Below are 72,089 nucleotides of genomic sequence, written 5' to 3' on the forward strand. Positions count from 1 at the left end.
GAAGCCCCCATCCTTCACTAGAGGAGATGACTCGATTGTAATTGAGAATTGGGTCCAGGATATCGAAGAGACATTGGCAGTGCTTCCATGTACGGATGAACAAAAAGTAGCATTTGCAACATTTAAGTTGACAGGGGAGGCGAAGCGCTGGTGGAGAGCAGCGCGTCTGACAGAGAAGCAGAGGTCGGTTCCAGTTCCAGTGACATGGGACCGATTTAAGGATCTGTTCTTTGAGTGGTATTTCCCTGCTATCGTTCAGAGTGCGAAGGTAGTAAAGTTTCTGCATTTGGTATAGAGGTAGATGACTGTTTCCCAGTACGCGGCTTGGTTTGTCGAGTTGTCGCATTTTGCTCCACATCTGGCACCTGATGAAGAGAAAAAGGTAAGGAAGTTTGAAGAAGAACTTAGGCAGAATCTATTTGAGCAGGTGATTGGTTTCAGGGATCAGACATTCATAGAGGTCGTAGATAGAGTTGCAATCATTGAGAGTGGTATTTAGAGGGGTGTAGCAGCTCAGAATCAGAGGAAGAGGCCTGCGCCTCAGGGTTTTCAGGCTGGCACTAGTAGGGGTCCATGGAGAGGAGGTCGTGATAGGGGAGACCAGAGGCAGATGGCAGGACCTCATGGGAACCAAGGTGCACCGACTTACCCAGTGTGTCAGACGTGCGGGAGACATCATCTGGGGGAGTGTCGGGTAGGAAGAGGTGTATGTTATCGTTGTGGGAGACCCGGTCACGTGGTACGTGAATGCCCAGGTCAGCAGGACCAGGTCCTAGCTCCCAGGCCCTATTAGGGAGGACATCAGGTAGCTCGAGGAGAATACCAGGCTTCTCGTGGTGGCCAGCAAAGGAATGTGGCCCTAGCACGAGTATACGCTCTGACGCCAGGAGATACAGAGGCTGCTACGGATGTGGTGATAGGTACATTTACTGTTTTATCACATCTAGTCATTGTTCTTTTTGACTTGGGAGCTACTCATTCTTTTATTTCTGCATCTTATGTTAAATTATCTGAGAGTGAGACTCAATCATTAGATATAGCGATGTCAATAGTTACACCATCAGGATTAGTGATCAAATGTCAGAGGGTACTTAGGGGCTATCTGATAGAAATTCAGAGGAAAGTACTACCAGAAGATCTTATTGTGTTTGATATGTGTGGGTGCGATATAATACTGGGTATGAACTGGTTGGCTGTCAATCATGCCAACATTGATTGTTTCCAGAAAGAAGTAGTTTTCAGACCTCCTGGAGAGCAGGAATTCAGATTCGTTGGTTCACGGGTACGTGCTCCAATGCAGTTAGTGTCAGCCATGCAGGCGAGTGGATTACTCTTGGATGGAGGTCAGGGGTTTATAGCATTTGTGAAAGAAGCATTTGAAAATGAATTGAAGATTGACAGCACTCCAGTAGTATGAGAATTTCTAGATGTTTTTCCAAAGGAGCTACCAGGGTTGCCTCCTATGCACGTGGTAAATTTTCCTATAGATTTACCTCCAGGGACTGCACCGATCTCTAAGGTCCTGTATCGTATGGCTCCAGTTGAGTTGGGAGAATTTAAAAATCAATTGCAAGATTTTTTGAACAAAGGGTTTATACGACCGAGTGTATCGCCATGGGGAGCTCTAGTGTTGTTTGTAAAGAAGAAAGACGGGTCTATGAGGATGTGCATTGATTATAGGGAGATAAATAAAGTTACTATTAAGAATAAATATCCTCTACCCCGTATAGATGATTTGTTTGATCAGCTCTAGGGTACACGAGTATATTCCAAGATTGACCTCAGATCTGGGTATCATCAAATGAGAGTAAAAGTGGTGGACATCGCGAAGACAGCCTTCAGGACCAGGTACGAGCACTATGAATTTTTCGTTATGCCATTTGGTCTGACGAATGCCCCGGCCATGTTCATGGACTTGATGAACAGAGTTTTTCACCAGTATCTAGATCAGTTTGTAATAGTTTTCATTGATGATATACTGGTGTACTGGAGGAGTTTTGAGGATCATGAGGTGCATTTGAGACAGGTGTTGCAGACTCTCAGGGAGGAGAAGCTTTATGCCAAGTTTAGTAAGTGTGAGTTCAAGCTTGAGAAGATAGCATTTTTAAGCCATGGATCTCAGGAGACGGTATATCAGTGGATCCTACTAGGATCGATGTGGTGGTAAGTTGGGTCAGACCGAGGAATGTGCAGGAAGTTAGGAGTTTCTTAGGACTGGCAGGTTATTACTGTCATTTCATTAAGGTATTTTTAGCTTTGTCAGGTCCTCTCACACGATTGATTAGGCAAAATGTAAGATTTGCGTGGGATGAAGAATGTGAGCAGAGCTTTCAGGAATTAAAGTAGCGGCTCGTCACTGCACCAGTTCTGACGATTCCATCGGGAGGCGATGGTTATGTTATTTACAGTGACACATCTTTGAAAGGGCTTGGTTGTGTGCTGATGCAGTATGGTAGGGTGGTAGCGTATGCGTCTAGGCAATTGAAGGAGGATGAAAAGAACTACCCTACTCACGACCTAGAATTGGCTGTGGTTATACATGCACAGAAGATCTGGAGGCATTATTTATATAGTGAGAGGTATGAGATATTTTCTGATCATAAGAACCTGAAGTACTTTACATAGAAAGAGTTGAACATACAATAAAGGTGGTGGTTGGAACTTATCAAGGATTACAACTGCACCATCAGTTACCACCCAGGTAAAGCAAATATGGTTGCTGATGCACTGAGCCGTAAATTAGGAGACATAACACAGCTAGCAGCGGTAGTTCAGCATCCGATTCAGATGGACTTAGAAAGACTCGGTGTGAAATTAGTGGAAGATGATCCTCAGGTGCTTATTGCCAGTTTGGTTATACAGCCAACATTATATGAAAAGATTAAAGCTGCTTAGAGAGATGATCCAGAGTTAGTGGAGGTGTTTTCCAGAGTAAAGGATGGTCAGGGGGAAGAGTTCAGTATTTCTGATGATGGGGCTTTGAGATTTCGCACCAGATTGTGTGTGCCTGCAGATGATAGCATCAGGAGGACGATTTTAGAGGAGGCACACAGATCTCTATACACTGTTCATCCTGGTAGTACGAAAATGTATAGGGATCTGCGAGATTATTTCTGATGGAGTGGCATGAAGAGGGAGATAGTAGAGCTTGTGCAGCAATGTTTGACGTTCTAGCAAGTTAAGGCTGAGCACCAAAGGCTGGCTAGTATATTGCAGCCACTTTTCATTCCCGAGTGGAAGTGGGACCACATATCCATGGATTTTGTTACGGGGCTACTGCCAGCGCTGCATGGTCAAAATGTCATCTGGGTAATAGTTGATAGGTTGACGAAGACAGTGCACTTTTTGCCCATTAAAGTCAGCTACCCTATGAATCGGTTAGCAGAGATATATAGACAGGAGATTGTTCGACCCCATGGAGTGCCAGTATCCATAGTCTCGGATCGTGATCCACGTTTTACATTACGGCTTTGGAAGAGTTTACAGGAGGCATTGGGGACTCAGCTAGCATTTAGCACAACTTTTCACCCTCAGACCAATGGTCAGACTGAGAGAACAATCTAGGTATTAGAAGATATGCTTCGTGCTTGTGTGCTAGATTTTGGAGGTAGCTGGATTTAGTTTTTACCGCTAGTTGAATTTGCTTATAATAACAGTTATCAGACTAGCATTGGCATGACACCTTACGTGGCATTATATGGTAGGAGATGTCAATCTCCTCTTTTCTGGGATGAAATAGGTGAAAGGCGAGTTTTGGGTCCAGAGATAATTCAGCAAGCATGTGATAAAGTCCGACTTATTCGAGATAGAATTAGTGCAGTGCAGAGTCGGCAGAAAAGTTATGCGGATACTCGCCGCCAAGAACTGGAATTTGAAGTGGGTAATCATGTATTTCTGAGAATAACTCCATTGAAGGGGATCTTGAGAATTGAGAAGAAGGGTAATTTGAGCCCTAGGTTTATTGGCCCCTTTGAGATACTTGAGAAGATTGGGTTAGTGGCCTATCAGCTAGCTTTACCGCCATCTCTATTTCGAGTTCATGACGTATTTCATGTTTCTATGTTAAAGAAATACATCTCAGATCCTTCTCATATCATCAGTCATGCGGAACTGGAAGTCAATGAGGCTTTAGCATATAAAGAAGTTCCAGTGTAGATCCTAGATAGGAAAGAACAAGAATTGCGCAACAAGACGATACCACTAGTGAAAGTTCTATGGAAAAACCACACGATTGAAGAAGCCTCATGGGAGCTTGAAGATGAAATCAGACAAAAATATTCCTATTTATATGATGAATTATAGTATTGATGTATATGCAAAAATGGTAATTTTATTTTGTTGAGTCCAGTGTAATTGTAATGTAGGACATAGGTTAAGTAGTATTTTGGCTTTGGAGGAAATTTTCTTTTATGGTTATAATCTCCTAGAACTACCCCTGTACCCACGGTATTCCTCTGCCATAAGTGAGGGTAGGTAATAAAATAAGTAGACCCTTTTCCTTTATTGGATGATAGAGAGTATAGATAGAGATATAGATAATAAATTTTGAGGACGAAATTTTATAAGGAGGGGAGAATGTAGTGACCCAAAGAATAATAGTATTTTAAAATGATAAGAGGGAGGAAAATGGGAACAGGAATGGAAGAAGGCAATAGCGTTCGTCAACGACATTGCATTTTGGAGAATATAATTTTAGGAAACTACCAGGCTTCGTCGACGAATATAGGATTTCGTCGACGAATGTTTTCATAATCTCGTCGACGAGGTCCCATTTCGTCGATGAGAAAATACCGAGAGAAGGATTTGGGCTACTCTGAATTTCGTCGACGAAGGGTAAAATTCGTCGACGAATTTACTAAAGGACTCGTCGACGAGGGTGACGTGTCTCATCGACGAATCTGGCCCTATAAATAGTGCAAACTCGGATTTTTATCACATTTCAGCGTCTTTCTCTCTCTTACGGCCCCTCTCACTTCTCTCTTCGATTTTGGCCCCGCTAGTTGCCAGATCGATGATCCGAAGCCACCATGACGCTTGTGGCCAAGTTCTCTGCAAATCTGCTGGAGCGGATCATTAGTGAAACGAAGTTGGATTTCATCCCAAATTCAGGGTAAGACCTTTTAGTCCATTTTTGGTCTTATGACAGTTATAGGAAATGATGTAGGCAAAGAAATACTGATATTTTGTTCTAGAAAATGTTGTTTTCAAGGTGTTGTGTAGGAGGCCCTGCGGGTGTTAGGCCAGTATACCATAGGGGCTTTCCAGTAGTCAGGTAAAGGAAATATGCTATGCTAGGTATTTTTAAAATATTATACAGTTTATTAAATTATGAAAATTATGTATTAAAGTATGGTGTGGCGTGAGAATATGAATATAGTACGGAGATATGTTTTACAAATTTCAGCATCATGATTTTATGAATTTCAGTACCATGATTATATGAATTCTAGTACCATGATTATATGAATTCTAGTACCATGATTATACGGATTTCAGTACTATGACTATGCAGTTATCAGTGTTATGATTATACAGTTCTTAGTATTATGACGTATAAATTACAGTTACAGTTTATGCAGCATCATGGTTATTAGAGTTATTTCAGAATCATGGTAAATCAGATAGTGGTATATAGAGATATATTATATAATATCAGACCCTGTTGGACTATGCAGTTACAGAGCACGATACCGTTGCTACAAATATTATGTTATGTTATGAGTGCAACCACCTATTTAGATAATACGTGGTAGTAGGTCGATCACCTAGGCCCTTGACGTGGACAGGCTTCCCATCAGATATGGGTTGAGGTGGGCAGATCAGACCGATGGGGTATAGTGATTTACCCTGGTCGGCCAGCCAATGTAGATTCTGCCTATGGGCCGCACAACCCTATCATGAGGGGTTAAATCATGACACACAGTTATCCATAAGGAAAGTTTTTAGTTACTATTACGTATATACAGATTTGCAGAAACAGGGAACATACTTATGTACACTAGAAGTATTTTGAATAGTAACCTACAATACTGTTATGTTAACCAAAATGGTAAGGGTGGTAGATTTTATTACTTGTACTGTAATTACACATCCAGTTATACATGATTATGTAGAAACATATTTTCATAATATTGTAGCTTATATGCCACACACTAGTAATAGCATATTTCGTCTTACTGAGCATTGGATCATCCAGTGTTGAATCATTTTTCAGGTGATCCAAGTAGGCGAGCAGACCAGGCTCGAAGATAGAGGGGCTTCTATAGTGCCCTATCAGTGAAGTGAGTATTGTGGAGGATTTTTGTATATCCCAGCATAGTTGAGAGTATTTTGGGAAACATATATATATATATATATATATGTATATTTTGGGAATCATGTTAGTACTCTGGTATTGTATATATTTACATATGGTTATGTTTATTTGATTTCTGCTTCTTGCTGCTTAGGTTTATGGTTGTGTTTACCCCAGTATGGTATCAGAGCTTGTTAAATGTCCTAGTATAAAAAAGTAAAAAAACATGGAAATTAAGCAAGTCGTTACAATTTGGTATCAGAGCAAATGGCTAATTACCCCGATCCCCGGGAACTCTCGCTTATGAATGATTGTGGTAAAGTAAGACTCTCCACCTAGAGACTTGCTGAACTGAGGGACGGCGATACGTAATGCCTCAATCTCAGTGAGTGCTCTAATAGGTACCCATTGTTGCCACGGGCGCAAGGCCCACAAGGTTAAGTGACAACACCCGAAAAGGGGACATTACACTGGTGTTCGGGGTCAACTTGCAACCTGTGCTCTATGATTGCAGAGTCAATACCCGGTATATCTTCGACCAACCTGGCAAACACGTCTGTGAATTAGCCCAGCAGCTTGCTTAGTTCTGCTCTCAAGGTGTCAGGTAGGTGGCTACCGATCTGCACGCACCTCTCTTGGTTGCCTTTTAGGGGTATACGTGTGATGTCTTCATCCACCGCGCTTATTTGGGGGTATTCCCTCCTTACTTCTAGGTCTTCTATAGTTAAGGTCTCCCGTGCTTCCGTATTCCCTTTTAGGGCCATTACGTAGTAGCTCCGAGCCACTGCTTGATCTCCCTTGACCACCCCAATCCTATGCGGAGTAGGGAATTTCATTTTGACGTGGTACGTTAATGTTATTGCCCGAACTGCATTAAGCAAGGGGCGGCCTAGTATGATGTTGTATACTAATGGTTGATCGACCACCAGGAATTCCGTCCGTGAAGTAACTTGTTGTGGGGTCATCTCCATTGTTACCGGTAGGGTGATTGTTCCCATGGGATGAACTACATCCCCACCGAACCCAACTAGAAGGGGTTGAGATTGGTTTGAGTCGTTTCTTGCTGATCTTCATTCCTTTGAGCACTGCCAGAACATAATGTTGACTGAGCTGCCGTTATCTATCAACTCATGTCTTACTTTGTAATTTGCCACCAGTAGGGAGAGTGATAGTGCGTCGTTGTGTGGTTGTTGCACTCCTTCTTCGTCTCCACTGTTAAAGATGATAACATCATCTTGTTTGTTCTTTTTGCCACTTAGTTCCCCTCTTTTTGTTGAAAGTACTTGCTTAGCATATCTTTTGCGAGATCCTCCGTTGTCTCCACCACTAGAGAATCCTCCAAAGATCACAACGATTTCCCCTATGATTTGTTCTTCCTTCTCATCCCCATTGGGTCTCATTTGTTTGCAAGGTTCCCCTTGTCGATCTTCCTTCTTTATGAATCTCGACAGGTATCCCCTTTTGATCAAGGCTTCAATCTCGTTCTTTAGCTGAATACACTCCTCTGTATAGTGCCCATGATCCCTATGGAATTGATAGAACTTGGACATGTTGCATTTATATTAAGGGGTCTGCATAGGTTTGGGCCATGAGACATAGTCCTTCTTCCTTATATGCATCAGCACATTAGACTGCGGTGTGTTTAGAGGTGTATAGGCGGAGAACTTACTGGATTGCTCTCTCGTCTTAGAGCTGGCAAGTAGCGTACTGGTCTCTTATCTCTTAGTGGGTCTAAAGGGTTCTCCCGTCTCCCGACTATTACCTTTCCTTTTCAGCTCGATGTGATTTCCCCTGGTGTCCATCATTTCTTTGAGGTTGATGCACTCCTGTGCTCTGGCTATCAATTCTCCCATATCAACCTGCGACTTCTTCCCCAAAGAGTATAGGTAGTTTTTGGGCTGAAGGGCCATGGTCAGAGCTGCCTAAGCCACCCCTATGTCTAGGTTACGGATCTCCAGGGTCACAGTGTTGAAGCCATGCATGAACTTTTTAAGCATCTCCCTTTCTCCCTAGACCATGCTTATTAGATGGGCTGATGTTTTGACGATTCTTCGACTACTGAGGAAGTGGTCGGTGAACAGCTGTTCAATCTTTGAGAAGGAGCCAATCGATCCAGGTCACAAGGTCTGGTACCAATCCTTGACACTACCTTTAAGGGTTGCTGCAAAAGCTCGGCACATGATGGCGTCAAGAGCGCCTTGCAACTGCATCAACACCCTGAAGGTCTCCAAACGATCGATTGGATCATACAGACCCTCGTACCTTTCAAAAATTGGCATCTTGAATTTGCTCGGAAGTGGTACCTTCATCACTTCTTTGGTGAATGGTGGCTCTAAGGACCTTAGAGATGCTTCCCCGTAGAAGGGGTTGGTCTTGCCTTCTTTCATCATTTTTGTTCTATTTTTTTAATCTTTTCTTTTAACTTCGTGGATCTTTGTTGGTTGACTCCTACGCTATTCGTGTCTTCTACCTTCTTGGTGAGGTAGATTTTATCCTTACCCTCATTTGGCTTATCTGCTTTCTTGGTTGCGTCGGGACTCACCTGTTGTTGATGGGGGATATGCCCTTCCTGACTATTTTTCTGTAAGAGCAGGTTGAACATATCCTCCATTTTCTTTTGAAAAGCAAGGAATTCTTCCCTAATGACCCCCGATGGTTGTGCAGGTGTGGAGTGAATGGATTGGGGTGACTCTTTTCCGATGGCAGGATTAGAGCTAGAACTGCGTGTGGTTGGCATGGTTTGAATGTTTCAGTGGTCAAGAGCAAGATGATCACCTCTCAGAAGCAATTTCCCATAGATGGCGCCAACTATTGCAGGATAAAATCAACGAGACTGCTTTTTCGACTTCCATTGACCTGAAAAAGGGAAAAGAAAGAGAGGCTTGGAGGATCCGAGGTGTACTCCGGGGGATTGCTCTGATGCCTAAGTAAGAAAATGCTTCAGAGAAGCTAAAGACAATAGTAAGAATGAGTGTCGAATGACTTACCTTGGCCTTTTCCCCACATCACTTCTTATAGTGGCTAGGGTTGACCCTAGGGTTGAATTTTCTTTATAGTGCAGGAGGCGTGAATTGCTCCCAAGTCATAAAGTGCCTGTGTGTATCACTCCGATTGTTTAAGGTGCCGGTGTGGATCTCTCCCCCTCTTTATTGGATGGGAGTTGATTGTTCTTGCTAGAAGGTCAGACTTGGGGGGGCGATGACTAGGCATTGACCTCCTCATATTAGCTGATATATTTTAGGCACATCAAGATTTGTAATAATTTATACAAAAGATAATGTAGAGTTATATTAAATTTTATCTAAATTTACAAAAATTTAAAATTAAAGCTTGAAATTTATGCTTATAGATGATCTATAACTATTTTATTATAAAGCTTTATTTAATTCCCAAACATTCCATATAAACCCCTTGTTAATTGAACCCTATGTTAATTGAATTTGAAAATTAAGGGTACATTTGGGTGCCTTCTATTTGTTAGTAGTTTTCTATTTGTATTTTCTCATGATGTGACAAAAATTAATGTTAATTTTTGTAGTTTTCATTGTTACTACAAACAACTAATGTCACAATATTTTAATATCCAAAATAACTTTTACATGAGGATTAAAACACTTTAATTTAAATTAAAATAAAATGATCATGTGAATTTAAATATAATTAAAATATAAATGTTTATAAATTTTATAAAAAAATTAAAAAAAATGCTTTTAAGTCATTATTTGATTCAAGTAAAAAGTTGAACATTCATATAATCTTTTAATTATGTTTCAAAAATTATTTTAGTTTTGGGCATATTAACTAAAATTCTACTAATTTTCAGTTTTTAGTTTGTTTCTATAATTTTTTACAAGAATTGGCCCAATGAAAATCATGATAAATTATCAAGTTATTGCATCATTTTTTAGTGATTGTCAAAAAAATCACTCTAAAATATAACTATAAATTAAAAAATATCCAAAATTAAAAAAATATTTATTCATTATCGAAATATTGTTTCTCATTAATGATAGGATTTTTTTTTATTTTTGACAAATAAAAAAAAAAGGACATATATGACAAAAAAATTGGTCCCCATTAGCGTCATGCCTGAAAGCACCCTCATTTCTATTTTTTCTTGACCAAAGAGATTAGAAAAAGAAAAGCATGGACCTGACAATGAATATAAGGAAAATTCATTATGTACCCAATCTTGACCTAATGCATCATATGGTCTCTTGTGTGTTTTTATTTTCATATGCCAATAATTTTTTTTTTTATTCGCAAGAAATTATAAAAAGAATTTTCTTCATGTCTTGTTTCATCTATTGCTAAAGTGCTCATCATGCGATGATAACATTTTTTTTTTATTTGAAAAAAAGAATTCTGTATAGATTAGAATAAGTTGTTACATGAGATATTGGTATAGGATGTGAGCAGAATACATGAATATAACAATTCTTAGTTCATGTAGCAGGAGTACATTAAATTTACTATCTAAAAAAATATATGATAAAAAAGCATTAATCTCTTTTAAGGTTTGAAAAAAAAAATAAGAACATCCTATCTTGAATATCTTTTGAAATTTGGTATAAAAAAAAAATGCAAATTTCCCTTATGTTTCAAAAAACCTTCCAGGTCCACCCTTGACATTTGGTTTACGAGACACACATGTTCGTTATTGGGTTTGTCCTTCACCAAATCCGAGTAGAGATTCACATCTCTTTGTTTAATATAATGGAAAGTCCATTAAAAATTTGAAATCTTTAGTAAATTTATGTCTATTTACCAAATCTTAGAGGCGGTTATTGAATTTTTATTAAAAAAATTTAGTGGAATTGCGTGTTTGTTCACTAAACCTTTGAGACAATAAGGGTTCGCTTATGCCCCCACGGGCATGGCGCAGTGGAAAGGCATCAACACGTAAGAAGGAACATCGGGAGTTCAATTCCAAGTAGATACACTCACGAAGCCAGCGGTACTTGTGGATGGTGAAAATTTATTCTATGAGCCAACGGGGACTATGGATGGTGAGAGTTCGCTTTGTGAGTCAGCGGGAACCGTGAATGGTGAAAGTTCTTTGTGAGCCAGCAGGGACTATGGATGGTAATGGAGATGTGTCCCAGGGGTTGGGTTGACCGAACGTCCAACTGATGCACGGAAGCCGTGTCCGCATTTCAAACTTTACCTGATCAGTGAGACCTTAGAGGAGGACGCTGATTCGTAGGTTTGGTGCCATACCAGGGGGTTCGAAGGGCTTGTTGGTAGCTGAAATTCCTATGTAATAAAAAAAAAAATAAGCATTCACTTATTTTTGAATTTTTTTTTTCTATTTTAAAATTTTTAATTTTCTAAAAATTTTTACAAATTTAGCTTACTTTTCAATTTTTTAAGAACTGTATTAAAAAGGGTAGAAAATGAATAGTGTGTTTAAATATTCAAAATAAACTTTTTATTTTTAAATTTTAAAATAATCACAAACAAGATAGCTTTTTTTTTTTTTTTTTTTACTTTATAAGTTTTGTATAAGATAATATTTGGAACCATAGTTTTTTAGAATTCAATTTAGATTTTAGTATATATTTAGAACAAATTTTACACATAATCCACATAAATTAAAGTTTAAGATTCGAATTCCACACTTCTATATGGAAAGTAAAAGTTGGAAATCTAAAAAAATAGTGAAAAAAATAATTTTTTAAATTTTCTATACATAAATTTATAAAACTGAAAAAATAAAGTGGCATTTTTATAATTATTTAAAAAATGAAACTATTTTCACAAACAAATAGTGTCAAATTTATTTATTTTTGTTTATTTAGTTCATATTAATGTTATAAAACATAATGAATTAGGAGTGTAATGAAGTAAAAAAGTTATATTAGGAACATGTCAAACTAATGCAATCGATCCCACTATATTCCCTTGCATCCATAAGTACCAAACATTGTATTTATAACTTTCTTAGACTTAAGTTGCAATATGCCCTTTGATTGAGAATCTTAAATAAATTCACACCCATCATAACTTCCTTTATCACAAATTGCTATCGATTATTGAAGTGTTCTTTGGGAAGGGAAAAATAAAAAATAAAGTAGGTATAAAACATTTGTAGGCAACTATTTTACATTAATCATTTGAAGCTTTGAGTTTGGACATTAAATTTAGATTTGTTGTGAGATAAAATCAGTGACACTGCTCTTTTGACTTCCTTTAACCTGAAAAAAGGAAAAGAAAGAGAGGCTTGGAGGACTCGGGGTGTACTCCAAGGATCACTCCGATGCCTAAGTAAGGGAATGCTTTAGAGAGACTAAATGATATAGTAAGAATGAGTGTTGAATGACTTACCTCGGCCTCTCCCCTGCGTCCCTTCTTATAGTGGCTAAGGTTGACCCTTGGATTGAATTGTCTTTATAGTGCGGGGGCATGAATCGCTCCCGGGTCATAAAGTGTCTCCGTGTATCATTCCGATCGTTTAAGGTGCCGGTGCGGATCTCTCCCCCTCTTTATTGGGTGGAAGTTGATTGTTCTTACCAGAAGGTCTAACTTGGGGGGCGATGACTAGGTGTTAACCTCCTCATATTAGCTAATATATTTTAGGCACATCAAGATTTGTAATAATTCAGACAAAAGATAATGTTGAGTTATATTAAATTTTATCTAAATTTACAAAAATTTAAATTTAAAGCTTGAAATTTATGCTTATAGATGATCTATAACTATTTTGTTATAAAGCTTTATTTAATTCCCAAACATTCCATATAAACCCCTTGTTAATTGAACCCTATGTTAATTGAATTTGAAAATTAAGGGTACATTCGGGTGCCTTCTGTTTGTTAGTAGTTTTCTATTTGTATTTTCTCATGATGTGACAAAAATTAATGTTAATTTTTGTAGTTTTCATTTTTACTACAAACAACTAATGTCACAATATTTTAATATCCAAAATAACTTTTACATGAGGATTAAAGCACTTTAATTTAAATTAAAATAAAATGATCATGTGAATTTAAATATAATTAAAATATAAATATTTATAAATTTTAAAAAAAAAATTTTAAAAAAAATGCTTTTAAGTCATTATTTGATTCAAGTAAAAAGTTGAACATTCACATAATCTTTTAATTATGTTTCAAAAATTATTTTAGTTTTGGGCATATTAACTAAAATTCTACTAATTTTCAGTTTTTAGTTTGTTTCTATAAGTTTTTTACAAGAATCAGCCCTATAAAAATCATGATAAATTATCAAGTTATTGCATCATTTTTGAGTGATTGTCAAAGAAATCACTCTAAAATATAATTATAAATTAAAAAATATCCAAAATTAAAGAAATATTTAATCATTATCAAAATATGGTTTCTCATTAATGATGGGATTTTTTTTTTATTTTCAAAAAAAAAAAAACCATTCATTTCTTCAATGACTATAACATTCCCTATAAAATCCACTTGATGGTAGAAGACATGTTGTGAGTGTGAGCGTACAGTACATTTTTTTAATAATGTCATCCATTACATGCATTAGTTTGTCAATAAATAATAATAAAAAAGGACATAAATACGATAAAAAAATTGGTCCCCATTAGTGTCATGCCTGGAAGCACTCTCATTTCTATTTTTTCTTGACCAGAGAGATTAGAAAAAGAAAACTAGGGACTTGACAATGAATATAAGGAAAATTCATTATGTACCCAATCTTGACCTAATGCATCACATGGTCTTTTGTGTGTTTTTATTTTCACAAGCCAAGATTTTTTTTTTTTTTTTTTTTTTGTTCACAAGAAATTATAAAAAAGAATTTTCTTCATGTCTTGTTTCATCTATTGCTAAAGTGCTTGTCATGCGATGATAATATTTTTTCTTTTTTATTAGAAAAAAAAAATTCTGTATAGATTAGAATAAGTTGTTACATGAGATATTAGTATAGGATGTGAGCAGAATACATGAATATAACAATTCATAGTTCATGTAGTAGGAGTACATTAAATTTACAATCTAAAAAAATATATGATAAAAAAGCATTAATCTCTTTTAAGGTTTGGTAAAAAAATAAAAATAAATTTCCCTTATGTTTCAAAAAACCTTCCAGGTCCACTCTTGACATTTGATTTACGAGACACACATATTCCTTATTGGGTTTGTCCTTCACCAAATCTTAGTAGAGATACGCGTCTTTTTGTTTAATATAATTGAAATATTTAGTAAATTTATATCTATTTACCAAATCTTAGTGGCCGTTATTGAATTTTTATTAAAAATATTTAGGGGAATTGCATGTTTGTTCACCAAACCTTTGAGACAATAAGGGTTCACTTATTTTTGAATTTTTTTTCTATTTTAAAATTTTTAATTTTCTAAATATTTATAAAAAAACATAGCTTACTTTTCAATTGTTTAAGAATTGTATTAAAAAGGGTAGAAAATGAATAGTGTGTTTGAATATTCAAAATAATTTTTTTTTTAAAATTTTAAAATAATCACAAACAAGACAGCTTTTTTTTTTTTTTTTTTTTAATTTCTAATTTTTGCATAAGATAATATTTGGAATCATAGTTTTTAGATTTCAATTTAGATTTTAGTGTAGATTTAGAAGAAATTTTACACAGAATCCACATAAATTAAAGTTTAAGATTCGAATTCCACACTTTTATATGGAAAGTAAAAGTTGGAAATCTAAAAAATATAGATAAAAAAATATTTTTTTTAACTTTTCTATACATAAATTTGAAAAATTGAAAAATAAAGTGGCATTTTTATAATTATTTAAAAAAAATCAAACTATTTTCCCAAGCAAATAGTGTCAAATTTGTTTATTTCATATAAATGTTATAAAAATAAAAAATTAAATAACTTTTATCTAAGTTTTTGAAAAACTAAAATAAAAAATAAAAACTATTTCCCAAAACTAAGCGACCCTAAGTGCATATGCCCTAAGAGTATATCTAAAACACAAGTTAAAATTTTTTAAATGAAATACATGAATTTTGTGATACACCTACTACATAAATTATTTCTGCATTAAAATACATGAATCTCATGCTTGGAGAGAGTTTGAATTTAGATTTGTATTAGATTTAAATTGTTAGGACCCTGTGAGCATCCAGAAGAGAATGACACCAAGAATTTTACGTGGTTTGGTCAAGAACGACCTACGTCCACGAAGCACACACCAACTATTCAATAACTCGCCGAAAAATGTTACAATTCTCTCTCTCTCTCTCTCTCTCACTCTTCCTCCCTTCTTCCTCTCAGCTCTCTCTGCACTCTCTGTGCTCTCTCTGCACTGCTGTGCTATTCTGAGCTATTGTGTTATTGTATATTATCACTTTCCACAGCCTCTTTATATAGGCTTGGATTTTACATTATAAATAAATGCGAATCAATATAAATTAATCACAAATTGGAAGTTTTTAATCAAGAGATAAATGGAGAATAAATTCACACGTTTTTTGACACATCTCAACGTGTCTCCAGCTGTGTTTCTGACTCCATCTCTAACAATCTCCCACTTGGAGACAGAGACACCTTCTCAACTAGTATCATGAATAAATGATGTGCTCATAATATGTGTCTTCAAGCATGAAAACCAACTGAAGTTTAACACAACTTCAGCTCCTCTATAGTTGCCACCTTCTTGTCTGCTCGATTTCTACGGACTAATTTGATGGCTATCATCTTCACAACTGGTGTAAAAATGCTAGTGTAGTCAATCCCTTCCTTCTACTCAAAGCCTTTGACTACCAACTGAGGCTTGTACCTTCTGGAGCCGTCATGCTTCTCTTTGATTATGTACACCCACTTGTTGTGAAGGCCTTTGGGTAACTTCCACGTTCTTTTGGAGGCGAGGGACTTCATCTCATCCTTCATCACAAGCTCCCACTTGCTCGTATCTGCTACCTGACATGCTTCATCGTAGCATTTGGGCACTCCTCCATCTATAGGAAGTAAGTAATCAATATACCTTCTGTCTGGTATATGGGACCGAGTAGATTTCCTAAGCTCCGGAGCTGGAGTAGGAGATAGTGGTGCGACGAACTGCTCCACTGGTTCCTCCACTTGAGGATTCTCGGTATTCAACTGATGTGTCCCAACACATTCATGGGTGTTTATCTGGAAACTAACCCTCTTCTGTTTCCTGACTATACAATCCTCACACATGTCAACCTGCACTGACTATAGACCACTCAATTTTTCCTTTGAGTGCTTCACCCTGAGTCCTTTCTCGCTCATGTGACCAAGTTGTTGGTGCCAGATGTTGCTGTCGCCATTTCCTGCAGCAACTAAAATAGACATAGAGGCATTGGAGGTTAGAAAAAGTGTTCCGTTTTTCTTACCTCGCACAATCGTTAGTATACCCTTTGAGACTTTCCATTCATCACCAATGAATTTCGTCGTGCATCCCTCATCTGCCAGCTAACCAACTGAGATCAAATTATTTCTTAGGTCTGGAATATACCTGACATTCTTCAGTTTCCATACTGACCCGTTTATACTGATCTTCACAACTCCCTTACCGATTACGTCGCAAGGTTGATCATTGCCAAGGTACACTTTACCAAAATTACCTGGTGTGTACTCCTCTAGGCAATCTCTGCAGCATGTGGCATGAAATGAGGCTCCGGAGTCTATGACCCAAGACTCCTGCTTGCTCTCCAAAGAGTGGATCAACATCTCATCATTCTAAGAAGCAATATTTGCTTCTATATTTGCCCTCATCTCGAATTCTTTCTTCTGACTCCTGCACTGGTTCTTGTAATGACCAGTCTTTCCACAGTTCCAGCACTCAATAACTTTAGTGCTCTGAGAACCTGTGTCCTGAGTACCTTTGAGATTTCTCAGCCTAGATCTGCCGCGGTTGTTTGATCGTCCGTGCCTGTTTCCTCTGCCTTGATTCTCCATGTTCAAGGCTGAACTCGAATTGGAGCTATGGTTCGGCTGCATTCTTATTTCCTCCGTCAAAATCATGTTGACGACCTTATCGTATACAAGCTTCAATTTTCCTATGGAGCTACTAATGGCAGTGACGACACCATTCCAATTTTCAGGCAACTGACTGAGAATTAGTAGAGCCCGAATCTCATTATCAAACGTTATCCCTACTGAGGCGAATTGATCATACAACTCATTGAAGTTATTCAGATGCCTCCTGAAACTTTCACCTGCAGACATATTCATCGTAAATAGTCTTTTCATGAGATGTACCTTGTTTGCGGCTGAAGGCTGCTCGTACATATTTGAGAGCGCATCCATCAGAGACTTGGTGGATGTTATATGCTTAATATTGAACGCTACAGATTTCGACAATGTCATTCTAATGGCTCCGAGGGCTTTTCGATCAAGCAACTCCCACTCATCCTCATTCATGGATGTTGGCTTACCCTTCAACGGTAAGTGCAATTCCTTCCCAAATAAATAGTCTTCTATCTGCATCTTCCAGAAATCAAAATTGTTCTTGTTAAACATTTCGATTTTTGAGCTCTTTTCATTTGACATCTCGATTTGCTAATCTAGAGATGGAATTAGCTTAAATGGATAGCACAGATGGATCTGGAATGATCGAAAACCCCAGAAATGGTTCAAGTCGCTCGATAAACGGACCCAAAAAGAACCCGAAAAAGCTCAGTCAAAGTTTTCAGTCAAACTGATGACATGGTGCTGACATGGCATCTGCTGACGTGTCAGTGGGGTCCACCTGCTGACGTGGCGGTGGGGTCCGCTTGCTAACGTGGCACTGACGTGGTTGTGGGACCCACTTGATGACGGGGCATGCTAACGTGGCGGTGGGGTCCACTTGCTGACGTGGCTATGGGACCCACTTGATGACGTGGTGCCTCTGCCACGTGGCACTTCTGCTGACATGGCGGCTCCGATTGACGTGGCTCTCGTTGGCGTGTCAGCTGACGTAGCCGGTTTTGAGGCGCGCGTCGGATCTAGTTCATGGATTGAATCTCGGGTTCACCCGGGACTGAGAGTTTTTCGGGTTAGGTCGGGTAGATAACCAGGTCGGATCGAGGCGGTCGGGCGAGGAAGACGTGTGCAGCGCGTCGCCGGCGCATGGAGAGGCGTCTTGCTGCGGCGAGACACGTGCAGGCGTTTCTGAACTCCATTCGAGCTCCGGCGGACACCCTTCTCTTTGTCTCGGAGAGGTGAATACTATGGTGGCCTCAAAACACACTTTCGATCTACTAGGCAGAGCTCTGAATTTTTGGATCACTTCCGATCTGGATTTTCTGCTCCAACCGGGCTCTAATACCACTTGTTAGGAACCTGTGAGCATCCAGAAGAGAATGACACCAAGAATTTTACGTGGTTCGGTAAAAAACGACCTACGTCCCCGGAGCACACACCAACTATTCAATAACTCGCCGAAAAATGTTATAATTCTCTCTCTCTCTCTCTCTCTCTCTCTCTTCCTCCCTTCTTCCTCTCAGCTCTCTCTGCACTGCTGTGCTATTCTGAGCTATTGTGCTATTGTATATTATCACTTTCCACAGCCTCTTTATATAGGCTTGGATTTTACATTATAAATAAATGCGAATCAATACAAATTAATCATAGATTGGAAGTTTTTAATGAAGAGATAAATGGAGAATAAATTCACACGTTTTCTGACTCAGCTCAACGTGTCTCCAGCTATGTTTCTGACTCCATCTTTAACATAAATAAGATGTAATATAAAACTTTATTAAAATTTATTTAAATTCATCTAAATTCAAATATAAACTTCAAAATTCAGACTTTTCAAAAATAGTGGAAATGGTTTTGATCCAACTTTTGCCTGTGTTTTGATATTTTTGTCCATTGTTTCCTTTTTATTATCTTTAGATATTACGAATATATTTTTGTTTAAAGTTTTGACACAGTTTGTTCTCTCCCTCTCAGGCAAATTTAGGTGAGCGGGTCATTGACCACAGCGAATGCTAGATTCATGCTGTGTAGTGGTGAAGTATATAATATATATTTAAAAAAATAAAAATAAATTAAAGCATAATAATTTGTTGAAAGAAAATCTTAAAATATTATAATATATTCCTATACAAACTCATGTCACTCTCTTAATAAACAATGAATATTTGAAAGACATAGCAACTTTTAGAAAAAAAATTTACCAACTTAAAAATTTTGCAATAGACATTCGGACCTTAATTTTAAGTGCTCTTAATAATATATTTATATTTTTTAAACAAGTAAATAAATGAATGTAAATACTAAGACATCTTTAAGTTTTTGTTTTTTAAATAGAAATACACGGCCCTGTCAAATCATTTAGTTGCATTAATTAAACAACTAAAGTTCCTCGTCCGTGCGAATCCGTTTATTACTTCTCCAATGGGCCACCCAATACCACTTGTGTACAGAGAGAGATTGAAACAGGGGTGGGGAATCTCGCCCGCACGGAAACAAATCTCCACCGTCCAATCCTCACGTGCGGCCAAATCACCACCTGAACCGCCAGGCAACCGTCCAAGCCAGTCAGTACCCGTCGCAGCGCCCCCTCAGCTAGCCAATGCCAACCCCCGCGAAAGAACCGCTAAAAGGACAAAAAGAAAAACAAAAAGGAAACAACCGGTTTTTTATCGGTCCGAACCCGAACGTGGTCCTTCCGGTCCGAATATTTGATTACTGAAGAATTCACGTTTCCCGATGCCCACAAAAACAAAATTCTTTTCCCCGGCGATGAATTATTCAATTTTTAATTTCTGTGAAGTATAGAAATATCCACGTTTATATACGAATTAATTCCCAAATGTATATTCTCCAATCTCCACGTCTCTCTCGCTCTCTCTCTCGACCTTTTTTTTTTTTAATCTGAAAAACCCTAAAATCTCGATCTGAAAATTTCATTGGGGCCTGAAAGCACGAGAGCCTGGAGTGCGGATTCTGCTCTTTTCGCTTGCTGAAGCGACATTTTTCTTTCAGCTGTGATTATTTTCTTGTTTATTTCGCCATCAGCACCCCACGCCGCACTGGCCGTTGATCGAACTCGTCATTATGAGCCAATCATCGTCTTTCCGACGCCGTGTGATCTCTTGATCTGTGCATGCGCAATCACCTCCTTCTTCTTCTTCGTCATTCTCCCAATTTCTGGGTACATGTGTGGTCGGATTAGGGAGCTAGGGTTTGTTAGCAGCTCTGTATGCGGATTGGGTGGAGGGTAAAATAAATGCTTGTTGCCGGGGATCTAGGGTTTTCCTGCGTGGTCCTGGTGGTCTTGTTCTTCCCGGTGATCGGCTTAGTAGTCAGGCATAAATGGCGGGTCGCAGTGGCCAGGAAGGAGGAGATCAAGCGGCTTTTGGTTTTTGCCGCTGAGGAGGCAGCTAGGGCGGAGCTTGAGGCAACCGTTGGCTATGCTCCTGTATCCTTCTCTCCGCAGTTTCAGTGCGCTGTGTGCTATTGCCCCACCACTACGCGCTGCGCTCGGTGCAAGGCAGTTCGATACTGGTACGGAAATCCACATAATTGATTGGAATTCTTCATTTGGGCATAACTGTTTTTGTTTGACCTTATTAAAATTTGCTCTCTCCTATTGATTGCGTGATATTATATTCAATTACTGGGGTGTCTTCCCATTTTTTTAAGTTGAAATCTGTTCTTGAACTATTTTTGGTTGATTTTGGGCCTCTAAAGCAATTTAGTTTCTGGGGAATTGACAGAACATCTTGCTGGATCAATTATTTCTAAGGACAATGGGGGCCTATTAGAGGCCTTTCTGGGGTAGGACATGGGTACAGTCACTCCTTACAATGATTCTGATTCCAGTTGATCACGAAGCTAGTGTGCTTTACTCCAAGGAAAACTTGGGGCAGAAATTCTGATCTAACAATTTATAAAAGCATATGATCGTTTTGTAATTCCAGTGTCACAATGTCAGGGACCAACTCGATTTAATATGCTAATTGATTGTTGTGCCGGTGATGGTATTAAAAATACAGAGGCCTTGACGATCTCTCTGTGGAGAACATATGGAGGTGCTTGAATGAACTGTCATATATAAGAACTGTATTAGTAAGACAATGTGTTGACACAATGAGTTATGCTGCTAGGCAGAGATTTCAGAGAACTTTCTGGCTTTCTAATAAAGATTATGCTGCTCTACCATGAGTTGTTTCCACACTTAGATGGAATTTGTGAAAGTTGTTATTGCTATGCAATTTTTTTCTTTCTTTTTCTGCTTCTATTGTTGGGGATGTTCTCACCTAGTGTATTGTGAATAAATACAACAAATTTCTTAGTATGAATTGTTCATTATTTTTATGACTAAAGCTTTTTCTAGAAAGGGGAATGGGGGTTAAAAATCTTATAGTGGCTCACTTAGTAATCATTATTGATGCCAAATTTGAATGTTTCAGTTCTGGTAAGTGTCAAATTGTTCACTGGAGACAAGGTCACAAGAAAGAATGCCATCCACCTGTGCTGTCTGAATCCACTCACTCTGCTGAAGCCCCGTGCAGACAGGATGGTGATATTAAAGCTGAGCCTCTTGCAGATGGAGAAGGGGGAAATTCTATCTCGAAATCTTCCAGCACCTCATTTTCAGCTGGATTTGTGTCGTCTTCTGATTCTAGTGTTACTTCTGTTGATGTTTCTGTCAATGAGAGTAGTGGTTCAAATTGTCCAGAGACATTGGATCGACTTCAGTCTGCTACCACTGCATCTGATATGCCTGAAACTCCTTCCAACAGTGACAAACTAGGTCCAACTAAGCTAATATTGCCGGAGTTCTCTAATTTGGTTGACAATATGGATAATTATACTTCTATTACCTGTTCTAATGACGGAGAGACTCGAAGTGGAACGACTTCTTTAGATTCAAAGTCAAACATTGATGGCTCTGATGGGTGGTCAGGTGTTGAGCCTTCTACTGCCTCATCTGGTTTTTGGGGGGCAACTCTTGACTCCAATAGGTACAAAGATGCCCTTGATGACAAATCCAATATGAGTGGAAAGAAAGACGGGGATTCATCTGAAGCTGGAGCTTTCTTGAAGTTCTCATTCAACTTGTCTGAAAATAAAATTCCTTCCTTGCCTTCACATGGCTCCAAGGCCAAACCTATTATATCATGTGATCGTCACAGTGCTACTTCCATAGTCAAGGAGCCGAGTGATGGGATTGCTTTATCAGAAAAAAGTAGTACGGATATTTCGAAGGCCAAGAGCTCACCATTCTTGAGCTCAAAGATGTCTAATCATATGGAAGATCCTGTAAGTGATTCCCATATATCAAAGTCCAGAGTATCTAGTTCTGTATTATCCTGTGAATCTTGTTCCCATTCATCTTCTATTTCTGGAGGAAACTCTACAATGTCAGATGCTTCAGAGGTCACTGGCTTGTCAACTTCGAGCTCTAAGAGGTCAAATCATACTCCACATGCAATGAAGTCGAGAGAAGCTGGATTTTTTCCAACTAGTGCTTCTGATGCTCATTTATCTTCCAGCACTGGGCGGAGTTCACTGTCAGAAGAGAAGCCTGGAAAGGTTGATGATGTTCATGCTTGTCTTGTTTCAAGTTATTCACAGAATGCTACTAATGGCTTGAAAACATCTGTGCTGAAAGTTGTTGACCAGATCAGGCCCTCTAAATTGTCAAAGCACCGTCCGAATGAGATTGCTAAAAGATACAATGACAAGGTTATGCATGAATCTTGCTATGTTTTCTCAAACCTTGTAGGATGTGTTCAGTTTATGTTAAAACAGTATTTTTGTTTTTTACAGGGGCTCTTTCCGTATGAACTATTTGTTAAACTCTATAATTGGAAGAGGGCTGAACTGCAGCCGTGCGGGCTTACAAATTGTGGGAACAGGTAGTATAGTGTCATTCTTGCTTATGGTAAAAATAGACGATGAGCACTAGGCTTCATGTAGTTTTTACGGAGTTATTGTATCACTGTTGGGTTTTTCATTAAATCTTTTGGTGGTTGTGCAATTTGACCTCTGCTATCTGTTTTTTTGCAATGGCTGATGTGTCTGCTTTGATTCAAGACGAGAACAATGAATTATGCAGTCGCATTTTTCTTTTTCAGAATTAAATGCTTGTGCCCATTGAGTTTTGTGTCTTTTACTTGTGAACTTAATGTTAGTCTAGACTTAATGGCTTATTAGCAATAGGTTGAGATGCTTCTTTGTTTGCAAGTAGTAATTTAAAATCAGTCTTGGATTTACATGCCATAATATCATGATTTTCTTTTTTGCAGAGAAAGGGAGTTTTCACATGCTTCATTGTGCTGTTTAGTTTCTGGTTATCTTGTGTGAACAGTGAATGTGTTACACCTGTCCTCTCCTCTGGGCCCCAAAAAAATAGAGGGAAAAAAACACCCAAACAAAGAGAAAAAAAAAGCACATTTGATCTAGTAATGTATGGGATAGAGCGGTAATCTTGGCTTCCTTTTGGGCCTTGTGGTTTCTTTTGTTGTCTGATCTTCAGAGTGATTGGAGGGCAGCACTTCTGAGATCTTTTTGGTCGTTAATCATTGTTTATATGGACACCTTGCCCTCAAGACTTTTTGTACTTTGCCCTGGTTATTTATAAAATTTTTCTCTTATCTGGAAAGAAAAACCTAATGTCGCTGTGTTTTGCATAAACACTCACAAAGAGTTTAAACATATGCTTGTTTAGCATGATTTTTTGTTAAATTTATTTACTAGAGCCAGAATGCTGCAGAGGTACTGTTGAGCTGGGCGTAGAAGAGATGTCCTGTATACACATTTGAAACATTGTAGATGCTTATACATGCATGCATGTCTATGTGCTTGCACATGTGCATGAATATTTATGCTGTCTGCATTCATGGGTGCATGTCCCTTAATATTTTTATGCTGCTTGGTAAGCCTTTATTTATAAAAATCTTCCTTTTTTGGTTAAATGACTACCAAGAAGTTGAAAAAGTGAACTTTTTATAAACACCAATCTTGACACAATTCACAGCGGAGAATTATGACTTTTCCCTTTCCTCCTCTCCTCCCCCCTCACCTGTGGGATCCTGGAGGGATTAAATAAAAGAATTTCTGTTTTTTTTTTTGGTATTATGAACATTAGAACCTTTTTTAATTATAGAAAATAATGTTCAACTTCCATTGCTAATCTTCTAAAGAAGCACAAATTCACTTTCTAGTTTTCCAACATGTTCATGGAGAAATTGGAATACAATAAAAAGATGTTTTCTAAGTTTCCTGTACAAGTTTCGGAAAATTGGAAAAGAATGTGCTGGTTTTGTATATATTTAGGATACTGGAAATGGAAATTGGAAACTATTTTTTACAACTGAAACACTCTTATGTTTTCCTGGTGTTCTTTCTTATATCATTTTCTTTTTATTTTTCCCTTTAAAACTTTTTAACATTTTTTTTAAATTTTTTTTCTGCAGCTGTTATGCAAATGTTGTGCTCCAGTGCTTGGCATTTACTCCGCCTCTCACTGCATATCTTCTTCAGGGGCTGCATTCCAGAGCATGTGCGTTTCCGTTATGACCTCTATTGTGCATTCATCTCCTCCTGAAATTTTGCATCGCATGTTGATGACTTTATATTTTGTAAATGTTCCTTCATCTCTTTAGAATTATGGTCTTGTAGGCTTCTTTTCTTTGTCAGTGTTGTTGGAAATTAGAGGTAGGGGCCAGTTGTGGTTTTCTTCAGTCTATCGTCCTTCTAGGTATTTCTAGGTATGCTCTTTGGTGTGCTTTTTGAGATGAGTTTTATGCAGTTTCTTGTTTTTGTTCTCCCAGGTTGATTTTTGAATGTTGTGAAATTTCCAGGAAGAAAAAAGGGGAGGAAGGTTTTACCTCAAGTGTGCAGAGTTTCGATACGTTTATTAGGGAGTGTGGGTTGAGGGATCTTCCTTTGGATGGTGCTGTTTTTTCTTGGTCTGTGGGTGAAGAGAGATCAGTTGCAACTCGCTTAGATAGATTATTGTTTTCTAGTCAATGGGAAGATGCTTTTCCTAACCTCTCTCAAGTGATTTGTCTAGACCAGTGTTGAATCACTTCTCTATATGGTTGGTCTAGGAAGGTTAAGCAGGGCCCGACTCCTTTTAGGTTCACAAATATATGGATGGACCATAAGTCATTTCATTCTTTGGTTAAGGATGATTGGAGTGAGGTGTCTTAAGAGGTTGGGAGGGTTTTACGTTCATGAAAAAAAACTCAAAACATTTAAAATGTATATTGAAAAAGTGGAATGTTGAAGTTTTTGAAATAATAGGATTAAGAATGCTAACATATTTTTGGTGATATTGACGTTGACCTATTGGATAGGAAATAGGGAGGAGGTATAGTGGAGTGAGGTGTCTTAAGAGGTTGGGAGGGTTTTAAGTTCATGAAAAAAAACTCATAACATTTAAAATGTATATTGAAAAAGTGGAATGTTGAAGTTTTGGAAATAATAGGGGATTAAGAATGCTAACATATTTTTGTTGATATTGAAGTTGACCTATTGGATAGGAAACAGGGAGGAGGTATAGTGGAGTAAAGTGTGGAAAGTGGTGGTTGTTGAAAAATGAGTTAGACGAGGTGTTACCATTGTTACCTAGGAAAGTGAGTTGGAGACAAAAGACTAACTTTCAATGGGTTAGAGAGTGTGATTGTAAACCAAAATTCTTTCATAGGTTGGCAGATGGTAAGATGAGAAGAAATTCGGTGGAATTGGAGTTGGTGGTAGTAGTAATTACATCTGATCCTTGGTTGATTGCATTACAGAATTCTTTTCCAATCTATTTAAAGAGGATAAAGGTAGGCCTAAAGAGGGTTTGTAGTGGAGCCCCTTTGCTAGTGACCAGGTGAAATGGTTGGAAAGGCCTTTTGAGGAGAATGAAGTTAGGGTTTTAGTGTTTGAGATGGAAAAGGAAAAGGTCCCAAGCTGTATAGATTTACTGAGGGTTTCTTTCAAGTTTGTTTGGACATGGTTAGGACTGATTTGTTGAAGATTTTTAAAGAGTTTCACTCTAGTGGAGTCACGCAAAAGCATTAATTCTATCCTCATCCCTTTGGTGCCTAAGAAGGATTGGTCTATAAAGGTTGCTGATTACTAGTTTGTACAAAATTGTTACGAAAGTGCTAGCAGATAGATTGAGTCGAGGGATGGGGGGATGCTATATCGCAGGCTCAAAGTGCTTTTGTTATGTGGAGATTGATTGTGTATGCAATTCTAGTAGAAAATGTAGTAGTTGAGGATGTTTGTTGGTGGAAAGAGAAGGGTGTCTTATTTAAATTGGATTTTGAAAAGGCTTATGGTTGGGTTAGTGAGAATTTCTTGGATAAAATGTTTGCTAGAAAAAGGTTTTGAGGAGAAGTGGCTTGGTTGGATGAGGGGGGTGTTTGCCAAATGCATTTTTATTCATTGTCAATGGAGAACCTAAGGAATGGTTTAGGGCGGTGAGAGGTGTTAGGCAAAGGAATCCATTATCTTTAGTTTTGTTTGTTTGTTGTTTATACTTTTGAGTAGATTGATTGATGTCGTGGTGGATACATATTTTGTGAGAGGGATTGGGATGGGTACCGAGGGGCTAGTTGTGTTTCATTTTGAGTTTACACATGATACTATTTTATAGAAGGTGTTTTTTAAATGTTCTTACAATCCTCCAACTTCTTGAGAAGGCTTTTGGTTTAAAAATAAATTGAGTGAATTTGCAACTATTAATCTTAGTTCTATTAGAGCTTTGGAGTTTGCCTCATTAGCTGAGTGTGGCATTTTAGTGCGGCCCTTGAATTATTTTGGGGTTCCTTTTGGGGATATTCTAGATCTATTTGGTTTTGGGTTCCAGTGGTGGAGAGGGTGTTTATGTGTTTGGGTGTGTTGAAGAGGGCTTTGTTTTATCTAGGTGTTTGTATTGTCCTCATTCAGGCTTTTGCCTTTCTAGTATCCCCCTTTATTGTTTGATTTTTTTTTTCGGCCACTAAAAACACTATTTTTCTACTTTTAGTATTTGAGTAGGGGTTGCTTGTAAAAATGAAAAAGTAATGAGAGATTTTTTTTGGTTGGGGCTAGGGAAAAAGAGGGATCATTTAGTTACTTGGGAGTTTGTGTGTAGGTCAAAGGTGGAAAGGGGGGGGGGGTTTGTTTGGGTCTTGGAAAATTGGTGTGTAAAAAATTGCCTTATTGTGCGTATCATTATGGAGGTTTCTCATTGAGGAGACCTCCCTTTTGGCGTGGTTATAAAAAGTAAACTAGGTTTACAGGTGCTAATTTTTGATTAAGATGTTCTGGCTGAGAGTCCTTGGAAGTGTATTGCTGAGATCTATTCCTTGCTCGCTTCTATGTTAGATATATTGTGGGCAATTGGTCTTGGATTCTTGTTTGGGAAGACACTTGGGTGGGTAATTTTGCACTTTTCGTCTCTTTTCCTCAGTAATATCACATCTCCCTAGTGCATAATGATGCCATTGCTTCCTTTATTACTTCGAATGGTCTATTACTTCTTGGGATTTCCATTTTTAGTAGATCTCTAAATGATAGGGATGTGTAGGACTTTTTTTTTTTTTGTTGGAGGGAGATGTCATCTCTCAATTGGGAGAGAGGGGGTTATTGGATTTGGATTCTTCAGGAGTCTCTTTTTGTAAATCCTTTCTTTTGGCATTGGACAAGAACTTATAATTCCTTGTCTTTTCTTCACGCTATCTGGAAAGCTAAAGTACCCTGTAAGGCAAGGATTCAGTGCTTGTCTTCTCTCTGGTCCTTTGCAGCAGGCTGTTTTTAAGTGGTGCCCCCCTTTCAGATCTTCAACAAGATTGGAAGGCTGTTTTATTTTGATAGAAGTTTCTTTTTCATTTTCTACTTTATTTTAAAATGATGAATTTTCTTCTTTTTCTTTCAAAAACAATATCAGGTGTAAAGAGACAGTGGTGTTTCACCTGTGAGTTTGAAAAATTGGTTCTTAAGGCAAAGGAAGGGAGATCACCACTGTCTCCTATAGGGATACTATCCCAAATTGGAAAAACTGGTTGTCATCTTGGCAATGGAAGGGAAGAAGATGCCCATGAATTTCTGAGGTGAGCTGACTCATATTTTTTGGAGTCAAATCAAATAAGTTTATTCATTTTCTTGCCTTTTTGATCTTTATGATTGTGTTGTGTAAGTTAATGACTGTAATTGGCAGGTATGTTATTGATACGATGCAATCTGTTTGCCTCAAGGAAGCTGGGATAAATGCATCAGGGTCTTTGGAAGAAGAAACAAGTCTTCCAGGCCTGACATTTGGCGGCTACCTTCGATCAAAGGTACTTAAATGGTCTTTGAATGATGATTAATTTTCAGAGTTTAATATAACTGGGCTATTTTACTATTTTTTTTTTAATGTTGATAATTATTTCAACTTATCTTGCAATCTTTGAAGATTCTCATACCAAAATATTAATCATGTCTATAAATTTGATGCTTCTGTTTGCAGATAAAATGCATGAAATGTCATGGTAGATCTGAGCGGCATGAAAGGATGATGGATCTTACTGTAGAAATAGAAGGGGACATAGGGAGCTTGGAAGAAGCTCTTCGACAATTTACGGGTACTGAGATTCTGGATGGAGATAACAAGTACAAATGTAGCAGGTTAGTTGTGTTTTCAATTTCTTAAATCCGTTGAGAGCATCTTTTGATTTTGTTGTCACAATCATATACTGCATTTTTAAATAATTATTTATGTTCAATTATTTTATAGTTTGTTTAAATGTTTACCATATTGTATGAATTGAATTAAGTTTTGGTGACTAAGTTTTATTTGCAATGTACTAGCTATTTTTTCCCTTACACTTCAGGAAATTAATCATGGTTCAAATTGTTGTTTTGCTTTTTAATTTACAAAATTGTGGAACTGATTATGTTTTCTTATTTTTCATATTTAACATAATATGGGTTCTTAGAAGCTACTTTCCTATCAATAAGTTCATAGTATGTTTGAAAACTGATGTAAAGGGAATTTTTCCTATCAAAGTACCAGACAAACTTAGCCAGTTTGAAGTTTGAATATTTAGAAAACAAAGCCAAACCAATAGCCTCCAAAACTGACTGAAATGAATGCATAAATGTTAGTTTAGTTGTGGTTGATTTGAGTAATATATATGGGGCATATACAAATAACTGAAAAAAAGAGTAAAACTAAAAGGCTGTAGTAGTATCAATTAAATAAATTCAATAAAGATTTCTCCAATATTGTGCAACTCAGGCTTGGTAATACAGCACCATCACAATGACAACAACGAAGCCTTACGTCGCACTAGGTGGGGTTTGTTACATGAATCCTCTTCCGCCATGATGTAGGGCAATATCTCTGACAATTAGAGGACTGCCAAATCTATATTATCTGTCCAAGCTATTCTAGGTCTTCCTCATCCCTTCCTACTACCATTAACATTAAGTAGCTCCCTTTTTCTCACTATATATTATCTGGCTGTCCAAATTGTTGAATAAGTGGGTAAAATGAAAGACCTAACCTTAATGATAGGCATAGTAGTCAAAGGCAAAAGGGGTGAGGTGAAGGCGCGCGCCTCATGAAGGTGAGGCGCATAATTATTAAAATTGTGTACAATGCCTTTTTGGTGGGTAATTGATATATGAACACATCAATAGTAATTTTAGAATTTAAAATGCCAAAATATTCAATACCAAAACATAAATGCATACCTATAGCAATGTATAATAATATATTTCAGAAAAATGTATAGCTTGTATACTGTATTTCCAAACAAAACAGCAGCTAAATTCAGTGAAAAATGTTATATATTAATTATAAGCTTGCATTAAACTACATAATTAACTACATATTATATAATGTCAACTTAGTGGCTTAATGCAATTTAGTCTATAACTTGCCAGGAGCCTCAGTGCGCTTCAGTGCGCCTAGCTGCACCTCTTGAAGGCTGGCTCGCCTCAACCTTGATGAGGCACTAGCCTTGTCGCCCCATTGCACCTCGTTCCTAGGCATGCCTCAGGTGTGCGTTTGACTACTATGATGATAGGTCTCTCCCTCTATTTATAATATATGCCAGTACAATACCAATGACCGTAATACAGACTAACATGACTCTTAACACACAAATATTGCTAAATGACCATATAACCATTTACACTCCCCCATAAGCTGGATCATATATATGAAATCATATACTCCTAGCTTGTTACAAATGAATTTCACAGAAGCACTTCCCAAGGCTTTAGTGGACAAGTCAGCAAGCTGAAAATCGTACTTCACATGAGTGGTTGTAATGAGCTTTTGCACAAGTTTCTACTGACAAAGTGGCAATCTTCTTCAATGTGCTTTTGTTCACTCATGGAAGACTAGGTTGGAGACAATATGAATAGTAGCTCGATTATCACACATCAACTTTATCAAGTGAGAATGTGAAAAACCTAGTTCTTCCAACATGTTCTTCAACTAAACATGTTCACATTTAGTGAACCATAGCCTTATACTTTAACTGAGCACTTCACTTGGCCAATGGCCACCATAGTTTGTTTCTTACTCTTCTAAGAAACCAAATTACTACCAACAAAGATTCAGTACCTGGTTGTGGATCTTTGGTTGGAAGGCGACCCAACTCAGTCTGCATTTGTATATCCTTGAATAAGAGTGTGATCCTAATCCTAATAGAAAATACCTTTCCCTAGTGTACCTTTGAGATATCTTGAAATGCGAATTATTGCATCCTAGTGACTTTTTCTCAGGTTATCAAGAAACTAGCTCACAATACTTGATGCAAAAGATATATCTGGTTGAGTGACTGCGAGATAATTCAACTTTATAACAAGTCTCCGGTATCTTTAGGCAACAAATGACCCATATTTGGCACTAACTATTGGGATCCATGGGTGTATCAACAGGTTTGGATACCAACAACTTAGCCTTATCTAAAAGATCAAGAACATACTTCCTTAGTGATAAGATGCTTCTTGTACAAGATCTCGATATTTCTATACCCAAGAAGTACTTAAATGGTCTTAAGTCCTTGGTTTGAAACTTACTCTGTAGGAAAAAATTTAGGTCTTGGATGCCTTGATCACTGTCACCAGCCACCACAATGTCTGTCATCCACAATTCAACTTTACACAGTTGCAAAATTCTATTGGATGGAGTGACAAATAAAATACAGAGTGATCTAGTGCGCACCATTGGAGGCCAAACTCAAGTACTACGACACTAAATCGGTAAAACCATGCTTTGGGAGATTGTTTTAAATTTTTAATCCATAAATGATTTCTTAAGCCAACACACTAGGTTTGACTCCCCTTGAGCAACAAACCTAGGTGTTTGCCTCATATAGGTCTCCTTTTGAAGACTACGATGTAGGAAAGCATTCTTCACATCTAATTGATGTAAAGGCCAATGGTAAGTAATGCCTAAGAAGATGAACAAGTGTTCTGAGGCAAGTTTAGAGATTGAAGAGAATGTGTCTAAATAATCCAAACTATACACTTGAATATCCCTTAGCGATAAAAAAAACCTTCAAACGAGCCATAGAACCATTAGGATTGACTTTCGCATCGTACACCCAACGACAACCAATCATAGACTAGTTAGGAGGAAGAGGTACCAAATTCCAAGTATCATTATCATGCAGCACATCTCTTCAACCACGGTAGTCCTCCGCCTAGTATGGGATAGGGCTTTAGAAATATATTTTGGAAGAGTAGCAGAAGATAGAGTACTAACAAAATAGTAATACAAGGGTGACAAGAAATCATAACAAGAAAAATTAGAGATTGGATGTTGGGTACAAGTGTGTTTACCATTCCAAACAGCTATAGGAGAATCAAAATCATGGGAAATAAGATAATTTGATGAGGGAACTAGAGACACATAAGTAGAAGCTGGAGGAGGATTGGGCATAGATAATAGGTTTGGATATGGAAGGCAAGGCAAAAGAAGGGACGCAACAAGGTCAACTGAATTCAAGGAATTAGAGTAGTATGGTGTAGACACGAAAAAGGTGACACTAGTAGAGACAAATAATCGATGTAAGGTGAGGATAATATTGATATCCTTTGTGAGTATAGGAATACCCCAGAAAATACATTTGATAGTACGAGGATCCAATATCCGTTCTTGGAGTTAACTGATACAAAGGACATAGCCGAAATATACATGGAGGAAGGGATAACAAAGGAGCCTTCGGGAAGTTAACTGATTGTGGGATTTTACCACCAAGGACAGAGGATGGTATTGATGAGGGACCAAGCTATGAGCATGACATCACTCCAAAAAACTTTGAGGACATTCATTTGATATAGTAGGGTACGAGTGACTTCAAGAATATGTCTGTTTTTCTGCTCTGCAACTCCATTTTGTTGTGGAGTGTGGGCACAAGAGGATTGATGGATCATACCAGAATTAATCATGTAGTTAGAAAATTGGGAAGTATTCAACATTATCACTATGAAGTATTCTAATTGCATATCAAATTGTTATTTGAGAATGTAAGACACAAAAGATATTAAACAACTCAAAACGATCTTTCATTAAATACAGCCAAGTCATCCTAGAGTTGTCATCTACAAGTGTAACAAAGTATTGAAACCCCAACTTCAACATGACATGACTAGGACCCCAAATGTCAAAATGGACTAACATGAAAGGACTAGCGACCTGTTGGCTGACCTAGGAAGCAAAGGGAAAACGGTTATGTTTTCCCAATTGATAAGACACACTCAAGAATAGACACAGAAATCGAAGTAGGAACTAGGCTACTAGCTCCTGTTGCAACTTCTCCAAGGATGGATGACCAAGGTGACAACGGATTTGAAGAGGTGTAAGTGGCTATGTAGGCAATGGGAAGAGAGAGTGACTCAAAGTAGTAAAGTGTCTCGTGCCAATTGTCTTCCTCTTCTTTAGATCTTGAATAACCACAAAATTAGGAAAGAAGGTTACAAAACAATTTAGTGATTCTGTAATCTTTCTAACATGAAATTGAAAGGGGATTTATGAATGTATAAAATAGAAGAAAAAAAGATGGAGTAAGATTTTCTGTTCGTATCCCCATAACTATAGTAGTGGACCCATCAACAAGGGTAACTTGAGGTAGATTTTGAGGATACTTGGAGGGTCGAAAAGAAGTTGGTTGCACTTGTCATATGATCAGTTGGTAGCAGAATCGATAATCCAAGGATTAGCAGAGATGCACCAAATGACATATAGATTGTAGGATTACCTTTCTGGGCAAAAGATGCAGTGTGATAAAACGCTTGTTGAGACAATTGATACTGTAGAAACCTTAATTACTTCTCTGGTATAATCACAGTATGCAGTTCACTCAAAAAAGTGACTAACAATTGAACCATACCTTTTTGGGATTTGCAAACTCCATCCCAACATTCACTAACTTAGACCAATAACAAGATTAATTGTTGGAACAATTGGAACAACCATGAACAAGTTGACCCACCATGAATGAGTCACAAATAAATCAACCCGAGGGTGCCACAGCACCTAGAAACTTAGAAACAGCCCCAAGAAACCAATGCATGGCATCGGAACAATTGGAGCAACCACAAACAAGGTGACCCACCATGTATAAGTCACAACCCAACCAGCATAAGGCTTCCACAGCCCCTCAAAAAAAAAAGGAAAACTTAATACACAGCCCCAACAAACCAGCACACAGCTTTAACAGTAACAAACAATCATTAACACAGTGCTCTGAGTGAACAGAAAAAGTCAAATTTTTTGAACAAAATACGTGACAAACAACATATTATGATGTATGGTGGTATTTAGAACATTCTGGGGAAAATGGGAGCAGAAATCTTGCTCAAAAAATTCTCATGCGCCAGTGTGTGGAGTCTGAGCTGCTGGCTTCCAGCCGTCATATGGCGGCATGTGGGGCACTCTCCGGCTGTGAAATTTGACAGGGAAGAAGATCGGCTGGTTTTGAGGGTGGCTATGTGGTTATTTTTGCAAAATATAACGCGTTTCTTTATGTTTCTGAAAGGACAGCAGCGCTCAGGATTTTCCCAGCGAATACAATATTTTCCGGCGGCTTCTGGACTTTGCTTTTGGTTCTTGGTGCTGCAGATTATCCTTCCTACAGCAGTAGGTTTGAGGTTTAGGAATTGGTTTAGGGTTTGGTTTTTGTTTTAGCTTAGTGTTTTGGTTGAACTTGGCTCTGATACCATATTGAATAATTGGGTAGAAAATAGAAATAGAAGACCTAACCTCAATGATAGGTCTCTCCCTCTATTTAATGACCATAATACCCTTACTAACTCACGGTTACTAACATAACTGTAACACATACTCATAATGCTAAATGACCAAATAACAATTAACACAAATCATATTAACCGCCATGATCTTATCTTCTACAAGTGCTATGCCTAGCTTATCACAAATGTGCTCATTCCTAAATTTTGTTTTAGAATTGTGTCACTTGTCCACCTTAACATTCTCACAATCTTTGACAATGGGAGGGCTGTCGAATTTATATTCAATATCTCAGTCCAATTTATTCTAGATATGCCCCACCCCCTCCTATTATGATTTATATTAATTGGCTCGCTCCTTCTCACTTGTGCATATTATTTGGTTGTCCAAACCACCGTTCCTGTATCTTACCTTTTACAAATGTTACATTTAACTTACCACAAATGTGTTCATTCCTTAATATATCTTTTAGAGTTATATATCTCATCCACCTTTGCATTCTTGTTTTGGCAAATTTTACTTTTTGGATGTGTTTCTTTGCTGCCCAACATTCTATTCTGTATAGCATAGCTGATCTTATTCATTTATTGATAGAAAAAGAAGAGATAAGGTGAAAGAATATACAAGAAGGATCATAAGAAATCCTCCTTTGAAGAAAATAAGAAAAAGAAGAAAAATTAAATTACAACCAAAATAGCATAACTAGCTAGTCTTGTTGCAAATTTGAAAAACACACCCTTTTAAAACTACGAGCTGCAAGAGCCCAAAGCGAAGCCAAATAATGAATCCCATCCTAGAGCAGAGAACACATCATCTTCTTCCTTGTAAAGATAAGAGAATAAAAATCCATGGTAAAGTTGAGGCATCTATACCTCTCTGAAAACCTATAAAAGAAATTTCAAATAAATCCTCTACCGATTCCTGGGAATTCCAAGTCTCCAAAGAAACCAAACAACTTCCAAAACCCATCAAGAGAAAGAACAATGTAGAAAAATATGAGTGGCAGATTCTTAACTATCAAAACAAGAAGTACACACTCATGGAAACAAAGCCTTAGAAGACCTCCAACTATGTAAAAGGTTGTTGGGGTTGACTCTATTAAGAACCATCTACCTAATAAAATCCTTAATTTTAGAGTCGACTTTGAATTTAACATGGCTTGTCTTATTATTGCCTACGGAACTTTCCTTTTAATTTTAGGGTAGTAGACACTGATGATCCCCTAAGGTTTGGCAAAAGGACAGTGATCTCTCGTAAGGTTTCTAAAATTCCGAGGATCTCCTTGAGGCTTCTAGAATTCTGGGGACCTCCCCTTGTATTTTGCAAGAAGGCAAGTTTTTCGAGAGGAGATTTGTCTTTGGCAATCCTCAGGGGAGGTCTGTAACATTTTTGAAACCTCAGGGGAGGTTTGTGGCTTTTTTGAAACCTTAGGGAAGGTTTTAGTCTTTTTGCCAAACCTCAGGGGAGGTCAATGTCTTTTGTTGTTAATTTGAAGGGTATTCTATGATAGCACAACATGCCCAAAGCATTTCTCCATTTTATCCATCCCACTTTAATTCTGCATTATATCTTCTTCATATTCCTCCATAATAGATTCAGCCATTTAGGCATTGAAATCTTTTGTTGCTAATAATTTCTTTCCTTTTATTTTATTTTTAAAGATAAAAAAGAAGATTTATGAAGAGAGAGAATACAAATTTTAAACTGAATGGCTCAAAAAAAAAAAAAAAGAGGAAAAAAAAAGAAGCTAAAAACAAAGAAAGACAACCAAAATGGACCAAAAACCTAACTAGCACTGTTGAAAGAGACCTCTTTTAATCCCTTTCATCATAGTTAATAGAGCACTGCAAATTTTCCAATTCTCATGGTCCTTTCTTAGCCTTACATCTACCACCACCCAAGGGACTTCCTTTCCCTTTGAATTAGCTAATTGCAGACCCATTTTTTCCAGAAAATGTTGAAAACTTGAACGCAGAGCAGGGTAAGCCTGCTCAAACTCGTCTCTTCCCTTGCCTATTCCATCCGTCTCTAAACTAGGAACTCCATCTTTGGCCTCCAACAGTGATGGAGGCTTAAAGAAAAAATCGCCCAATACATCAAAACACTTAACACTGATTCAAACCCAAGTTGTTCACGGACCTCGTAAGTAGCCCTCCATCATAATCAAAATCACCATCCAGCTCATTCTCTTCGTTTGAAACATCACTCTATTTCATCTTTTCAATAGAATTTTTCTCACTAACCTTCTTTCATAGATCTATTTTTGATCCTGTTGTAGGCTCTTTGATGACAAGTCCATTTTTCCCATGCTCTTCTGTGCCATGTGAGTATAAACTTGTGGTAATGCAGACTTCCCTGTAATCCAAGATTTCATCTCTCATACAATCCCACCTTGTTATTACTAGAACTCTAACTATCTCGATTCCCCAGCCTGATGAGCACCTCCCATGTGCTCATTGACATTCATCCTCCATAGAAATCCCTCTGGAAGGCTTGTCAGATTCCAAAAAATTCCTCTCTTTAACTCTCTCCCACTAGTTGAAGATCTACACTGCCAGTCGCACAAAGCCCTCTCACAAAGAGGATGTGCTATGAAGCTGTGTCTCATCTGCCTTCTGATTTGACCTAACACTAGACCTGCTATTCCCCTCCTTTTTGAAGCCCACTGTATCACAAGCCTCACCAGTCACCACTCCCAATCTGCTGAAATAACTGTTGGGCTTGAGGTGTATGAAACTGTACATCCTCTTCTCTTGTATATTGGGTCCCTGGAACATGGGCCTGTGTAGAGAATGTGCCATTTTGGTCCCCCAAAATATCTTGTGCATTAGAGATCTCGACGACCCTTGAAAGCTCCCTTAAGAACCCAATGAATTGTAAATGGGCCAAATCTCCCTTAAAAGTTCCTGGCTTATTTCCCAATAATTGGGCCATATGAATTGTCCACAATTGCCTGCAGTTTTGGACAAAACCCCCCCAACTCTCCCCTTCCTGACCTCATGGAATAAAGATCTCATAGATCTTGCTGTTCATCCTAGACCCTACTCCTAAATATTGCCCTTCTTATTTGCTTTAATCACCAGTAAAATTTTACCTAGCTGAACTTCCTGTAATGAGTGACTTTCTTTGATTTCAAAAAGCAAAGGCAAACACACACATACCATCTTGTAGCTGATAAAGTAATTCTAATCCATTGACTGTGATTCTGAGTTTCCTTCTCCAATGAACAAAACCCCCTATCCCAACTTTTCCAGTAGTAGATCAAAACAAAAGAAAACAAGTGGAGCGAGCGAGAGCAAAAGTGAGTAGGAGGGCTACTAATATGTCTGTCTGTCAACAGGTTTATTGTTTGGTTGGTGATAACTTCTTGACCAGCAAAATTTATCTTTTCTTTAATATTCCTCCAAAAATTAATGAAATTACATTTTCCATGTTTTGTATTATTTCTATCTTTTAAACCTTTAAGTTTTAAAGCTTTTCTCCATAATTCTAACTTATTTCTATTCCACCTCTTGTTTTGTGACTCATTTGCTGGCAACATACACCATGGAATCTCTTGGATTTTTCTAGTAAGTTCATTCATTAGTATACGAAATGATAATGACTCAAAGGAGACCCTTGATGCACACCAGTTGTGATTGGAAATTTGGAAATTCCTTATGTTATTCAGTTGTAGTCGTAACTCTAGTCATTATTCTATCTTACATATCCTTAATGACATATACATACCTACTATTTTATCCTTTTTTCTTGAACCCTCCCACCCTATCATAGGCTTTCTTTTCTAGGTCAATTAAATCATGCGTGAGTCCGTATTCTTTTTCTTAAATTTCCATTGATCTTCTTAATAGATACTTAGCTTCCGCAGTTGATCTCCTGATGACAAGACCAAATTGATTTTTTGAAACCCTTGCCTTGAAATCTTAGTCTTTATTGAAGTATCCATTCCCCAAGTTCCATTGTATGACTCATGAGTTTAATTCAATGATAATTATTACAATTTTGATCTCTTTTATTTTTATACATGGGTATTAAATGATTTTCCTCCATTCATATGACATTTTCAAAGTTCTTAAAATTTTGTTAAATGAATTGATTAACCATATTAATCTGTTAACATATAAGTATTTCCAAATTTCAATTGTGAAATAATAAAGTCCTGTGGCTTTTCCATTTTTTATCTTCTTTAATGCATACCTAACTTCATTGACTCTAGTTTTGTTGATAAATTTCAAATTTTTAGCCTTTTTCTCATTTATCAATCTAAGTTTAAGCCTTCTTGGTTTCATTAAATAGCTCATTAGAATAGGTTTGCATCTTTCTTTTTTCTTTTCTCCCTTAACTAAAACACCATCCTCCTTATTTTATATATATTTGATATTACCCAAGTCTTTGCTCTTTCTTTCTCTAGCTTTAGCAAGTTGAAATATCCTTTACCCAAGCTTTTTATGCATATTTTCTTGCCTCTTTATACTTTTAAAAAATTTTCATGTTTTACATTTTTGCCATGCCTTAAACCACTTCTTTTTTGTCTTAAACTACTTTCTGTACACCTTCATCACAACACCAACTCTCTTTACCCATTAAATTCCATCACCTAGTGCTCCTACATTGATTCCATTTTTTAATGCATATATCTAACACCAATACTATGTTGCCTAGTTAAACTTTCATCCAATTAAATTTACAATCTTTACATGATCAATGATCTACCCTCCTAGATAAGAAAGAACTTATTTCTCTTTTTTTGTCCACTCTTCATGGTTATTAATTGTTTGTCTTTCCTCTTAAAGATGCACTTTCATTTAAGATCATATGACAGTGAAGTTGATCATATTACCGAACTCTCTTCATTTTTGTCTCTCCTCTTAAAAGTAGCACTTATTCCTTTTGATAAGATCATATGGTAGTGAAGTCTAAAATCATACTGCTGGACTCATTTTCATCTTTATATCCATGTTCTCCTTGTATCCTCATATCATTGATCTGTCCAATTTGACCATTCAGATCAAGTCTTAAGTTACAAGAGAATTAAAGAAATTATTGAGATTGAAAACAATTACAGAGATTACAAAGATTAGTTGCTGCAATAAAATAAAATGGCTATATGGATATAGCAGTTAAAGCATACCCTCTTTTTTGTTTTCTTGTTTTTATAAAGTGAGGGAGTGAGGGCATGAGGGCCAGGGGTTTTGCCTTTCACTATCTGACTGGATTGGAATTGTGACAAGGGGCTCTGGGGGTGATGGCCAATGGCTAGGGCTATGATGACCAAAAAGAGGGCCAGAGAAGATTGAGAAAATGGGAGAGAAGTTGGAGGAGACTACATACATAGGATTTATGGGATGTGTGGATTACTTATAAGTAATCATGTGAGCTATGTTATGTAAATATTATTCTGTCAAACTGTTGCACTTTTGCTTTGCTTATATTCAATCATTAAATAATTAAAAATTGTATTCTGATTTTAATTTTTTATATATATGTGAACTAAAAAATTTAGTGCACTTTTGCTTTGCTTATATGTGTGTGTGTGTGTGTGGTAGGGGTTTCCCTCTGTTTTGTAGGGAGGAGGGGTTGCAAATCTCATTTGTTCTCACGTTTTGTTTTCCATGCTTCCTAAGCATGTATTTTTGGTTTATGGAGAGGCAGTATGGTTTCTTTGCAGCATTTGGATGGCTGTTTCTACTTCTTTGTGTCCTTAATTTGCCTAATTATGATTACTATAAAAGTAGTATGGGATTACTTATTATAAGTACTTTCTTCAAATACGTACTTTTTTCAGAAAAAAAATATTTTTTCAAAATTACTTATTTTCTCAAAAAAAAAAAAAAATAGTAGTTTGGAAAATTACTTTTTGAAATAAGTACTTATTTAAGTGTAAACCAAACACTACTTATTGACACAAGTATTTAATTTTAGTACTTCTCATAATAAGTAATTTTTTTTTAAAAATGTTTCAAATGGGAGCTTCATATACGTACTTTTTTAGATAAGTACTTTTCTCAAAAAGGTACTTTTTTATAAGTTGCTCCGAACGATCCCTAAGCTCTCTTCACTTTCTCAAGGCTTGGTATTTGAAATATTGCATTCATGTTGTGGCTTGAATTATTTTTATCAGATGTAAATCTTATGAAAAGGCCAAGAAGAAGTTGACAGTTTTGGAGGCTCCTAATGTCCTTACAATTGCTTTAAAGCGCTTTCAGGTAATCATTTAAATCAAAGATGATTTTAGGATGACTTCTGTACTTTCATGTTATTTTCAAATTCTTATTGCTTGACTCACTCTGCATGCTATTACAGTCAGGTAAATTTGGGAAGCTCAATAAGTCGATTCGGTTCCCGGAGATTCTTGACTTGGCCCCATATATGAGCGGGACAAGTGACAAAACCCCCATATACAGCCTTTATGGTGTTGTGGTTCATCTGGATGTTATGAATGCTGCATTTTCTGGTCACTACGTATGCTATATTAAGAATATCCAGAACAAGTGGTTCAAGATTGATGACAGCACTGTATGTTTTCACCATCGCTTTGCAATTTTCTAAGCATGTTTCCTTTGAAAACTTTACACCCCATCTGCCCTTCCGTGCCCCAAAATTTGCACATTCTTGGTTTAGTTATCACTGCTTTATTCTGGGAATCTATTGGTTCATTTGGTAATAGAGCTCTCTAGGGAACTGTGTTGTCATCCTTTGGACAGAATGCTTTTCTTGTTCTATTTTAAAACTATATATATATATATATATATATTTGTTAAGGATTTTGGGTTGCAGAATTTATTTCCTTATAGTAGCACATTGCTCTGCCATAGTAACATTTGGAGAAGTTTCTCCTATTGGTCTGAGGGGTGCCTACTGAGCTGTGTCCCATCCTGGTCATTTTTTGGATGAATTTGGCTATGTATTCGAGACCATTTGCATATTGTCTTCAATTTGCAATTGCTAAACTGGAAGAGAAAATTTTAGAACTGACCATGGAGTTGTGGGATATCGATGTGTGGTTAAACATATAGCTTGGGCTGGTATTTTAGACCTGGAGTATAATTTATCACACCCATGATGTACTGAAACCTCCATCAAATGCCTTTAGAGTTGTACAGTTGGAAAATTTGCTAGATCCCTCCCACACACTCTCCCTCTCTCTCCGTACATGAGCACCTGTGCATGTATCTATGCTATGGAGTTGTGCTTTTTGCTGTTGAAATTAAAATTACTATAACCATCTCAAAGCTTTTGACAAGTTGCTGGAATGTTTGTTAGGTAAAAGCTGTGGATCGTGAAAGGGTCTTAACAAAAGCAGCTTACATGCTTCTTTATGCAAGGTAATAGATGTCGGATTTTTCGTCCTCTGTGTGTTTTTGTCTACATCTGTGTGCAGTTCACTTTTTTTAAGGTGTGGTGGTGGTGGTGGGGTGGGGGCAAGGGGATGATGGTTGTGTTGATATTTCATTTGATCTTCGGTCCTCTTATTTGTAGCATTTTAGCTAATGCAATCATTTATAGGTGTTCACCACGGGCTCCAAGATCAATAAGGAATGGAGTGATATCTCGTGATGCAAAAGTTAAGATCCCACACCAGGCCAAGGATGCTTCATCCAAGTTTGGCTTTGTCCCACCTACAAGGCATCCCACTTGGGTTCCTACTCATGGTCCAGCTGGTGCTGGTTGTATGTATTTGGGTGACTCAAGTATCCGGAGGTTTTTTGACACAGACTCATCAAGTGATAATTCTTCCCTAATCAGCGGTTCAGATGAAGGTTCTTGCAGTACCGATAGCACTAGGGATTCTACAAGCACTGATGACTTTTCTGATTACATATTTGGTGACCTGGGACATGGATGGAACAGTCCTTACAGAAACAACAATAATTCATTAGATTCTGACATTTCGTCCTCATCCTCTTCCTCTTGCTCATCTCCTTACTCGAGGCACTCACTTCATGCCGACTTGGACCAGTATGCATTTGGTTCTCCTGAGACAAGTGCATCTCAAACTGATAATGCACATTCTGCTGCAGAAGGTAATGGTTTTTGGGGAAGAATGAGTGGGATTGGCAAGCTGAACACGTCCAAACAGTCCAGGAAGTTTGTTAGTAGTAGTAGTTCTAATAGTAGTAGTAGGGAGACTGACAATGAGAGTTTAGGTCGGCTTAACCCTGTCAACATGAAATTGGGTTCATCTTTTAGAGGATCAACCAGGGACAGACCAGGTTGAAAAATCTTATTATAATTTTTTTTTTTTTTTTAAATTTTCAAGGTAGAATGGGAAAATAAAGAGTTTGCAATGAGGCGTTGGGAGGTGTTGTATGTAATGTACTATTGTTGTAGTCTTATGTTTAATGAAATCAGGCCATGTCCATTTTGTGAATTTTTTTGGCCGGCCCTATAAATGGATCTGTTGCCGGAAATATTCTCAGCAGTTTCTAGTGCCAGGGAAAACGAACAGAGAAAGCTCAAAACTGAAAACAGCTATTCCTACCTTACTGTTATAGTCTATGATGCCAGAGGGAGGGTTTCCTTGGGTAATGTCAAACTGGTGGAGGGGTTAAACGAAGCCAATCTTTCATAATAGGTACTTCATGCAACCCAGTGATTATATGCATCAAGTAGTCGTATCCTAGAGCTTGAATTGAGTGGCAGGGAAGTGATCTCGGCAAACCTCTATGAGAAATTTGGCAAAATAAAGATTTTAAAGGAGTTTTGAGGATTCTAAGTTGATCCGAACAAAAAATTAAATGCCAACATGTTTTATTTCAAAACAATGTATTGGCGTTGGGCATATGAGCCTCTTTCTACATTTTGCTTGAGTGGTAGGTGAGTTTCTAAGGTCATCCAGCTTGCCTGCAATGCCTGCCTATGCTCAAAGAGTTGGAGACTTACCTCACAGGGGCTTGCTAAGTCAATTTGAGCGGCTTAACTTGCGGAGTACCTTTATCTGTGATGGCAAGAGTCTTGTACAAGTTCATGATTGTGTTTTGCTTTAAAAAGAATTACACGAAGTTTACCATTTGGTTGACTAGCAATAGCCATTTGGGCTTTTGCAACCAACTTTACTTTGCTGGTACTCCAATTCTCTTTCAGCCTCTTTTTCAAAATTCAACTCAAAACAACTATGCTTTTTCTAGAGACCACCGTTTTGCCACCTAACACTGTTTAGGTTCACCCAACCTTTTTGACGCTAAAACCTACAGTTGTTCCATATATGTATTGTTGTAATGATATGTATTCTAGAAATAGCTATTTACGCTGATTGCCGACGTAAAAAAAAAAAAAAAAAGAAGCAGATCCTTGAAAACTACTACAAACAGTTGAGCAGAATGACACCATGAAAAGAAAAGAAAAAAAAAATCAATCAACAACAAAGCATAAAATAGTAGAAACATATATGCAAACACATGGTAGACATCTTTCAACATTTAAATCAGTCCAAGAAATCAAACAAAAAAAAAAACATGTTGTTAGTGATGCGGGATAAGTGCCATCAATCTCGACAAAAGCTCAATAAGGATCATATTCAAAGTGTTGGTATACTTTACCAAGGCAGAAGAAAGGTGAATTTGTCCCACAGAAAAACAGAAAAAAATTGTGATTTTAATAGTTGATACTTAGCTTAAGCTCTTTCTTAAGCATGATACCATGGCCTACAACTTACGAGGGACAGCCAAATGGGGAGGGTGGAGATGCGAAAATTTATATTCGCAGGTCTTACCCTCTTTCATAGTATGTAGCAAAAATCAAATCGCTGTATATTTGATGCATCAAATTAGTCAGTTAGCCATTTAGCCTGTTATCTCTCTCTCTCTCTCTCTCTCTCTCTCTCTCTCTCTCTCTCTCTCTCTCTCTCTCGGTTTTGGTTTTAATCATCAAATGGTAACTTATTTTAGTCTAATTTCATTTAGAGGTTAGGCATGATAACAAATTTGTGCAATCCAAGTACCCCTTTTTAGGAAAAAAAAGTTACAACTTAGTTGTTTCACAATAATGTGCAAAAGTGTAACTTTGGTATTAAGGATTATGATTGTTATATCTTGGTCAATGCTCATGCAAATTATATATTTGCTGCATTGGACAATACCATAGGTTACAGAAGGACAATAATACAATTTACGTTAGATTTGAAACCTGTGCTAGTGACCAACCTACTGATGCCAATGGGTTAGTTTTACCACTTGTATAAGTGGGTCACACCTATAGTTGAACTAGTGAAACTAGTTTAATATATGGATTCGTATGTATGTGTACTACCCCTAAATTTGCCCTAATTATCTTCCCAAATATACTATAAATTCCCCTTATCTCCCTATTCCCTCACCAATGCTCCAAAAATAAATAGATACGCCCAAAAATGGGGTAACACTTAGGAAAAAAAATGGAACTCAAAGAAACAAGGACGGAAAGAAGCGGGAAAAGAGGGAAAAAGGAGAGAGGAAGAAGTAAAGCAGTTGCTCCAGCTATGGGTTCCACTATCTACAGGTTCGTCTCTTTCTCTCTCCCACTTCAACTTAGCTTCTTGAAGTAAGATTTTATCTGACCTTCTACCAAAAGTCATTTTTGACCAAATTTTTTATAACCCTAATTGAACAATTTAAAAATAGAGCTAAAACAAATAGGAAAGAGAAGTTGTATATGGTGGTGGTCCACTACTTAAAGGCGATCGACCGGGGTCCTTATCCGTCTTGATTTTTCACGCAAGTGCAATTTTTTTTTGGTGCCACCCCATAGCAGTCGATCAGTCATATGGGACGGTCGACGGATTTAGTTAATTTTTAAAATTAGAATTCTTTTGATTTTATTACTTGATGATTCCAACGGTGCCAAGCGTAAATTGTTGTTGGTTGGTAGTTATGATGGTTAGAGTTTTGAATTCAAAATTCAAAATTATTAACCTCCATTTCCCTTCACCATGCATGGCCTATAAATAGACTATGCATGTTTCATTTTGTATAAGTCCTAGTGGGGGATAGGGTAACTTTTCTATAGATAACTTGTGTTTTTGGGCGAGTTTTGTGAAAAAGGGTTCATATTATGTATTTGAAAGACACAACTTCTCTCAATCCATTCATTCCTTTGGGTGTGTGCGTGTGCATTTTTGAGTAAATCTCCTACTAGAAAGATAACTCTCACATATTTAGATTAGTTCTATCACCCTCCTTTTTTCTTATTTTTTATTTTTTGAATTTGCATTGTAATTTTGTATGCATTTGTTCATGTAATTGTGTTTTCTTTGTGGGGCATGATATTTTGACTGTATTTCCGTGCACTAGTGTACTTTTATATGTTCATTATTATAGAATATCAACCTATCTTTCTATGACAACAAACACATAAATAGGGGCAACTGTAGACACCTAATTTTGTCCGGATTAAAATCAATTGAAGAATAGGGGAAGATAATTAAGCAAGCAAATATAATTGAAATTTCTCTCCTCTTGTCCTAGACCATTTTTTTAAATTCAAATTTGGGTGTTTAGTTGCACATTTTAAGGTTTAATTGAGCCTTAATTAGCTTAATTGAGGAGTTATCCTAGATAGGAATAAGCTCTTTTCCTTGGAAGAGCTAAAACTTGTTGCCAAAGCCCTTTCTAGGACAAGGAAGGCATTTTCTTATTCTAAAAGGATACTTTTGAAAATTTGAGGCTAAGGATATGTTTTGGCCAGTTTCTACTCCAAATAGGAAGGTTAAAATCTTTCACTCTTATGTTGTGAGAGATGTGACATATGTTAGGTCTATAAGATACCACGATTTTGGGTGTTCTATGATTCACCTCCAGAAAATAATGAGTAGGTATTCCAATCCTTCACTTGCTTTTCTATAAGAAGGAAGGTATAGCTCTTAGCCAAAGGGTACACACACGTTGAGAACCCAAAAGAAAGTGTACTTTTAAAGAGAGAGAAAAAAGAGAGCTAGAGAGATAGAGAAGAAAGGAGGAGAAAAAAAAGTAATAAGGAGAAAGATTCGAGAAGAGAAATTTGAAGCTTGAGGACAAAATATTGATGTTAGAGAAAGAAAAAAAAAGGGTTTCTTAGAGGTTTATAGAATTGAAGCGTCAAAAGAACAAGGTAAAATGCTAATCTTTGTATTTAGTTGCATGATTTCATGAGTTTTGGTATGCATAGATAATTAAGTTGCAAAACCCCTTTATTGGCACGTTAAAGTTGATATTTTCATCATGTTCTTCATACATAAAATATATGTTGACTCTATGAGTCCAATCTTGTTTTGATAATGACAAATCACTTGGTACTTGACCTGTGCAATTGAGTTTGTGAATAAGATCATGATTTAGAATGCACAAATGGTAAGCTTGATATGGAATCCACGAGGAACCTAAAGTACATATCACTTGGCTCAATCCATGGAACTAGAAGAATAAAAGGATGAAGAAGCAAGCTTCAAGTTCAAGATCTTCAATGGGAATGGGTATTTAGAATTGAATGTATTTACATATTTCATATGATTTAATTCGAAACTCAAATATACCCTAGACAGACCTTAGGACTCATGCATTTCATGAAAGACTCATTTACATTAGTTCTAGGTTGAATAAATTTTTTGAGGCCTTATCGATGAACCCTGTGGCCTCGTCGACGAACGTATGAAGGCCACTTGGCGATGAATAGTGTTGTCACATTGACGAAAAAATACCGAGAGTCCAAAAAGTTCAGACAGTGCTCTCATCGACAAACGTTCCTATTCGTCGATGAAGGTCGCGACGCAGAACGGCGTTCCAGTGTGGACACTGACATAAATATGATATTTTAAATGATCTAATGGCCAGAAATTGTTTAGATGATGAGATTGCTTATAAACCTAAACTCTAAACCCTAAAGCACCACTTTTTGCACATCTATTGGGAGCCTTGAACTGTTACACATCTCTTGAGAGCATTGAACACACTGCTAAGCTCTTGCCTGCGATTTTAAAGCATTCACATCAAATCTGAGCTTGAGTTACATTGATTTTCAAAAGACGTTTCAGCGAATATAGTGCAAACAACTTGGGTATTGAGGTTTGGTAATCAAACAAATTGTTTGCTTATTGTCAAAGATTTTTTTTTACAAATTTATTCTTGAATATTCTTTGAGAGATTGATCTTGAGTTATTAATTATATATACAATATGTGAAAGATCATTACTTGAGAAAACTTTTTGTTTAAAACTAAAATCTTGGAGATAGTTTTAAATATATTTTCATTCAAAGATTTGCTATTTGATTAGTGCAAAAATTACTTTATTGCAAATACTACAAGCTTCTAAATACATATTTTTGAAGAATTTTGTTTTAAAATTATTTTTTAAATCCTTGCAAATGTTCAAAGTCATATATTTATACAAAGATTCAACTTCACAAATTATTTGATAGCAAGAACATAGATTTGCGCATTATTCAAGACATTTTTGAAAGGATCTTCTTTTCTATTATTCCATAAAGCGTTCTAAAATCGAATCCTAAGATCTTCAAAGCATTTGCTTATAAAATCATTTTTGGGAGATATTGATTAAAGGGTAGATTTGTGAATAATCTCATTCTTCATATAAAGATCATATTGATACATACATATTGAGCTTCAAGTTTTATCATATTGAGTTTGTACTAGAATTTCTATTAGACTCACTAGCTTTGTGTAGAAGCATTTGAGTTTTTGTAGAAATTGTAATTTTATTTTGTATTCACGTTTCATGCTGTGAACTGGGGTTGAGGAGGAAGCTACGCCTCTTGTAAGCAGCAGATTGTAAGGGAAGCTCTGTCCTAGTTAAAGGAGCGAATTTTTAGTGGAATCCTTGAGTGAGTTGCTCAAGGCGAGGACATAGGTTGGGGTAGGCCAAACCTTGTAAAAATTGTGTTTTGTCTTCTCTCTTCCCTTAACTCTTTTAATTTTTGCCTGCATTTAAATTATTTGTTTATTGTGTATGAGTTAAGCATTTGATAAGTTTGTTTGTGATTGGGTAAAATTGTATGCTTAATAAGAACACACATTAAATTGATTAATATTGAAACATTAAGCTAGGTATTAAGTAGATTGCTAGTTCGTAATTAATAGCTTTCAAAATTAGAACTTAAAGGACTTAATTTTTGAAAATACCCAATTCACCCCCTTTTGGTATAACACTGTAATTCACATTTGGTATTAGAGAGGGTTTACATAAAATTAACCGTTATTTTGGTAAAAGATCACAATGACACACAACGGTGTAACCTCATTTGGTAAGGGACACTTGTCCACTAGACCACCAACTTTTTGTGGTATAAGTTACACCTACTGGAAATGAAGGATGAGTATTTATCTTTTAAATGTTATTGGAAAGTGTGGAGAATAGTTTCTAAAGGAAACCATGTGCCTATGAAAGTAGTTGATAAAGTAAATGTACCTAAGACTGAAGATGAGTATACTGATGACGATTGGAAATCTGTTCAAATAAATGCTACTACTATAAACCTCATATACTATGCACTAGATGTTAGTGAGTTTAATAGGGAATGACCTATAAAACTGTTAAAGAGATATGAGAAAAATTAGAAGTAACATATGAAGGTACTAAGAAAGTAAAAGATAGTTGGATAGATATGCTTACTAGTGAATATGAGACATTTAAAATGACTGCTGATGAGTCTATTCAATCCATGTACACTAGATTCACACACATCACTAATTCATTAAATGCTCTTGGTAAATCTTACCCTATTTATTGAAAAACCAAATGAATCTCATGCATCTGTGAAAAACAGAATGAGTCTCATGTATCTTTGATAAAAGAAAAGGATTTAGAAATCGAGGAATTGGAAAGAAATTTGAAAGACAATTCTAAAATTATTTATAAATTCACAAAGGGTTAGAGTAATTTTGAAAGACTTCTTGGGGCACAAAGAAATTCCTTAGATAAAGAAGGACTCGGTTTTAATGGAAAGGAAAATTTGAAACAAAAACATCTTTACATGAGTTATTTTGTGAAAGAATCAAAAGATTATGCTCCATCAAAAGACTCTTATAAATATACTACATGCTTTAAATATAAAAGGATGGGTCATATAAAATTTGATTGTCCTTTTAAGAAAAAAGATGTTAAAATGAAAAAGGTATGGAGAGTTTGTTAGCTTTATCGTGATTCCAGGAGGGGGGGGGGGGAGAATTGGTACTTTTAAAATTTATGCCCTAAGTGAGTATCCTAACAGCAGTATATTCACAACCCTATGGTCAATCTAGTGCAAGTAATGTAAATCAATTATAATATGTACCATAAATTAAATAGAGCAATTTAATTAACTACGTATGCACTAGAAAGCAGTAAAGGAAAGTGACACACAGAAATGTTATCGAGGTTAGGCAAATTGCCTACATCCCCGCCTTGGCTAACAAGTACAAGGATTACCACTATACTTGCTCACTTAAATAGATGGAGCAACATCTAAAAAAATCAGGTCAATTAGCACATGATTGATGTCAACCTTTACAACTAATCCTTACCGGTCTTGATCACCGCCCCCTTAGGCCACTCCTGGAAACACTTAGTAATTTCATAACAATGAAATTGGCACAGTGATTATGCTTTCATGTAAAGCAGATATGTACCCAATACGTGCAATCACATACATCACCAAATGATATAATGAAGTAAGCTCAATGTGGTCTGAGATATCTACTTTCAAATATATTTACAATCGTTGTAATTAGTGCGTGAGAGCGCAAATAATACTATCTTTGTATCACACAATCACAATGCTCAAACAAAGACGATAGCAACACTTCAGATATCTCAACAAATAATATTTCTCAATATATAAGCCTCAAGAGATGTATAGATTTTGTTTGCAAAACGAGTTTGATCTTTGTGTTCAAAAATAATATCAGTCAAGAAATATTGCAACAAAGATCTTTATCACATAATCAAATATCTCTTCAAAGATTTCTCAATATGCAACACACTAGATATTTGAAAATGATTTGAAAGTATTTAAGCAACCAAAATCAAATACAAACTTCTTAAGATATTGCAATGATTGTGCAATACTCAGAAGTTCAAACGAAGTCTTCTTAGGAAAGACTTATTAATAAAGTCCCCTAAGAACACTTTAGGTTTTGTTCCCAAATAAAAAAATTTCAAGCAAGCACAATCTTGAGAGAGCAAACTTTATAGAACAATCAACACTCAAATCAAACTTACAAAGGATTTTTAGCAATAAGGCAAGGTAAAATTGAGTGTAGGATGTTTGGAAGTTTGAGAAAATGATTTTGAAATTCATAGAGAATTCACTAATTGAGTTTGCTAATCTTGTTACTAATCATTCCAAATGAAGGGGTATATATAGACTTCCCCCTGATTATGGCCATTAAGGACCTATATGGAATTATTATAAAATTTTAATATTATTTAATTAAATTAACTCCATTTAAAAATACTAACCACAGTAAAAAATATGGGGCAGCCCGAGAGCATCGGTTGACCAAGGCAAGTTTAGTTGACCAAGTTGGTTGAAGTTCGATCGACTGGGAACAATTTGAACTATAAGTTCGGTCGACCGAACTTGGAGGTTCAAGGCGATTTTTCCCTTTTAGCGAATTCGGTCGATCGGGAATCAAATGAACTAACAAGTTCGGTCGACCACACTATTGAGTTCCACATGTGGGAACTCGGTCGACTAGGTAGTTGGCATGCAATTTTGGCACGGTCGACTAGAAGGTTAATTAAGCTAACTCCTAGGGAGTTCGGTCGACTGGGTATAAATAAACTGGATAAGTTCGATCGATCGGGCTATGTTCAATCTATTGACCCAACACTGGTTCGGTCGACCAAGAGGATTTTGTACTTGGGAGTTCGATCGACCGAACATGTAATTTTCATAACGCGATAATTGGGCTCGTTGACGAGGAAATACTGAGGGGATGATTTTGGGGTTTATGAATTTCATCGACGAAGGGGAGAGTTCATCGACGAATTTTCTCTTGACCTTGTCGACGAGATGATGTGGCTCGTTGATGAAGGCCATAGTTTAAATAGGCCTAAAATTCATTTTTGGCCAAAATTTCCTTCGCAGAACTTTTCTCTCTCTTACCCTTCGGCTCCTCCTCCTTCTCTCTTTGATTTCGGACCGAATTTTCACCGATTCGATGATCTGAAGCCACTACGACGCTCCTGAGAAAGTTCTCTACAAATCTTCCAGAGCAGATCGTTGGTGGGGCTGAGGTGGAAACCATCCCAAATCCAGGGTAAGGCTTTCTACTCAGTATTTGGTTATTTGACAGTTGTAGGAATTGTTATACACGTAGAAATATTGAACTTTAGTTCTGGGAAATGCTGTTTCTAGGTTGTTGAGTTGGGAACTCTGCGGGTGTGAGGCATATTTTCTTAGGAGCTTTTCAAGAATCAGGTAAGGGGATAAACTAAGCTAGTATTTTATGAAAAATATGTATATTGTTATAGCATTTGATTTTAGGAAAATAAATATATTTATATATGATTTATATTTGGGAAAATACTGTTAAAAATGATGGTATGTTAAATATGTGGAAAAATTGTTAGTGTGGCATGAGTAGAAATTGTTATGAAATACTGTTTTCTGGGAATGTGTTAATGATACGAATTTTATAATGAAAAACAGTCGTACGGGCTGAGATTTTTATATGTTTTGTCGGCGTAAGGGCCGTGCTATGGATGTGATTTGCTAGCGTACGAGCTGAGCTATGTATATGATTTTCTACCGTACGGACCGAGCTATGGATGTGATTTGCCAGCGTACGGGCTGTGCTATGAATACTCATGTTGCCACACACTGGTATTAGTTTATTTCCCTTACTAAGAGGTGTCTCACCCCAAAATTTTATAAACTTTTCAGGAGCCCCTAATAGGAGAGCGGGTAAAGCCCCGCTGATCTAGTACGGTAGATCTGCCCTTCTAGAAGGGTAAGTATTCTGATAGGGTCGGATGTATTTTGTGGAAATGGGCCTAAGACATTTTTTTGGGTTGAGTGTTGTGTATATATATACAGTGATTATAGTAACTCTAGTATTGTGATGTATGGTATAATGAGATGTATATGATTGTATGTTTCCTGGTGCTTAGACTTCTACTATATGTTCTGATATATCCCTGGTACCCACGAGTCCAGGTGGGCTATGATCTTCTGAGTTGAGGGTTGTGATTTTGTGATATTGAATTTATTATATTTTGAAAAAAATGTGGAAATTAAGCAGGTCGTCACAGTTTGGTATCAGAGCCTAGGTTACTACGTTCTGTAGACTTTCGAATACAGTAGAAACAATACGAGAGTTTAGGAAATGATTTGAGGATTTGTTCTACAGTCTAGAGGCAAGACTTCCGTGGTAGTTTCTATGTTTTTCCTGAGGTGACGATTTCAGGAAAACCATAGTAGGCTATTGTCGGGTTGTGTTCTTGGAATGTAGGACTGGGGATTAGAAATGAGTTAGAAATGTTGAGATAAGTGGTGAGGATAGGTGGGTAAATTATAAGGATAGAATTTCTAAGTTGTGTTTGTTGTTTCCAGGTTGGATCTAGGAGGAAGTAGTTCCCATGCGAGTGACAGTGATGGAGCAGGACCATCAGGTGCAGCTGGGACCAACTTTAATGCAGTATTACGTAGCGTGGCTTAGCAGGTTATGTTTGAGATCGCTAGTAGCTCGAGGGAGCAGAGTGGTCCATCTGTAGGCCATGGATGCACTATAGAAAAGTTTACGAAGATGAACCCTCCGACGTTCTCAGGTGGAGTTGATCCTGCAGCCGTCGAGAACTGGATGCAGGAGACAGAAAAGGTCTTGGCCGTGTTGTAGTGTATTGAGGAATAGAGGGTCCTCTTTCCCACCTATAGACTTATAGGAGAGGCCAAGAGGTAGTGGTGCTGCGGATCCAGGACTTTGTTGAGTTAGTCGATAGGGTAGCTTTGGCAGAGATTGGTGAGCACCTCGATGTAGAGGAGCAGCGACAGGGGAAGAGATCTGTATCTATTGGCTACCAGCAGGGTCATAGACTGGACCAGTGGAGGAGAGGTAATCGTGGTAGAGGGCGGAGGCAGAAGCCTGGAGGACACGAGGTACAGGCAGGGCAGGGTCCTCCAGTCTATTAAACTTGTGGTAGGAGACACTAGGGAGAGTGTCGAGCAGGAGGGGTGGGATGCTATCGCTGCGATAGATCGGGGCACATGGTGAGAGACTGCCCTACCCCACCAGATGCATTTCCAGCTCCCAGACCATATCGGGGAGGTTATCAGGCTCCACATGAGGGCCAGCAGAGAAATACGGCTCTAGCCAGGGTGTTCACTCTAACGCCGGGTGAGGCTGAGACGGTAGGTGACGTGGTGACAGGTATTGGTTATTATGCTTTCTTTTAAAGTTATTGCATTGTTTGATTCAGGAGCTACACACTCGTTTGTGTCTTCGGGGTGTGTTAAATTATATGGGGCTGAAACACAATCATTAGATGTTGAATTGTTGGTATCTACACCGACTGGGTCAGTGGTGAGGTGTAGTAGGGTGTTCCGAGGTTGTGCAGTTGATATTCAAGGAAAGACTTTGTCTGTTGATTTGATAGTGCTAGACATGCACGGGTTTGATGTTATATTTGGCATGGATTGGCTAGCAGCTAATTTTTCCAGCATAGATTGCCGAGCATGAGAAGTGATATTTAGATCTCCAGGGGAAGCAGAATTCAAGTTCGTAGGATTGCGAGTGCAATCCCCGCCTCAGCTAGTTTCAGCTATTTAGGCCAAAAGACTACTGCTGAGTGGTTGTCAGGGGTTTGTGGCTGTTGTGAAGGAGATATCAGAGAATGAATTCAAATTTGCTAGCATGCCTGCAGTAAAGGAGTTTACAGATGTTTTCCCAGACAAGTTACCAGGCTTGCCACCTGATCGTGAGATAGATTTCCCTATTGATCTATCTTCCGGTACAGCGCCGGTTTCTAAAGTACCTTACCAAATGGCGCCAGCAAAATTGGCAGAATTGAAAGGTCAGTTGTAAGATTTGCTCGATAAGGGCTTCATATGACCCAGTGTATCTCTGTGGGGAGCTCTAGTTTTATTTGTGAAGAAGAAAGACGGGACTATGAGGATGTGTATAGACTATAGGGAGATTAATAAAGTGACAATCAAGAACAAATATCCTCTACCCCGTATCGACGATTTGTTTGACCAGCTCCAGGGTACACAGGTGTATTCGAAGATTGACCTCGAATTCGGCTACCATCAGGTAAAAGTGAAAGTAGAAGACGTCTCGAAGACGGCCTTCAGGACTAGGTATGACATTATGAGTTTCTTGTTATGCCGTTTGGTTTGACGAATGCTCCTGCGGTATTTATGGACTTGATGAACAGAGTCTTCCACTAATACCTAGACCAGTTTGTTGTTATTTTTATTGATGATGTACTGGTCTATTCGAGGAGCTATGAGGAGCATGAGACGCACTTAAGGCAAGTTTTGTAGACACTTCAGGAAAAGAATTGTACGCCAAGTTCAGTAAATGTGAATTTTGGCTTGAGAAGGTCGTGTTCTTGGGGCATGTTGTATTTGGAGACGGTATTTCTGTGGATCCAAGCAAGATTGAGGCGGTAGTGAGTTGGGCTAGACCGAGGAATGTCTAGGAGATCAGGAGTTTCTTGGGGCTAGTTGGGTATTATAGCCGTTTCGTTGAGGGATTCTTAGCTTTGTCAGGACCTTTGACACAACCGATAAGGAAGAATGTCAGATTTGAGTGGGACGACAGCTGTGAGAAGAGTTTTCAAGAACTGAAGCAAAGATTAGTCATAACACCAGTATTGGTTATCCTATCAGGGGGTGAGGGGTAAATCATTTACAGTGATGCGTCTTTGAAGGGACTTGACTGTGTATTGATGTAGCATGGCAGAGTAGTGGCGTATGCGTCCAGGCAGTTGAAAAAATATGAAAAGAACTACCCTACACATGATCTTGAATTGGCTGCAGCGGTATACGCATTGAAAATTTGGAGGCATTACCAATACGCGAGCAGTGTGAGATTTTCTTCGACCACAAGAGCTTCAAGTATTTCTTTATATAGAAAGAACTGAATATGAGGTAGAGAAGGTGGTTAGAGTTAATTAAGGATTTTGATTGTACCATCAGTTATCACCCGTGGAAAGCAAACGTGGTAGCTGATGCATTGAGTAGGAAGTCCAGGGAATCAACGTTGGCGACTATGGAGATCTAGTATTCGATTATAATGGATCTGAAGAGATTCGGCATTGAATTAGTTGAGAGTGCTTCTCAGGCTCATATTACTAGTTTAGTGGTGCAGCTTATTCTGCAGGAGAGAATTAAAGCCGCCCAGAAGGAAGACCCAGAATTAGCAGAGGTGATAGATAGAGTACAGAGTGGTTAGGGGGAGAAATTCAGTATTGCAGATGATGGAGCTTTGTAGTTCCATTCTAGATTATGCATTCCTGCCGATACTAAGACCAGGAAGACTATTTTAAAGGAGGCTCATAGATCTTTGTATACAGTTCATCTCGGCAGTATGAAGATGTACAGAGATTTGCGAGAGTTGTACTGGTGGAGTGGTATGAAGAGAGAGGTCGTCGAGTATGTAGCCCAGTGTTTGATGTGCCAGCAGGAAAAGGCTGAGCACTAGAGGCCGGCATGGCAATTGCAGCCGTTATTTATCCTAGAGTGGAAGTGGGATCATATACCTATGGGCTTCGTGTCAGGACTGCTAACTGCATCACATAGCTAGAATGCGATTTGGGTGATAGTAGACCGGTTGACTAAGTCCACCCATTTCCTCCCTATCAAGTTCAGCTATCCCCTTAGCCGATTGGCAGAGATCTACATTCAGGAGATAGTTCATTCTCATAGGGTGCCAGTATCGATTGTGTCAGATCGAGACCCGCGTTTTACATCACGTTTTTGGAAGAGTCTGCAGGAAGCACTAGGGTTTCAATTGTCATTTAGCACGACATTCCATCCTCAGTCAGATGGGCAGACTGAGAGGATGATACAAACATTAAAGGATATGCTCCATGCGTGCGTATTGAATTTTGGGGGTAGTTGGACTCAGTTTATGCCACTAGTAGAATTTGCGTATAATAAAAGTTATCAAACCAACATTGGCATGACACCGTTTGAAACTCTATACAGTAGGAGATGTCGTTCTCCTTTATTTTTGGATGAAGTGGGTAAGCGGCGAGTAGTGGGGCTAGAGCTTGTGCAGTAAGCGCGTGATAAGTTTTAGCTTATTAGAGATAGGATTAGTGCAGCTCAGAGCCGACAGAAAAGTTATGCTGATAATCGTGGCAGGAATCTGGAATTTGATATAGGTAATCATGTGTTTTTGAAGATAGCTCCAATGAAAGGGGTTATGCGATTTAGGAGAAAGGGTAAACTTAGTCCTAGGTTTATCGGTCTATTTGAGATTCTAGATAAAGTGGGACCGGTAGCTTACAGGCTAGCTTTGCCACCTATGTTGTCCAGGATCCACGACGTATTCCATATTGCTATGTTGAGAAAATACGTCCCAGATCCTTCTCATATCATCCGTTATGATGAATTAGAGCTTAGTGATTCACTAGTGTATGAGGAGGTACCCATACAAATTCTGGATAGGAAAGTACAGAAGCTACGTAACAAGAAGATTCCTCAGGTAAAAGATTTGTGGAGGAATCATGCAATTGAAGAGGCTTCATGGGGATCCGAGGAACAAATGAAACAGAAGTATCTACATCTATTCCAAGAAGTTTGATTGGGTAAAATGTAAGTAGTTATGTAGTATTTCTTTTGCAGGTACATGTAATGGTTTAGTTAGTGTAGCATTTTAGTTTTGGGAGAAGTTTTCTTTTGTATATGTAATCTCCCAGGACTCGGAATGTAACCATGGTATTCCTCCGCCATAAGTGAGGGTAAGTAATAAAATAAGTAGACTTTTTTCTTGTTAAGGGATGACGATTTATGTGAATAGTAAATTTCAAGGATGAAATTTTATAAGGAGGGGAGAATGTAATGACCCGAAGAATATAGCATATAATAATATTTAGGAGAGTGGAAAAAGGAAACCAGAAGTGAAGGTGGCAGTCGAAAATATAATTGGGCTCGTCGACGAGGAAATACTGAGGGGATGATTTTGGGGTTTCTAAATTTCGTCGACAAAGGGGAGAGTTCGTCGATGAGATGACATGGCTGGTCAACGGAGGCCACAGTTTAAATAGGCCTAAAATTCATTTTTGGCCGAAATTTCCTGCGCATAACTTTTCTCTCTTTTACCCTTCGGCTCCTCCTCCTTCTCTCTTCGATTTCGGGCCGAATTTTTACTGGTTCGACAATTTGAAGCCACCACGACGCTCCTGGGAAAGTTCTTTGCAAATCTGCTGGAGCAGATTGTTGGTGGGGCTGAGGTGGAAACCATCCCAAATCCAGGGTAAGGCTTTCTACTCAGTATTTGGTTATTTGACAGTTGTAGGAATTGTTATACGCGTAGAAATACTGAACTTTAGTTCTGGAAAATGCTGTTTCCAGGGTGTTGAGTTGGGAACCCTGCGAGTGTGGGACAAATTTTCTTAGGAGCTTTTCAAGAATCAGGTAAGGGGATAAATTAAGCTAGTATTTTATAAAAAATATGTATATTGTTATAGCATTTGATTTTAGGAAAATAAATATATTTATATATGATTTATATATGGGAAAATACTGTTAAAAATGATGGTATGTTAAATATGCGGAAAACCTGTTAGTGTGGCATGAATAGAAATTGTTATGAAATACTGTTTTCTGGGAATGTGTTAATGATACAGATTTTATAATGGAAAACCGGTGTACAGGCCAAAATTTTTATATGTTTTGTCGATGTACGGGCCGTGCTATGCGTATGATTTGTCAGCGTTCGGGCTGAGCTATGGATATATTTTTCCGGCGTACGGGCTAAGTTATGTATATGATTTTCTGGCGTACGGATTGAGTTATGGATGTGATTTTCCAGCGTACGGGCTGTGTTAATGATATGATTTGTCGGCATACAGGCTGAGCTATGGTAAAATGTGTAATACATGCGTACGGGCTGATGATTTTCATGATATACGTATATATGCAAAATGATATGATTGATTTGATAATTAATGATATGAAATATCCATGTATCACAGTTTCAGTATATGTTATATGATATCAGAATCTGGTTGGTTTGGTCTAGGCTAGCACTTGCACAGTACTGTTACTATGTGTCCAAGGTCATCACGATCATGATATTTGTGTTAATGCCGCTGTACGGAGTGGTGTGAGATTGGATGGTCAATGTGGATTATAAGGAGTGTGTGAGCACCCCTGGTGTACGGACCAGGTCTGGCAAACACATCAGACTTATAGACTGTACTTTTGACTTGGCAGTGGTTGGCCAACCATTGTCAGGTCCCACCTTCGGGCCACACAACCTAGTTATATGGGGGTAATACATGACAACAGCCAACTAACCTACTAGTAATGTTTTTGTATTATTATTATATGAGATGAAATATGTTTATGAAAATGCAGTATGTTCTGCCATGTTTTGATGATATATATGTTTTCCCAGATCTGACATAACAGTTTACTGAATATGTTTTGTATGGTATATGTATAACACGGAATACTCATGTTGCCACACACTGGTATTAGTTTATTTTCCTTACTGAGAGGTGTCTCACCCCAAAATTTTATAAACTTTTCAAGAGCCCTTGATAGGAGAGCGGGTAAAGCCCCGCTAATCTAGTACAATAGATCTGCCCTTCCAGAAGGGTAAGTATTCTGATAGGGTCAGATGTATTTTGTGGAAATGGCCCTAAGACATCTTTTTGGGTTGAGTGTTGTGTATATATATACAGTGATTATAGTAACTCTGGTATTGTGATGTATGGTATAATGAGATGTATATGATTGTATGTTTCCTACTATTTAGGCTTCTGCTATATGTTCTGATATATCCCTGGTACCCATGAGTCCAGGTGGGCTATGATCTGTTGAGTTAAGGGTTGTGATTTTGTGATATTGAATTTATTATATTTTGGAAAAAAATGTGGAAATTAAGCAGGTCGTCACAGGTGATGCGTGTGATTATTACAAGCCAAACACTATTTACTATTACAGACCTTTTAAATAATAATGAAATAAAATACAACAGAATACTTGCACATAACCTCAAGCATGCATCAAATACAATAGGTATTTGTCATTATCAAAACCGGACGTGACCTATATGGTCAACAGAGTTAAAGGAGAGTCAAGCACTAACCCCCATGGATTTAAGAAAAAATGGGTACTAAAAAAAATTACTTAAATGTCTATTGCAGGTTTGTTTGAGATCATCCTCCTCAAATGATAGATGGTATGTGGACAACGGATGTTCGTGTCATATGATTGAGGATAAATCTAAATTTACATCCATCACACCAAAGGACGGAGGATTTGTCACTTTTGGGGATAATGCAAAAGGAAGGATCATAGGTGTTGGTAAAGTTGGTAACGATATGATGTTTTACTGGTTGATGGTTTAAAACATAACTTATTAAGCATAAGTCAATTGTGTGATAAAGGTTATAAAGTATCTTTTAAGTATGACAAGTGCATTGTTGGACATAAAACTGATAAAAAAATTCTATTCACTGTTGAGTGTCATGAAAATGTATATACCACGAACTTTGATAACTTAACTTCTCAACGTGTGACATGTTTCTCTGCTATGAATGAAATTAGTTGGATTTGTCATAGGAGACTAGGACACGCAAACATGGACTTAATAACTAAACTAGTTAAAGGAGACTTAGTTAAGGGATTGCCTAAGACAAAATTTGTGATGCATGTTAACTAGGAAAACAAGCAAGATCTAGTTTTAAGAAGAAGAAAGTAATCTTTACTACTAGGCCACTCCAAATGCTACACTTAGATTTATTTGGTCCAAGCCCAATTCAGAGTTTAGGAGGAAAATCATATGCATTTGTTATCATTGATGATTATTCTAGATTTAAGTTAGTACTATTTTTGGGTCACAAAGATGAAGCATGTGAACAATTTATTAAACTGTGCAAGAAAATTCAAAATGAAAAGGGATACACTATCACTAAAATCAGAAGTGATAGGGGTAGAGAATTTAAAAATCAAGGTATGGAAGAATACTGTGATTCATTAGGAATATCTCATAATTTTTCAGCTCCTAGAACACCACAATAGAATGGTGTAGTTGAGAGAAAGAATAGGTTTATACAAGAAATGACCAGAACTATGCTTAATGAACATAAACTACCTAAGTACTTTTAGGCTGAGGCAGCAAATACCGCCTCTTATGTTCTAAATAGAGTCTTGATTAGACCATTTCTAAATAAGACTCCATATGAATTATGGAATGACCATAGACCAAACATTTCATATTTCCATGTCTTTGGCTGCAAGTGCTTTGTACTTAGAGACAATGAACATTAAGGAAAATTTGATGTGAAATCTGATGAAGGTATTTTTCTAGGTGCCTTAGATAGTAAAGCCTACAGGATATATAATAAATGAACATTAACCATCGTAGAATCCATTCATGTTGTATTCGATGAATCCAATCCATTTGCTCAAAAGACTGATGAGGATGAAATTGAGATTAATAAGGAATTTGAAGAACTGTTTATTGAAAATAATTGAGATAAGAACATTAAAGCTAAAGAAACATCTTTTTGAAGATAATCAAGTGGAAAAAGAGATTAATGAACCATTTAGGGAATGGAAGTACATAAAGAATCATCCAATAGATCAAATTATAGGAGAACCATCACGTGGAGTAACTACACGATACTCACTTAGAAATATGATTAGTCATTTTGCTTTCTTATCACAAGAAGAACCTAAGAATGTGAGTGAAGCAATTGAGAATGAATCATGGGTAGTATCTATGCAAGAACAACTAAATCAGTTTGAGAGAAATAAAGTCTCGACATTAGTTCTTAGACCTGAGGGTAAGACGGCTATTGGAACAAAATGGATATGTAAGAACAAGAAAGATGAACATGGAATAGTTGTTAGAAATAAGGCAAGACTAGTAGCTCAAGGATACAACCAGGAAGAAGGAATAGATTTTGAGGAAACCTTCGCACTTGTAGCTAGAATGGAAGCCATTCGAATGCTGTTAGCTTATGCAACTTTTAAGGGTTTCAAGCTGTATCAAATGGATGTTAAAAGCGCATTTTTAAATGGTTACATAAGTGAAGAAGTATATGTAGAACAACCCCCAGGTTTTGAAAACCATAAGCATCCAAATCACGTTTATAGACTAACTAAAGCCTTATATGATTTAAACCAAGCTCCTAGAGCTTGGTATGAAAGGTTAAGCAGTTTTCTACTTGATAATGGGTTTATTAGAGGAAAGATAGATACAACACTCTTCATCAAATCTAAGAATGACAACATGCTCCTAGTACAAGTATACGTATATGATATCATCTTTGGGGCAACAAATGAAGAGTTGTGCAATGAGTTTGCAAGTTGTATGCAAAATGAATTTGAGATGAGCATGATGGGAGAACTCAACTTCTTCCTAGGACTTCAAATCAAACAAGCAAACCATAGGCTCTTTATAAATCAATCGAAGTATATTAAAGACTTGCTCAAAAGGTTTAATATGGAAGATGGTAAAACTCTAGGAAATTAGACAAAGACGAACAAGGCATACGAGTAGATGTTAAGCTTTATCGTGGGATGATTGGTAGCTTATCGTATCTAACTACCAGTAGGCCTGACATAATGTTTAGCGTATACTTGTGTGCAAGATTTCAGATTATACCTAAAGAGTCCCATTTATTAGTTGTTAAAAGAATACTTAGATACCTGATTGGAACCATTGAACTTGGATTATGGTATCCTAAGTATACCTCCTTTGAGATTATTAGCTATTCGAATGTAGATTTTGCTGGTAGCAAAGTAGATAGAAAAAGTACGAGTGGCACATGTTATTTTTTAGGACATTCTTTAGTATCTTGGTTTTCTAAGAAGCAAAATTCAGTTGCTTTTTCCACAGCCGAGGCAGAATATATAGTGGCTGGAAGTTGTTGTGCTCAAACTCTTTACATGAAACAAGAAATTATGGATTTTGGATTACTTTATGACACAGTTCCTATAAGATGCGATAATACAAATGCAATAAATATCTCAAAGAATCCTATATCACATTCACGAACTAAACACATAGAAATTAGACATCATTTTCTTCGTGACCATATGCAAAAAGGAGATGTGACACTTGAGTTTGTATGCACAGATGAACAATGGGCACACATATTCACGAAACCACTTCCGGAGGATAGGTTTATCCAAATTAGATGTGAATTAGGCCTGATGTATAGTCGAGAAGTTGCCTAGAGTTACATTAGACTATATAATTAAGGGGGAGCAATTTAAATTAAAATTCACATTTGGTTAATTTTTTTTTTTTTCATTTGACTAATTTGTTTTACATTTGGTATGAAACTTAACAAATGGTTACTGCATGTTAAATTTTTATGGGTACATGACACATGTTGATGCTCACATAAATTTTTGGACTTTAATGGACTAATATGCTTATCTATGTCTATGTACATTGCAATATTGTGTATGTTCACATTGAAATTTGATTCAACAACACAAATATACATTAGAAAGGGGGAGAAGTAAATTGAGTAACATAGGGAGATATATTCTGTAGTATAATCTTGAAACATAGAGGTTGAAATGTATTTTGATTGCAAAGATGAGGTATAATTATGTCAGCACATTTTTTTATACCTTTTTGTTGATGCCAAAAGGGGGAGAAGTTAGTAAGCAAAAATGATTTTTCTTTTGTCAAAAAAAAGGGGAGAAGTAGTAAGGAAAATTGTTTTATATAGAAGTATATACTTGCAAAAAAATTGCATATTCTACAATGTGTATGAACTTCATTGTGTGTAAACCATATTGCTATATTGCTGAATTCTAAATTATGCATTATCTTAGGAGGAGCCTTATTAGGCGTAACCCATTTTTGCTCATGTGTTTGTCATCATCAAAAATAGGGAGATTGTTGACTCTATGAGTCCAATCCTATTTTGATAATGAAAAATCACTTAGTATTTAACTTGTGCAATTGAGTTTGTGAACAGGATCATGATTTAGAATGCACAAACGCTAAGCTTGATATGGAAGCCACGAGGAAGCTAAAGTACATATCACTTGGCTCAATCCATGCAACTAGAAGAATAAAAGGATGAAGAAGAAAACTTCAAGTTCAAGATCTTCAATGGGAATGGGTATTTAGAATTGAATGTATTTAGATATTTCATATGATTGAATTCGAAGATCAAATATACCCTAGGCAGACCTTAGGACTCATGCATTTCATGAAAGATTCATTTATATTAGTTCTAGGTTGAACAAATTTTTTCAGGAAAATTTTAATGGCCTCGTCGACGAATGTATGAAGGCCACTCGATGATGAATAGTGTTGTCTCGTTGATGAAGAAATACCGAGAGCCCAAAAAGTCCAAATAGTGCTCTCGTCGACGGACTCATAGCCTCGTTGACGAACAAGTGTTGTATTCTCATTGACGAATGTATCCATTCGTTGATGAAGGTCGCTACGTAGAACGACGTTCCAGCACAAACGCAGACGTAAATATGATATTTTAAACGATCTAACACTAGAAATTGTTTAGATGGCGAGATTGCTTATAAACTTAAACTCTAAACCCTAGAGCACCACTTTTTGTACATCTATTGGGAGCCTTGAACTGTTACACATCTCTTGAGAGCATCGAACACACTGTTAAGCTCTTGGCCGCGATTTGAAAGCATTCACATCAAATCTGAGCTTGAGTTACGTTGATTTTCAAAAGTCGTTCCAGCGAATATAGTGCAAACAACTTAGGTATTAAAGTTTGGTAATCAAACAAATTGTTTGCTTATTGTCAAAGATTTTTTTACAAATTTTTTCTTGAATATTCTTTGAGAGGTTGATTTGAGTTATTAATTATATATACAATTTGTGAAAGATCATTACTTGAGAAAAATTTTTGTTTAAAACTTAAATTTTGGAGATAGTTTTAAATATATTTTCATTCAAAGATTTTCTATTTGATCAGTGCAAAAATTACTTTATTGCAAATACTATGAGCTTCTAAATACATATTCATGAAGAATTTTGTTTTAAAATTATTGCTTAAATCCTTACAAATATTCAAAGTCATATATTTATACAAAGATTTAACTTTACAAATTATTTGATTGCAAGAACATAGATCTACACATTATTCAAGATTATTTTTGAAAGGATCTTCTTTTTTTATTCTTCCATGAAGTATTCTGAAATCGAATCCTAAGATCTCCAAAGCATTTACTTATAAAATCATTTTTGGGAGATATTGATTAAAGGGTAGATTTGTGAATCACCTCATTCTTCATATAAAGATCATATTGATACATATATATTAGGCTTCAAGTTTTATCATATTGAGTATGTACTAGAATTTCTATTGTACTCACTAGCTTTGTGTAGAAGCATTTGAGTTTCTGCTAAAATTGTAATTTTATTTTGTACTCACAGTTCGGGCTATGAACCGGGGTTGAGGAGGAAGTTATGCCTTTTGTAAGCAGCAGATTGTAAGGGAAGCTCCGTCTCAGCTAAAGGAGCGAATTTTTCGTGGAATCCTCAAGTGAGTTGCTCAAGGCAAGGATGTAGGTTGGGGTAGGCCGAACCTCATAAAAATCGTGTTTGTCTTCTCTCTTCCTCTAACTCTTTTAATTTCCGTCTGCATTTAAATTATCTGTTTATTGTGTATGAGTTAAGCATTTGATAAGTTTGTTTGTGATTGGGTAAAATTGTATGCTTAATAAGGACACACATTAAATTGATTAATTGTGAAACATTAAGTTAGATTGTAAGTTCATAATTAATAGCTTTCAAAATTAGAACTTAAAGGACTTAATTTTTGAAAATATCCAATTCACTCCGCTTTTGGGATAACACCGTAATTCACAATATATATATATATATATATATATATTCAATTTTTAAGATGCATATTGTGACAAAATTTCATTTTTTTAGGGTGTTCTTACATAAAATTAATTCTTTATAGCTTGCTTGCTTTATGTTCATGGATGGTTACAAATAGGGGTAAGCATAGAGAAGACTCCAACCTTAGGGTTTTTTGATTTTTGCATGATTAAAAGTAGCCTTGGATCATAGAGGGTAAAAAATAGAATCAAATCCAAAGAAAAATAGAGAGATAGTGTCGGACAAAGATGTTGGCCTAACAAGGCTTAATCTCGTTTTGATGCTAACAAATTATGGTTACTAAGTATGCTTTCAAGTTAAGTTTCAGGAATCAAGTATTTTGCAAAGTGAAGTGATTCTCCCTAAAAATATTGAATGAGGCTTAGACTTAATGCTACAAGTTGTGAGGGATATAAAGCATATTGAAGAATTGATTAAAGCTCAGACAATTGTTGAAGCAACATGAAGACTTAGGAATTTATTAGCATTTATATTGTCAAAGTCTCATGTAAGTACTTCTAAAGTCAATATTGCATTTGAAACTCTTAGGATTTATGTTGGACTTAGAGACCTAATTTAGAACATGGAAAATATTTTTACAAGGTCTAAAATTCTTTTCAAAGTCTACAAAAACAAGTTTTGAAATCAAAATATGAAAAATACTAAGTAGTTTAGTGATCAAACGACTAATATGCTACTTCCAGTGTTACTAAGAGAACATAATAGGATTAGGTGACTGAACCCTCAGGATCAGACAACTAACCTCATGGATCATACAACTGAAGTTTATGTTTTAAACTTCTAACAGTGTGAATTTTATTTCCAAATTCGAACGTTTGAGTTTCCAAACTTGGGGAAAATGGTAAGAAAGTTTCCTACTTTATGTAAAGCAATTTGTTTTTTATTTTTGCAAATTAGGGTAACCAAACTCACAAATACAATTCAAATTTGTGTTATACTCTTGCTATACTCTCTAAAAATCTGTTGTGAGCTTTTGATGAAATCCCTAACTTATATTCTAATTTGTTCTTCTTAAATCTTCATTCTATAATCAGAATACTTTAGATTTCTTGTGAGCTTCAATATGATATTGATTATCTGAAGTATATTATGCTTTAAATTTGTAAAAATTCTTCTATGCTAAAAGTTATTTTCTTGTACGAATATTGTATTGTTGTTTTGCAATTTTAGACGGTTTAGGGTTGTTGAATCATTGCATAGCGAGAGGGTGTTCTCATTAGAGAGGGGTCTCCACCTACCAATGGAGAGAGGGTTACTTCACTTATTCAACGAAGTGGTAAAAGAAATCCTCACAGCGAGTTGCTTGAGGCAAGGGTGTAGGTTGTAGACCGAACCTTGTAAAAAATTTGGTTTTCGCTTTTCTTCCCTATCTCTTTAATTTTAGCATCTTATAATCTGCGTGTATCTTTTAATTTCTTTGGGAAGTTTGCTGAATATTGAGATTTGATCGTGTTTGAATCAAGTTATTAACTTGGCTATGCGTTTATGTCGTTGGATGAAAAATCAGATAAGAACTAATATCTGAATTCAGGTGTGATTGGCTGAGGAAAATTTATTGTTAATGATTGTTTGATTGAAGCATAAGCATCTGTTGGCTTAACACTTAATCTCCTTTTGTTGATAACAAATCAAGGTTACTTAACATGTCTATTTAAGTTTGAGTTTCAGGACTTAAGTGTTTTTGTGAGCAAACTTGAAGAGCTTAACTGATTTGATCACTTAAAGTCATAAATCATGAAGGATATAAAGCTATGTGGGATATGAAGCTCGCTGAAGCAGTGCATAAAGCTCAGAAGACATATTGGAAGCTTCACAACATGAAGACTTAGGCACTTAGATAAAATAATAATATGAAAGCCTCATGTACGTACTTCAAAATCCAATATTGAATGATTGAATCTCCTAAGATATGTCATTGGATTTAGATACCTGATTTTATACATGGAAAATATTTTCTCAAAATCCAAATTGTTGGAATTGGTGTATTCCCAAGAGGGGGTGGGGGTGAATTGTAATTTTAAATTTTATTCGTAGGTTTAACTAATCTAGTGGCTGTATATTTGCAACCTAGGGTCTGTCTATATAGTTCCAAATACGTAGATAAATAAAAAGTGTGAAAATTAAATCATGCGCGACATTCACAATATAACATACACGTGCGATAAATAAATTGCGAAAAAATAAAAAGCACACATGATATGTTATCGAGATTCGGCCAATACTGCCTACGTCCTCGCCTCTAGCTTGCAAGCCCGAGGATTCCACTAATGACTCACTTAACGGGTGGAGTGGCACCGTTTACAACCAGGTTAATTCAAGGGGCTGACCTCAACCAACATGCCTTACCAGGATGGTGCACCTAGCTTTCATAACCAGGTCTAAGCCAGTCCGGGACTATTCAACAAGGCTAGTCTCCCTCTTCAGGCCTGTGCAAGGAATACAACAAATGTGTATAAAATTTTGCGTACAACCAAATATGCTTCTTAAACTAAGAAGATGTGTACCAATATGCACAATATAATCAATCCCCACCAAACATGTAAGAACTATAAGCTCAGTGGTGTATATGTGCAATCAACACTCAAAGTTATGTCTATAGTCAATCAAGCACAAGAGTGTTCAAATCAAGCTATTTCTTTGAAACTAGATATATTAAATCTTAATAACAAATCAGGGTTTCAAAGATGCTAATCAAATATGCAAACTAACTCAAAACATTTTCCTTTCATGAAATAAGCACAAGAGTAGTTTAAAAATATTATAGCTTGTAAAAAATATTTGCACAACAAAAATATAGCTCTAGGAATATTGCAACGACAATGCAAGAATCCTTAAGCTTATGAATTTATCCAACCACAAGATTTATTATATTAAAATCTATGGGATAAACTTTGCTAAACTCCCCAAAATAAATCAATCAATCAATGCAAGAGCAATGGGAGTATAAGCAACCTCTAATAAGCACTAGCATAATCAATAAACTCTCACAATGCTAAGATGTATTCAAGGAATCAAGATTTGAGAGTATTTGGGTAAGGTAGGATTTTGAAAATAGAGAGAATTTTTTGCTAATCTAAAACCCTAATCACACCTTAATTTTGCAAATGAAAGGTTATATATAGAAATGAAAAGAATTATAGTCGTTGGGGATATGAAAGGTATTATTAGGATTGTTTTAAAACACATTAGAAAAAATTAACCCTGTTTAAAAACTTTAACTGCGGTAAAAATAATTTTCCAACCCGAGAGCACCGGTCGACTAGACTTGAGGTTCGGTTGACCTAGTGACGAAGTTCGATCAATCGGGAGAAATTTGAACTGAAAGTTTGGTTGACCAGACAAGGGTCCCAAAGGCAATTTTTCATTTTCATGTGGTTCGGTCAACTATATGATTTTGAACTATGAAGTTTGGTCGACCAGGAAGTTGGATTCTCCCACGTGGGGGTTCAGTCGACTAGGGCGTTGCCTTAAGGTTTTGGCCGGTTGACCATGAAGTCAAACTTTGACTTGGTGGGAGTTCCCTCGTCTTCTCCCTACCCTTTTCTAGTCTAACTTCTCCCCAACCATATTTTTTACCTCCCTACCACTCTGAAGAATGATCACAGCCTGGGCTTTCTCATTATATGATGAGGGTTTAGTAGCCGGCTCACATTCTACCCCATATTGGTGCTTAGGGTTAACTAGAGGTTGACTTGGCAACTTACCCTCATCTCTCCTACTCAGAAAGGTAGCTAGTTGCTCCATGGTGGCTTCTAGCTTGGAAATCGATTAGAAGTGAGAGTAAAGTAGTTGCCGATCAATTTGGCAATCAGCCTCAACGCCTTTGAGGACTTTCAACACCGTTTTATGAAAATAATCATATTTGGGTTGAGGAGGTGATGATTGCTGAAAAGATTATGGTCTTAGGGCAGACATGGGAGGATTTTGAGAATTTTGGTAAGGGCGAGGAGGTGGAGCAGTGGGTGATTGCTAAGGTCTTTGAGCTTGAAAACGCAGAGTTTGAGGCCTCCAGGAGAAGTTAGGATGCTTAATTTTCCCAGGATTGTATATGTTCGAATAGGGGTCGTTAGATAGCCTATCGTACCAATAATGGGTGGCTTTAACTTCCTCCTACACAAATTCAGGTAGGGGAGGCACATGGGGGCAATCATAACAAGTGTGTGAAGGATCATAACAAATGACACATACCTCTGCACATGCCACAGGCCGTGGTTGCTGTACTAAGGACAAGAACTTATCTAACTTTTTAACTATGGTGTATAGTGTGGGCACAAGGTCATGGCATGTGGCTAAATCATAGACTCCCTTAAGTTTGGAGGAGGAGGGTTTGGATGGTCTATGAGCAGCAACAACATGCTGCTATGAATTCTCTGCTAGGTTCTCAAAGAGAGCCCAAGCCTCATTCTCATGTTTGGTGAGGAAAGTACCTCCAAGAGATGCATATACCATAGACCTATCTCTCTAAGCTAATCCTTCATAGAAGGTCTAAACTAATTGCCACCTAGGGACTTGGTGATGTGGGCATTTACGCAAGAGGTCCCTAAAGTGCTCCCATGTCTCAAAAAACAATTCTCCATCCAATTGTGAGAAACTTGTGATAGCCTTCCTTAGCTGGTTAGTCTTCCCAATTGGGAAGTATTTTTTTGGGAAATCATGTTGCATGGTGGCCCAGGTGGTCACCGAGTTCGGCTCTAAGGAATTCAACCAATATTTGACCTTGTCCTTCAGAGAGGATGGGAAAAGCCTTAATCAAAGGGCATCATCACCAAAATTAGGTATGCACATGGTGGAACAAATTTTGGGAAATTTATCTAGATGCTTGTAAGAATTTTCATTTGAATTTCCATAGAAATTTGGAAGCATCGAGATGATAAAAGTCTTAATTTCAAATTGTGCCACCTCGACATTTGGGAATTGGATGCAAGATGGCAAAGTGTATATGTTGGGTGTGAAATAGTCTCTAAGAGGCTGAAGAGGTTGCTCCTCCACCACAGGTTGGCAGGGAGGTTGGGGTTCCAAAATTTGGAAGGCGGGAATCGGATTACATTCAGCCATGAATTTAGGTTCAGACGACTCGGCTAACTCAGGATTAGAGGTAGACTTCCTAATGGACCTACATGATCTCTCAATCTCAGGGTCTATAGGCACTAACTCAAGATCCAAAAAGCGCAAACCTAGCATATACACATGCAACACACAATCAAGACTTCAGAAAATAAAATAAAAATAAAAATTTAAAAAAAAAACAAAGGAAAAACATAGTACTCTAAACTAGAAATTGGCTTATAGCCGTAACATAGTCCCTGCCAACATTGCCAAAATTTGATCGGCTCACCAAGGCTTGGGTCCTTAACTACCAAAAATAAAATTTATAAACCTAACTACTCTCAAGTTTAATAGAGTAGTGAGTAAGTCGGGTGCCGATCCTTAGGGACTGGTGTGTAGTTGTTAACCACTTCTAGCCAAATTTACTACACTTTGTGTAAAAGTTAAAAAAATGAGATTTTGATGGGATCACTACTAAAAGCATGTAAATTTTATGTTAACACTACTTCTACAAAGCAAATCCTAGATTATGAATCAAGCCTAAATTGTCGTGCGTGCTAGCTATGTCCAATCAGCTATTTGTCTTAGGCTAATGACTAAGTGAACCATTTGATGGCATAGAGTTGCGAAGGTACACCAATCGTCTGAAGCATGATCAGGAACTAGGGTATACTCTATCACAACGAATAAGAGATCACCGCGTACATGAATCGTATCCTAATCCGTATATGTGACATTATCCCTAGCTAGGCTATCCTTTACCCTAGGGTATCATCACACTAAAAGATGTAAACTTGCATGCTATTGAAATGAAAGCAATAAAGAAAGCATGTAAAGGTAAGCATGTAAAGGAAAGCAGTAAAAGAAAGCATGTAAAGGTAAGCATGTAAAGAATCATTCAATTAAAAAATCATTCAATTGCAACTAGAATGTCTGTCACTAATGACCGAGAATACAATCAAAAGACTATCTATCTATGTGGCAGCACAAGGAACTTAGAGGTTGTCACGAGCCTTCAAAGAATCCTTGCACGTTACAGGAATTGAAAGGAAAAGAGTAAATCCTACTCTAAGTGGCTTTTAATGGCTTCCAAGGCCTAACACTAACCAAAGAAAGGCCAAAGAGGAACCCTAAGCACATAGTCGAAGCTATTATTTATACCCAATGGGGTTTACAAGGTTGAAATTCAAATTAGGAAAGTTCTACGAAAATCTCGTGAAGTAGTTCGCATCTGTAGACTAGGTCGCACCCCTGTTTTCCCCTAGTGGCACCCTAGTCGAGGCATGCGGGATATCAGGAATTCAAATTCAGATCTTCTCAACCTAGTCGCACCTTTGAGTCTTTCTGGTCGAGATGATGGTCAATACTTGCAGGATCTTGGTCTTTAGGAAAGTTCAGGCTCTCGAATTGGTCGCCTTCATGGTCTCCCTAGTTGAGCTGTTGGTTGAGACTCTTAGTATCTTTAGCTCAGTCAGCTTTAGTATCTCGACCTTGTCACCCTTGAAGGTCACTTGGTCGAACACTTGGTTGAACCTTGCAAAAATTCACTTTCAATCTTGAACATTAGAGTCTGCAACTTGTGACTTGGTTGCCCTTTGTGTTGCTGGTCGCACCACATGGTCGAACCATGTCTTCTTTCCTTTGATGCATTGAGGCTTTAAGG

General features: G+C 37.2%; 1 protein-coding gene and 1 non-coding gene across 2 annotated transcripts; both read left to right on the top strand.

Annotated features, from left to right (window-relative positions):
* Positions 1-19,880: 19,880 nt before the first annotated feature.
* On the top strand, positions 19,881-42,764 carry LOC131161834 (ubiquitin carboxyl-terminal hydrolase 16). The gene is made up of 11 exons (XM_058117814.1): positions 19,881-20,718; positions 21,627-22,905; positions 22,990-23,078; positions 24,639-24,724; positions 28,091-28,253; positions 28,361-28,481; positions 28,652-28,809; positions 40,515-40,599; positions 40,697-40,909; positions 41,657-41,718; positions 41,900-42,764. Exons 1-11 carry the CDS (start codon positions 20,441-20,443, stop codon positions 42,609-42,611), a joined length of 3,246 nt encoding a protein of 1,081 aa, XP_057973797.1. The 5' UTR covers positions 19,881-20,440; the 3' UTR covers positions 42,612-42,764.
* Positions 42,765-69,887: 27,123 nt separating this feature from the next.
* LOC131163170 (small nucleolar RNA R71) lies at positions 69,888-69,993 on the top strand. The gene has a single exon (XR_009138948.1). It is a non-coding gene; the product is annotated as a small nucleolar RNA R71 (small nucleolar RNA).
* The last annotated feature ends 2,096 nt before the right edge of the window (positions 69,994-72,089 follow it).

Source organism: Malania oleifera, chromosome 8, assembly GCF_029873635.1.
Source record: "Malania oleifera isolate guangnan ecotype guangnan chromosome 8, ASM2987363v1, whole genome shotgun sequence".
Lineage (NCBI taxonomy): Eukaryota > Viridiplantae > Streptophyta > Magnoliopsida > Santalales > Ximeniaceae > Malania > Malania oleifera.

Bases quoted from the DNA above. Each gene is read 5' to 3' on its own strand.
- LOC131161834 (XM_058117814.1), top strand. From the start codon at position 20,441: ATGCTTGTTGCCGGGGATCTAGGGTTTTCCTGCGTGGTCCTGGTGGTC. The intron at 28,482-28,651 runs GTACTTAAATGG...TTCTGTTTGCAG, and splicing joins GCGGCTACCTTCGATCAAAG to ATAAAATGCATGAAATGTCA. The intron at 41,719-41,899 runs GTAATAGATGTC...AATCATTTATAG, and splicing joins TACATGCTTCTTTATGCAAG to GTGTTCACCACGGGCTCCAA.